Here is a 72,089-nt window from a genome sequence, read left to right as displayed (position 1 = left end):
TGATACCCGAAGGAATACCTTATCACCTATAGTGAACTCAAGGTCCTTTCTCTTCAACTCAGCATAGCTTTTCTGCCTTGACTGCGCCACCTTGATTCGGTCTCTAATCAAATCTACCTTTTCACATGTGACTTGTATTAATTCGGGCCCCAAAATTCTTTGCTCACCAACCTCATCCCAGTACAGTGATGTCCTACACTTTCTGCCATACTGTGCTTCGTACGGTGCCATACCAATGGTAGCTTGGTAACTGTTATTGTAAGCAAATTCAATAAGTGAGATATGTTCATCCCAACTACCCTTCAAATCAATGGCACAAGCCCTGGGCATGTCTTCCAGTGTCTGTATGGTCCTCTCTGACGGCCCATCGGTCTGTGGGTGGAAGGCCGTGCTAAAGTTCAACAGTGTGCCCATAGCCTTCTGGAAACCATCCCAAAATCTAGATGTGAACCTGGGATCAGGATCGGAGATGATGCTTACTAGAACCCCATGCAGACGAACAATATTATCCATGTACAGCTTTGCTAGCTTTTCCATTGGGTAAGTTACCTTAATCGGAATAAAGTGTGCGGTCTTAGTGAGCCAATCCACAATCACCCATATGGCATCAACACCTCTAACGGTGCGGGGTAACCCTGTGACAAAGTCCATGGTGATATGCTCCCACTTCCACTCTGGGATGGGAAGCGACTGTAGTAATCCGTAGGGTCGATGTCTCTCCGCCTTTACCTTCTGACAGGTGAGGCATTTCGATACAAATGTTGCCACATCAGCTTTCATGCCTATCCACCAAAAGTGTAGCTTCAAATCCTTGTACATCTTGGTGCTGCTGGGATGTACTGAGTATGGAGAACAATGGGCTTCACTCATAATTTCTTCCCTCAACTTCTCATCATTGGGTACTCACAACCTACCCCTGAATCGAAGGGTGCCATTTTCGGATAAAGTAAAATCTGATTCCTCCTGCGTCTCTTTCCGAATGCCATCCATCACTTTTTGAAATTCTGCATCAGTAGGTTGGGCTACTTTGATCTTCTCTATTAATGAGGGTTGTATTGTCAGGGCGGCGAATAACATAGTAGCATCACCAACTAACACTTCCAACTCCATTCTTCTAGCCTCCTCTATGAGTTGCCCATTGACTGTTAAGGCTGCCCAAGGAAAGGGTTTGTGATTTCCTACTAAGTGCATCTGCCACCACATTGGCCTTGCCTGGATGGTATTGGATGGTGCAGTCATAATCTTTTATCAGTTCTAACCATCGCCTCTGCCTCATATTTAACTCCTTCTGAGTGAAGAAGTACTTCAGGCTTTTGTGATCGCTGAAGATTTCACTTTTCTCGCCATATAAGTAATGACGCCAAATTTTCAGTGCGAATACTACCGCCACCAGCTCAAGATCATGAGTGGGGTAGTTCTTTTCATAGTCGTTCAACTGTGTAGAAGCATACGCCACTACCTTGCCATTCTGCATTAAGACACAGCCAAACCCTAGCCTCGATGCATCACTGTACACTGTCATATCACCAGTTCCCGATGGGAGTGTCAAAACTCGGGCAGTGACAAGTTTGTGTTTCAGCTCTTGGAAGCTCTTTTCACATTCCTCAGACCATTCATACTTCACGCCCTTTCGGGTCAACTTAGTCATCGGGGCTGATATGCGAGAAAAGTTCTCAATGAACCTTCGATAGTATCCTGCCAACCCTAGGAAACTTTGAATTTTGTCGACATTCTTTGGCGCTTCCTATTCAAGTACAACCTTCACCTTACTAGGGTCCACTTTAATACCTTTTTCTGAAACTATATGCCCTAGAAATGCCACCTGTGGGAGCCAAAACTCACACTTACTAAATTTGGCATATAGTTTCTTTTCTCTTAGTCTCTGTAGTACCATCCTCAGGTGTTGGGAGTGTTCCTCTGCATTCTTGGAATAAATTAAAATGTCATCAATGAAGACAATGACAAACTTATCCAATACGTCTTGAAACACTCGGTTCATTAATTCCATAAAGGCAGCTGGGGCATTGGTCAGTCCGAATGACATTACCAAGAACTCGTAATGTCTATATCGGGACCTAAAAGCCGTCTTGCTTATGTCACTTTCCCTGATCTTGAGCTGGTGATAACCTGACCTCAAATCAATCTTGGAAAAGACCTTTGCACCTTGCAACTGGTCAAACAGGTCATCTATCCTTGGCAGTGGATACCGATTCTTAATGGTTAGCTTATTAAGCTCTCGGTAGTCTATACACATCCTCATGCTTCCATCCTTCTTTTTAACAAAAAGGACTGGTGCACCCCAAGGGGACACGCTGGGTCGAATAAAACCCTTCCTCAGTAAGTCCTGCAACTGGGTTTGAAGCTCCTTCAACTCCGTAGGGGCCATCCTGTATGGAGCCCTAGACACTGGTGCTGCTCCCGGGGTCAGATCGATCATGAACTCTGTTTCTCGATCAGGAGGTAGCTCTGTCAGATCGTCTGGGAACACGTCCAGATACTCCCTTACCATCGCAATCTCGGTCAAAGGCCTAATCTTAGCTTCTGTATCCAATACCGAGGCAAGGTAGCCCTGACAGCCTGAATTCATCAATTTCTGTGCTTGGAGAGCAGAAATGATTGTTTTCTTATGCTTCCCTTGGTGCCCAACAAATGTGAATTTCTTCTCTCCTTTGGGTTTGAAGACTATATGCTTCTTGGCACACACCACATTTGCTTGGTACTCTGCCAACCAATCCATACCGAGGATAACGTCGAAGTCGATCATCTCAAGTTCGATGAGACGTGCCGTTATTTTTTGACCACATACTTCCACCATACATGGCTCGTAGACTATGTCTAGTTGCATAACACTGTCTGTAGGTGTACTGACTGCTTGCCCCTGGGTTAGGTTCTTTGGGGAGACGTGCATCTCCTTTGCAAAAGAAGGGGATACGAACGAGTGGGATGCCCCCGAATCAAACAACACATGTGCGGGTGAATTAGAAATTGTTAAAGTACCTGTCACATGATACGATTTACTTCATGGCATGCATGCATGGTTAGAGAAAAGACAAGTAAAAGCTATTATTGATAAGATAGCTGTCATACCTGTCACTACTCCTGGTGCGCTTTCCGCATCTTCCTTGGTGACAGCATACACCTGTCCAGGCAACCTATTGCCAGTGTAAGGCTGAACTGCGCGGTTGAAATGATGAGGCATAGGTGGTCGAGCTGGAGGATGTGATGACTCCGATTTCTTTCTCGGACAAGACTTAGAGAAATGACCATACTGGTTGCAGTTGTAACAACGAGCTCCTGGCATAGATGACTGGGGTGCAGATGAAGCTTGTCCAGATTTGATGGGCTGAGGTGCCTCCGGCTTCCTGTACTAAAATGGCGCAGGGTTCACATAATATGGCCGAGGATATTTGCTAGGCCCTTGAGTGCTCTGTGAAGATGCAGACCGCTTTCCGGTACTAGACTGTGGGTAAGAAGTTTCATTCTGTCGATCCTCAATGGACTTCACCATTTGAACCACTGCGGCGTACTGCTGGAGGTTATGACTCAACACTATGGCCCCAATGGTGTTTCTCAGGCCTCTCTCAAATCTGCTCGTCTTCCCTTGGTCATCTCTGAGGTAAGGAGGACCGAAGTGGTGTAATTCCTCATAATTCTGTTGGTATTCTTGTACCGACTTTGACCCCTGAACAAGTGACATAAACTCAGCTTCCTTCTTTTCTTGAAAGTTCCGAGGGAAGTAGTTCTCGTAAAAGGCGGTCTTGAATTGGTCCCAAGTGAGGTTGGGATGAAGAGCCATGAGATTGGGTCGCGTACTTTTCCACCAAGCCTCGGCGTCTCCCTCAAGTTGAAAGCCGGCACAAGCTATTCTTTGCTCGTCCGTGCAGCCCAGGAAATCAAAGATCTTTTCCATTTGTTGAACCCACTTAGAAGGAAGGAGCAAATCATCATTGAGTCCGGAGAAGGTGCGAGGTTTGAGCTTTTGGAATTGCTCAACTATTGGAATCATCGGATTCACAAAAGGTAGAGCCTGCTGCCTAAGGGGAGGTGGGTGATATACCAAGGGAGGTGGTATAGCGACTCCTGCGTGAACCACAGGTGATGGAGGAGCGGCTCGGACTTGAGGTGCTTGACCGGCAGCGGCAGTCTGAAACTGATTCCCAATTTGGGCCAAGGGACGCTCTTGACGTTGTTCCAATTGCATCATCATGGTTTCCATATATTGTCTTTGCTCCTCCCGAAAGTCTCTAAGAATGTCACCCACAAGTGTGGTGACCTCGTGAACTGAGACCCCCGACCATGGAGGAGGAGGAATGGAAGTGCCTGAAGTTCCCGCAGCGGCATGACTAGCAGCTAGAGGCGGAGGAGGGGGTGGATCACTCAAGTCAGGGGTCACGACGATCTCATTGCCTGTCGCAGCGGGATCCCCGGCTTGTTGTTACCGAGTTTGAACCATCTCGAATCCCTAAGCGTAGTCATAATTTTTTTCAAATTATTAGAATAATACATGAATAAATAAAATAAAATAAATTACACGCATAAATCACGCATGATTAAAATACCAGGCATACATACATGTCTTGGTATGGCAGGTGGGTCCCATAAGGATATAACTAATCAAAACAAGGCCAAATAAAATAAAGCAATAGATAAAATTAAATAAATAAGAACAACAATCAAAATAGTAACAAAATAAAATGAAACCCCCTTTCTTTTTTTTTTTGTGACCGGCAGATGGGTTATGTGACCGACAGATGTCATGGTGTTGCTGCCGGTCACTCTCGGGTTTTCACCTGCATGAATCAGGTTCTCAGGGATATGCACTTGCATGTGCCAGTCCCACTAAACCTGTTCCTGCCGGTCCCTATAAAAACCCCATTTGGTCTTAACTTTCCCCTATTCTAAACAAACAAAAAAAAAGACCCCACTACTTCAAAATCCTCCACGACTTCTATCCCTTTCCCTATTTTAAATATAAAAACAAAACCCCCCATTACTTCCATTCGTTTCTTTTAAAAAGAAGAAAGAAACAAACCCAACTTAAGAGAAGCTCTCACTTGCGACTACAGGTGTTCTGAGTTGGTTCCAAATCGTTCCTAGGCTCGTTCATCCAAGCTCGATCAAGGTGAGTCTTCCCACCCAAATTTATTTATTATATTTTTTTGTTTTGCAATGGTTGGAAAGTGATCCTGGTATTCGGTTCTCCACCAAGCGTTCTCTCTTTCCTATGCCATCATCATCAATACCTTCTTGATAGGGTTTGGGATTTGGGATTTCTTGGTATTATGTGATGAGCCTGACCCACCATTGATTGCTGTTTTTGTTTGCTCCATCATAACCCACCTTAGATAGACAATCTATCTATTTTATTTCTCTATAATTCTAGATCTTAGAAAAAAAAAATTAGGGTTCTTCTTCCTTTCTTCATCTCTAAGCTTCTTTCACTTCTAACAATTATGGGTTTTGGGATTTGGGATTTTTTTTTTTTTTGAAATGTGAATGATGAGCTTAGTGGTTGATAGTGTTTGGTTTATTTCTCATAGATTTAACTCTAGTTGAACAACATACTTCGATGTTGTGAGGGTTCTTGCACAATGATCCTCTTATTTAACCTTTGTGCATTGTGGGTTTTTTTTTTTTTAGCTAATCTCTTTATACATAACCTAACTTGTCGTCCATGTTTTCTCTCTTATGGTGTGTAGGTCATTACCATGCCACCAAGGACATCAAGGGGCAGGGCTCGACTCCAACAAGACCAAGAGGGAGACCAAGGTGGGGGCATCAGAGTTAGAGGCGGAGGTAGGGGTAGAGGTAGAGGTGCACAGCCTCGTGAATTCAACCATGTCATGTTCCGTACAGTAGAGCATGCCGACCGTTGGAGCCTCCTTGAGGAAAAGTTTGTCCTTAGTGAGTGAAAAGTTGATGAGAAAGAGCTTTGTTCCTTCAAGATAGCACAACGATTCGCAGCCCAGGGTTGGACCAACATGCTTCATCCTCCTGACACGGTGTACCCCCACTTTGTTAGGCAGTTCTACAGTAATCTCACTGCCGGGAGCATGTTAGAAGGGGATTCTGGATATCCAGCCGGGTCAAGGGTCAAGACTTTTCCTTCAGTACGGCTGAGTTAGCAGGCATCATTAGTGTTTCCAACGAAGGGGAGGTCCGATACTTCCCTGGTAAGACTAATCCGTTAAAACACTTGACTAAGGATGAGAACTCCCATCGGAAGAGTTTGAGAAGTGATGGGAGGGAAAATGATTTATTGATTTCACAATTTCGCCCCATGTAGATGCTGATTTTTGTCACCCCCTAATTGGCGATGATGACAATGGGACATGGACGATGGACGACGTACTCTCCCTCTTTTCAGACCCAAAGATACCTGACCCATAAAACCAAGAACCATTCTGAGCACAAAATGGCCCATCTTAGGCCCAAAAAAAGGAAAAATGGCACTGCACTCCCACGGCGCCGTGGACTCTTACCACGGCGCCTTAGACGCCTTCCCACGGCACCGTGGGGATGTGTACCAGATTTCCACGGCGCCATGAGGGGGTGTGACATCAGCCTGCTAACGTCACCCACGGTGCCGTGGAAAAGTTCCCCACGGCGCCGTGGAGGACTTATCCGGCCAGGAGAGAGAAAGGGTCCCTCCTTATAAATAGGAGGGTCCCCTCCCACATTTCCCAAGGAATTTTGGGTAGAGAGACCCTCCCCAAGTGATTCCTAGCCTCTTTTTCTCCTTTTTCACCCTCATTTCTCCTCCTTCTCTCATGAGTGTGTGAGTATTTGAAGTTTTCTTGTGGCGGACAGATCCTTCGATTGTCCCTCTGAGTATAGAGCGCTTTGGCTCCCTGGCGTTGGTATCCCGTCTGTGCACGGATAACCATCGAAACTCTTTTGTTATAGACGTTATTCTGCCTGTTTACTCTTTCCCAAATCACTCGAAAGAGCCGTTACTCTGTCGAGAAAGAAGCAGCGTCCGTCCATTCGTCCATCTCCCCTGAGCCAGGGGCATACAACCATACAGGTATAATTATTGCATTTTTGTTGATCCAATGTAGCCCTTTCGTATTTTACCGTTTTAGTCCGTATTTTTCACATATATAATGTAGTTTATTATGCTTTAGTTCAATTCATAGCATCTGAATGTAGTTCATAATATCCCCCATCCCTGTAATAAGAGAGAGACAACATTCGTCCTTATGTGGGTGCCTAACACTTTCCCACACTCGTAACCTGACCCCTTACCCGAACCTTTGGTCGGACCATATGGAGTCATGTAGCCCGATTCCGCTCACCACGGGTAGGGCTACACTTAATGGGTTCTAAGCCCTAACCCTAGGTGGCGACTTCTCATTATGTTAACATATTTCAATGCATGATCCCAATCCCCTATTTATCATACATTGACAATGTTATCCACATCCATACACACACATGTATCTCCCAATGACCCTATGTCGCCATATACCAACAAAGGGCGAGGGTAGAGGAAATCTTTGTCCCGAAGGACCGCGGTACTTACAGTGGCGACTTCACTGGGGATATGGTGGGCAAATGTCCACCCGAGGTCAAACTCTCTAAATAGGTGCTATCAATAAATGACAGAATGTTCTCTCTAAACTTTTATAATAAAAAAAAGGGAAAAAATAATGATAATAAAAAAATATAATAAAAAAAATATACAAAACAAAATACAAAAAAAATAAATAAATACCATAATATGTTTGTCTGGCTAACCCTTGTGTGTATGAACCGCATCATGCATAGTGCTCGAAGTGAAATCAAACGGCGAGGGTACTCCCTATCGTGCCTTTACCCCCGGGGAGGTGAGGCACGTCATGCTAAGTACTCTGAGATCGGATGATAGCCGCTTCCTGTACCACTTTCTTGCACACATACACTGCATGGGAACTCCTCTTACCCCCGTAGTTAGTCGTTGGACCCCATGAGTAGTCATGGGTAATTCACGGCGAAGCTACAGCCCCTGATATTTACTATACGAGTTTAGAATCACCAGCGAGGGTATTCACTAGTGTGCTGTGGAGTGCTTTGCCACTCAAAAAAGGCACTAGCTCGATTACTCTGAGTTTGTGTGACCTATTCTCCAGGTATATTAAAAGAACCACGTGCCTACAATTCGCGACCACGAGCGATAGGTATATCGGTTCTGTCAAGGGTGGCCTTGTTCTGTCCTATGGAAGCCTACCCATTACATGCATCATGTAGGAAAATAGACCACATATGATTAGGGTACGACACAAACTAACCTTTGTTAGCTGTAAGAAAGACCGAGTTTAGGGTCATTTGACGATTAACCTGGTTTTGATATGAGGTGCCACCAAAGATAAGGAATTCCATAGTCCCACGATGGTCCCTCAAAGAAAAATGGAAGTCCACTTCCATATAATGGAACCTTACATGTCCCTCGAGAAAAAAAAGAAGGCATCTCATCTTGACTCCAAACATAATCATCAATAACCCGGTAACTAGGATCTTTCTTTTGTTTGTTTTTTGTTGTTGTGTTCAAAAATGCTTGGGCAATGACGGCATTCGAAGTCTAGTCTCAGAAGGAGTCTGCTGAAACTCTGATGACCACTCCGATTACTTGAGTCGAATAAAATAATAAAATGAAACAAATGTTATAAAATACCAAAAAAAAATCATAAAAAAAAAAAAAAAACCTAAAAGAAAAAAAAATAGATAAATAAAATGAAATTCTTCTTTAGCCTTCTTAGGGTCTAAACTAGGTATTCTTCTCTCTTTCGTAGAAGCACGATTCCGTCCTTATCCATCTGGGTCCGACGGGACGGAAGGTTGACTCGAGCCAACCCACCATTCTCCTCAAGATCCCTGATTCCTTTTCATTCTTCTAGTTCATCTTCTGAAATATCACTTGTGAGTAACATGAATCCTCCGGAGGATCACTTGTCTGAAAGTCACATCGAAGATCGAGTGGATAGGCTGCAAGTAGACATGGCCGAAATGCGGCAACTCATGGCACAACTAGTTCAGTCGGTCAATGAACTATCTAGGGGCGGATCCATAGCTGGACCAGCAGAGCAAGAAGTCCGAAAAACTAACCCCGCAACCCTCAAGACTCCAATCATCATACCAGTAGAAGAAGGGGAAGATAGCCACCCTATGGACCCTCCTGAGACTGAAAGGGAGAAGAAAATGAGAGAAAAAGTAGCCGAGTTAGAAGTGGTTGTCAAGGGCAAAGTCAAAGAAAAAGATGAAGAAGACCTGGTGTTCTTTCCCGAAGGGAAAATCCCCAAAGATTTCAAATGGAAATTGGATAAGTTCGACGGATCGGGAGATCCTAGGGCTCATCTCAAGATTTTTGCCACCATTGCCAGATCATGGAGACTTTCTGAAAACCAAATGGGACAGGCGTTCTTATATTCTTTGGCCGGATCTGCTTTAAGGTGGTTAACCCAGCTTGATCACACCCAAACCCAGTCATGGGCCTCTGTGGTTAAAGCCTTCACTAAGCAATATTTATACAACACTGAGATGGATATTACTTGAAGAGAATTGGAAACCTTGAGGCAAGAACCAAGTGAAGAGTTCTCAAACTACATCATGCGGTTCAGGGAGAAGGCCACGAAAATGTGGAACCGCCCTACTAAGGAGGAGCAGGTCAAGATATTGTTAGAAAATCTATATGGGGAGTACCGTGAGAAGATATACTACCAGCACATCAAAACATTTGATGCTCTTATGACAATCAGGAAGAAGATTGAAGATAAGATCTTTAAAGAAAGGCCGAATCAGGGTATGACCCGGGAAGCATCAGGAAGCTATTCGACAAGGAAAAGCCCAAGAGCCAAAGGAGGAAATGCTGTAGGGACAAGCAGCCAGGCGGCAGAAGTCCAGGTGGTAGCCACAGGATCCACCCCTATTGTGATCCAAACTGAATCTGAAGCATCCAGGAGGAATTTCAACTTTGAAGGAATGATGCCCTCATTGTTATTCACCAAGCTCAAGAAACAGGGAATGATCAATTTCGTTCCTCCTAAGCCTATGAATTTGAACAATCCACCTACCTGGTATATGCCCAATCTGTACTGTCATTATCACGACCAACAAGGCCATCATACGGATAGATGCCTAGCTCTTAAGTATGCGATCCAGGACTTGATTGACGAGGGTAAAATTGAACTTCAGAAAAAGCAGCCGCCAAATGTCACCACAAATCCTCTACCTAACCATGGAGTAAATATGCTTCAAGAGGATGCCGAGCAAGCAGATCCTACCACCTTGATTCATCCAGTCGGGAAGAGGAAGCTAATGAAGGCACATGTCTATATAGCAATGTTGACCAAGAAACTTAAGGAGGAAAAAGAACCACAGATTCAACAAGAGGTGTCTCAGGAAGTGGATCGGCCCGATTCCCCTTTCTATCATCCAAAGTCAGAAGGTGCCACATGGGTAGAATACCAGATACCTGCATGGAAAATCTCATAACCACTGGTGAAGGGGACCTATTCCCCAGAGTCGTCTACAGGATCAGTGAACATGCTGCAGGAAGCGACACCATTCCAAGATCCTACTACATTGATCCAGCCCATCCCGTGGTATTCAGGAAGAGATGAGCAGTCACGGTAAGCACGGGCAGAAAGGATGCAGATTTGTGTTTATTGCGCCCGAACCAACTGTGACGGGAATATCCGAACAGGCGGGCAACCATGTGACCAAGGTAGAGGTATAGCATCCATCAATCGGCTTCGAAAGTTGGATTTCTTGGAGTATGGATTAGAGGGTCTCGAGATAATGACACCATTGTGCAAATATGGTTTCTCATCATCCGAAATATCTCACATGGTTCCTGAAGAAGAAGAAGGGACTGAAATCACCAGAGTCACACCTCAGCTCCTTAAAGCAGTCTCAGCACTAGCTATTGGACAAGCTCTGACCAAAGAAGTCTCTCTTGCCCATATAGGAGGAGTTATTGACAACAGCTCAGATGAGGAAGATGACCAAGATATCCACGAGGGATGGATAGAGTATGCCGAGCAAAGTCCAACGATGGAAGACGAAGGAGTAGAAGTGATGATTGGGTAAATAACATCGAAAGTGATGATAATAATGACCCTACCAGCCTTATTCAACCCGTATCGTCAGATGAGTATGAAAGCAGAGATGATGAGGAGATATCATCTCCAGAGGTTCCCAGAGGTGATTGGACGGTGTCCAGAGAAGATTTCGAGCGTTGGAACATGAGCACCTTCTACCAGGTCGCAGATATACTCGATGTTTCCACCCATACTCAAGAGATCCTGTACAAGGCTACCTCTCTATTTCCATATCTGGTGTGTAGTAACTTCGCAGCACATTGCGAGAGCTTGGTGATGCCAAATAAGAGCGATGAACTTGCTTGAACCCTCCATGAGCTGAAAAATATGACTTGGTTAGTCAATGCTTTGGCCTGTGACCTGTTCGGAACTCCTCCAGAAGGCCTGGTCTTGTATTCAGATTCATTCTCCTATCTAGATCCACCCCGAAGAAGTGAAACATGGGACGCATGGATCAATGATATCAGCCTTGAGGAATTTCAGATTGACCCCACCAGAGGTATCTTTCCTATGGACATCGATGATGAAGGGGAAGAGCCATTGGAAGAAGAACAATCATCTGAAGAAGATGAAAGTGAGCAAGAATCTGCATCAGAGGAATCCAATGTTGAAGTGTCTGAAGGGGAAGAAGAAATGGAGGATGAGGAACCTTGGCAACCAAGGACATGTCTGGAGAAGTATGAGAACATTTGCGGACCCGCACCATGGGAATTATCATTCCGGGTGAACAAGATCCACCGGGATGTAGATAAAATCCAGGAAACACTCATGAGGACGGTGGTCTTGGATGATAAGTACCAGGAGGGGCTTCAACAGCTAGAATCTGTTAGAGAACAGTGGGCGCTCCCTCAAGCAATTCGCCATTTGGAAAACTCTGTAAAGTTAACTTTGGCCTTGACACAAGACCTATGTGGGACTCCTCCCCCGTCTTCGTATCAGGGTAACAGAGAATACCGCGCATGGGCAAGAGCACATGATGATTTCTATATGTGTCATGTCAATGAGGGAGAAGCAGTAAATGACCCAACAGGGAATATCCACCCAGTTATTTCAACCCCAGAAAAGAGGTCCGAAAGTTCAGTTTATCAAGAAGAAAAGATTATCACAGCTTCTATAAGTCATTGGCGGAAGCAAGGAAGATGTACCAAGCGGCTTCGAAAGCCTTTCATGCCATTGGCCAATTGATACCAGAAGAACCCCATACAGTCCAGTAGGTTGCTGAAAAGCGAGAAACCCTGTCAGGAATCCTAAATCAAGCCCGGAAGTCTATCGTGGCCTTGACTGATGAAGGAGGTAAAACCCGAATTTGTCCCAAGTGTCCTCTTATCATCACTGATAGTGACGAAGAAGATGGGGACTTTTGCCCAGTCCGGTTGGTCATTAAAGAAAGAGAGTCAGAGGTGGCAGAAACCAGGAGTGGCCGAAACTTCAAGAATAAAGAGTTGACAGTGGAAAAATATCGGTCTAGCCAGTCCATGGCAGTTGTTGAGCCAGAAAACCGAGTACTAGACCAATTGAAGAAAGCCCAAGCCAACATCTCAATCTGGGGTTTATTAATGGCATCACCAACCCACCGAGAAGCTGTTTGAAAGCTCTTACCAAGGTTCAAGTGCCCATAGAAATGGGGCCTGAGGAATTATCTCACATAGTGGGGGCCACTTATGCCATTCAGTCATTCTTTTTCGTAGAAGAGGATTTACCCCCAGGAGGAAAGAATCACAACCAGGAACTTTACATTACGGTGGAATGTAATAAGAATCAGGTCCCCCAGGTTCTGATAGACAATGGGTCCGCCCTCAATGTGATGCCCCTCAAAGCAGCCAAATGCATGGGTTTATCTCTAGACAAAATGAAGTCGTCCAGTCAAACCATCAGGGCATACGACAATTCCAGAAGGGAGGTGATTGGGATTCTTACCACCAGTGTCAAGATTGAACCAGCCTGCTTTACCATACACTTCTAAGTCATCGACATTCAAGCATCCTTCAATATGTTGCTTGGAAGACCATGGTTACATTCAACGGGAGCCTTAGCATAAAGTCTTCATCAAAAGCTGAAGTTCATATATGATCAGAAAGTGATTACCATTTTTGGAGACCCGAAAATGGTACACACTTTGGCCAACATTGAAGTAGGCGGTTCATCCTCGCAAGAAGTGCAGCTGGGTGGGTTTGAAATTGGCCACATTTGTACTACCTCTACAAGTGAAGAAGACCACAGTCTAGGGAAATTCCTGACAATGTGGAGCGAGGCCTCTGTAAAGATTATGAGAAAGATGAAATATTTCCCTGGATTAGGATTGGGTAAAAACCAACAGGGGGTACTGGTGTTCCCAGAGATACCAGCCAATGCCAACCGTTGTGGATTAGGGTTTAACCTAAAGAACCCAAGGAAGAAAGCCACAGGACAGACGAATAGTACGACAAATGGTGAGCCATATTTCAAGACTCTGAACGAGTACTTCGTGAAAGAGGGAGAAGACTTCCCTTACTGTGAAAATCCAGAACCATGGTTCAATCAAGAACAGGGCGAACGTCTACCAGGACTTGAAATATTCTTTAAGAACGAAGTAGACTGGATAACCATGGAATTGGATCAAGCCAGCAAGAAGGAAGTCACAGGGGATCAAGGGATCGGCATACTATTCAAAGTAGCGGTGATCATTGAAGAAGAAGAAGGACCGGCACCATATCTTCTCATACAACCTCTCCAAGGATCCATAGCAAATTGGGCAAGAATGATGGAAGATTTCCATATTAATGAGTCTGAAGTTGTAACCAGCTCTAGCATAGTCCTGTTTAAGTCTGTCTCTGAGTCTGTATCCGAGTCCGGTGAAAATGTCCAGTCCATTGGGTCTGTCTGTACTCTTCCCCTTATCATGAATGAAATTACTGATTCTGAGTATGTTTCTTCTTCTTCTTCCTATTCTTCTGATGATGATAATGTCTTAGAACATCGTAATCTGTTAGAATGATTGGAGCAAAGAAGAGCTCAACCCGTCCGAGAGGATACCCACCCCATAAATATAGGGACCGATCAATGCCCTCGAATAATCAAAATTGGTGCTTCTCTCAACAATAACGAAACATCCCAAATGATCTCTCTCCTCAAGGAATTTGAGGAAGTCTTCGCCTGGTCCTACAAGGATATGCCCGGCATCGATCCAAAGATTGTGCAACATGAATTACCAACATATCCGGAGGCTCGCCCAGTCAAGCAGAAGTTAAGAAGGATGCGGCCGGAATGGAGTGAGAAGATCAGGGAAGAAGTCATCAAATAGTGGAATGCAGGATTTCTTCAAGTAACCCAGTACCCTCAATGGTTGTCCAATATTGTCCCAGTCCCTAAGAAAGATGGGAAGGTCAGAATGTGTGTCGATTTTCATGACCTAAACAGGGTCAGCCCAAAGGATGATTTTTCGTTACCCCACATTGACATTTTGGTAGATAATACTGCAGGCCATGCTCTACTATCCTTCATGGATGGTTTCTCAGGATATAACCAAATTAGTATGTGCCCGGAGGACAGGGAGAAAACTGCCTTCACCACACCCTGGGGCACGTTTTGTTACAAAGTAATGCCTTTTGGGTTGAAAAATGCTGGGGCAACATATCAAAGAGCGGCCACGGCTATCCTACACGACATGATACACAAAGAAGTAGAGGTATATGTCGATGATATGATAGTCAAATCTATTGACCGACAAGGCCATTTCGCAGCTCTCAGAAAGTTTTTTGAAAGAATCAAAGAATACAAGCTAAGGCTGAACCCTCAGAAGTGTGTGTTTGGGGCCAAAGCAGAAAAATTACTGGGATTTCTTGTCAGCAAAAGAGGGATAGAAGTGGACCTTGACAAGATAAAAGCCATCACGAAAATGCCACCACCTCGGACAGAAAAAGAGGTACGAGGGTTTTTGGGCCGCATCCAGTACATCAGTAGATTCATATCTCGGTTGACATCCACTTGTGAACCTATCTTCAAACTCCTAAGGAAGAAAGAGCCAAAAGAATGGAACGAGAATGTCAAGATGCCTTTATGAAGATCAAAGAGTATCTACTTTCTCCTCCCATACTTGTCCCTCCAGTGTTCGGTGAACCTTTGTCCTATATTTGTCAGTAGGAGAAACAGCGGTCGGATCAATGATGGCCCAAGTTGGCAAGGCGGATGGAGAAGAGCATGCAATCTACTATGTGAGCAAGAAATTCATCGAGTACGAAACTCGATATGCCCCAGTAGAAAAGACATGTACATCTCTGGTTTGGGTAACTAAGTGCCTGAGGCACTACATGGTGTCACATCCTGTCAGGTTGATCTCTCGTATGGATCCAATCAAGTACCTCTTTGAGAAACCAGCATTAACAGGGGGGATGGCTAGGTGGTTGTTGCTATTATCAGAATTCGACATAACTTATGTCAGTTAAAAGTCTGTGAAAGGGCGAGCAATCTCTGACCATCTAGCAGCATTTTCCTCTGAGGATGGTTCCCTAGTAACAGAGGACCTCTTCCTAGATGAAGATTTGCACTCCATAGAAGCCGGACCAACTAGGGGGTGGCAACTGTACTTTAATGGAGCCGCCAATCAAAAAGGATTTGGCGCAGGGGTGTTATTGATAACTCTAGAGGACTTTTACTTGCCAATGGCCTTCAGATTGGAATTTAGTTGTACCAATAACATAGTAGAGTATGAAGCTTGTGCCATTGGGTTAGAAATGGCTCTGTCTGTAGGAGTTGACAAAATTAAAGTTTACGGAGATTCCTCTGTGGTGATCTGTCAAACACAAGGAAAGTGGAAGACTAAGGATGAGAAGTTGAAGCTCTACCAAGTCTATCTGGAACAACTGACGCAATGCTTCAAGGAAGTTTCTTTTGAGTATCTGCCCAGGGATAGCAATCGGTTCGCCGATGCTTTAGCCACTTTGGCGTCCATGGTAGAATGTGATACTCGAGACAAGATCCAGCCCTTCCTAATAGAAAGAAGGACTTGCCCAGCATATGGAGAACCAGTCAATACGCTCACCAAGGATGGAATACCTTAGTATGCTCCAGTGGTCGACTACATCAAGGAAAGGAGATATCCTGAAGAGTTTTCAGAAAGAAAGAAGAGGCATTTACGAAAATATGCCACTCAATTCATCCTCCAAGGAAACTTGTTGTATAAGAGGTCTTATGAGGGTATCCAACTATTATGTGTAGATGAGGATCAGGCTCAAATCATTATGGAAGAAATCCATCAAGGAATATGTGGACCACACATGAATGCAAGGATGCTGGCCAAGAAAATTCTTAGGATGGGATACTATTGGGTCACTATGGAAACTGAGTGTGCTGCCTTCGTAAGGCGATGTCGTAAATGCCAGATATTTGCCAACATCATTCATATTCCTTCGACAGAGTTGCACTCATTAAATGCCCCTTGGCCATTTTCTACCTGGGGAATTGATGTAGTTGGAAAAATAACTCCAAAGGCTTCAAATGGACATCAATTCGTGTTAGTCGCCATCGACTATTTCATAAAATGGGTAGAGGCTCAATCTTATGCAGTTCTAACTTCCGCCAAGGTGGCAAAGTTCATAAAAGAGAATCTCATATGCAGATACGGGGTGCCGCAACAGTTGATTTTAGATCAAGGCCTGCATTTCAGGGGAAAAGTGGAAGAACTCTGTAACCAATTCGGCATTAAGAGGCATAAGTCTACTACTTACCGGCCACAGACTAATGGAGCAGTAGAAGCAACCAACAAGAATATGAAGGTCATATTGCAAAAGATGGCAGATACACACAACGACTGGGCGGAGAAACTTCCACTAGCCTTATGGGCGTATCGGACATCCATCCGAACCTCTATCGGAGCTACCCCGTATTCCCTGGTATATGGGATGGAAGCCGTATTACCGGTTGAAATTCAGGTCCCTTCTCTTTGAGTCTTACTCGATAGTCAATTACCAGAAGGGGAATGGGCAAGGGCCAGGTACGAAGAGCTCAATCTCCTGGATGAGAAAAGGATGAAGGCCATGGATAATCTCAAGAAATATCAGCAAAGAATGGCTAGGGCATTCAATAAGGGTGTCCGCACTCGGAGCATTGAAGAAGGAGATTTGGTCCTTAGAGAGCAGCGAGCTCCAATCCACGACCCAAGAGGAAAATTCCGACCCAATTGGAGTGGACCCTACAAAGTCAAGACCATATTGCCAGGACAGGCGGTCCAACTCTCTGATCTTGACGCAGAAGATCTTCGGGGTCTGGTCAATATGGACCAGCTAAAGAAGTATTTTGTCTGAGATATGTGAAGCAATTTGAACTACGTTTGACCTAATTCCTCCGAAGGGATACGTAGGTAACTCGATGTATTCGGGTACGATCTCAAAAAAAAAAAGAGAGAAAAAGAAAAAAGAAGAAGGCATTGTATCGGTTTCCTCTCATAAATTTCGCCAGCCGGCGTCCCTTGCACATATGGGTAAATCTCGCCATTTGGCCTTCCATTCCTTGACCTAGCTTAGGAGTAAAAGGCATCTAGAGCTGGTTATTAACAAAGGATTTATTCATTCTGTGTCGCAAAATGCTAACCCAATCCTTGATACAGGTAGCATGAGAGGACCAAAGAAAGAAGGACTCGACAAACAGTTGCGTCAGTGGACTCTTCGGATGAATGTGGACGAGCCTACACTCCTAGAGGATCACCATCTGATAGTATTGGGAAGGATCGGTTGCTTCAAGCTCCATCAAGATTTACTAAGGGAAGTGTCGAAGTGCTGGAACCCCCAATTGCACGCGTTTCGTTTCGAAAAAGTCTGGCTGGCTTCAACCATTGAAGAATTCTGGGCTTGCATGATGTCACCCCCTCGAGGAAAGTTGTTCCTCCCAACTACGAAGAAAGAACAGCTCTTCAAAAATTTGGGAGATTTCTTTGCCATGAATAAGAAGGAGTTAAAGTAAGTTCTCAATTATGACAAGGTGGATGCGTTGAAAGTTGTGAAGATCTTCAACAATAATGGATTTGAAGAAGAAAGACAGATCCGACGCAGAAAGTGGGCATTCTTATTCTGTATGATTGGGAGGTACTTGTTAACATCTCCAGGAAAAGGCATGTCGCCAATAATTGCAGAAGTGGTGAGGCAAATTGAAGAAGGATGTGACATCGCTCCTACCGTTTTAGCAGAAACATTCAAAGGGTTTGATACCATGAGTCAGTCTTAGAAATACGGTACAGACTTCCTTCATGGATCTCTGACGGTATTCCAAATGTGGTTGATGGAAAAACTAAAATTGGTTACACCAATTCCGTGTCCTCACCTCCGGCCTATGCATTATCAAATACAAAGGGAAAAGTCAGAATTCCACAAGGTCCAAGACTGGAAGAAATATTTGGAAGAGAGAGATGTCCAAGAAATCCAATGGAACTGCCCTTGGATGAAGGCCGAGAGAGAAAAATCAGAAACATCAGGGAACAATTATGTGAGATTCATGGGTTTAACTCACATCAGTTTTTATATCACTTCCTTAGTATCTCCGAGGCAGGAACAACCTAAGATGGAAAATTTCAGAACCCCAGAGATGTGATACAAGAAGTGGTGATGCTATTATCCGAAAAATGTTACAAATAAGTGATATTAATTGGATGTTCCTATCTTTGCTTGTTTATCTGTCTTTTCTCAATTTCTCTGTCCTTGCTCATGTAATGGAACCATTTACCAATGGAATTTGTACTTCTAAGGAAAGGGATGGAGTCTCATGTGCATTTCAAAGAAAGAAATATCCAATGAATTCATACACAATTCATTTATGTGTACAAAAAAAAAAGAAGAAGAAGAAGAAACGTGTACATAAAAATTGCACCAGTATCCATACCAAAGTGTATAAATAAAAAAAGAGAAGGGAAGGAAAATAAATGTACATAGTTGTGACAATATTTCCAAATAATAAAAAAAAAAAAAAAAAAAAAAGAGGAGTGGTCATGACTCAGGGGAGTAATCGTCAACATCCAAGCCTCCCCCCTCTCCGCTTTGGGATGCTATCAGGGCATCCCTCTCGACCTCAACCCGCGTAAGGTTGAACTGCAGCTGATCATTTGCAAGCCTGAGTCTCTCAATCTCCCTCCGACAATGGTCGAGCTCAACCCTCTAAAAAGAGAGAGAGAAAGAGAGAGAGAGGAAAATCAAAAGATAAGCAAGAAAAAAAATAATAAATAATTGAACTAAGAAAAGAAAAAAAAAGAAAGAAGAGAAGGGGGGGGGGGGAAGAGACGAAGCATTACCATACTATGGCCCGCATCCACACGCGAGATGATCATCTCATCCATGCTCGCCATCATGCGCCTCATATCGGCATATCGGCTCACATCCACCTAAACATGATAATCACCCAAGATGTCAAGAATTTGAAAAATAATGGATGAAGCTAGGAAAGTCGGATGTGCTTACCCCATCATAAGGAAGAGGGAGGCCTAGGTCCGTATCTGCAGCCCGAGGGGGTGGTAAGACGACCTCAACCATCCCAGGCTCATGGTGGCGAATGAACCACGAACGATACCCTAGAATGTGGTCATCTGGACCAGCAATCCGTAGGGCTGGAACCTCTCCAGAAGGCCCAACACCTGACTCCACCTCCCCTACTCGGGAGGCGCGAGAAGAACTCCTACCACCATAGACCCCTGGAATCATGGGGCGACCTGGAAACTGCCAAGAAGAGAAACACATTAGAATAAAAGCTAGATTAACGATCTGAGGAGAAGAGGGGAAAATGGAGAAGATCTTACCTGAGGACCCTCGCGGGTGAGGGGGACGCAGACTATCTCTCGGAGAAGGAAGTCGGTATAGTCCATCTCGGCTAGCACCAGCCCAATCGCGGGCTCACCAACCCTCCAGTGCCTGATCTCATCCCGATCCATCAAGGCCGGCTGATGGACCCGAGCAGGAGGAGGGTAGGGCACCAAGCGAGCCTCAGACCACTGCAGGGACACTCGCTCTCCCAAGTAAAAAGCAAACCCCCATGGGCCCTCAAAAAGGACCCTGCGAGTGGAGAGAGCTGAGGCCCTGTCAAACATGTCCGGCTCTAAAATCACCTCCCCCAAATAAGGACGGAGAGAAACCTGTCAAGAAAGAGTCAGGATCAATGCAAAAATAAAAAGGAAGAGAAGAAAAGAGACAATAAGATAAACAACCACTTTAAATTTACCTCGGTCGGCTGCAGCTCATTCAGGAGGCCACGAATGGACCCAAGGTCCTTATGGCGACCGCTCCTAAGCAAGTGGGACTTACGCCATCGCGTAGTCCGAGGAAAGATGGTTCTGGGGTCATCCCCAGGTCTGAAAAGTAGGGACCCGAAACCGAAGGATCTCATAGCTCCACGTCTGCAATAGGCAATCATAAATGAGCTCAAAAAAGTAAGAATAAAATAAAAATAAAAATAAAAAGGAAAGAGAAAAAGGCAAAGTTGAGAGAACTCACCCATAAGACATAGCAGCATCCGATCAGGTTCGACGACCCCACAACCAAATAATCTAACATATCCAGGAAGTAGGCGTAGGCCGAGCCCCCCCAATCGTAGCTCGCAGCCACGTCAAAATGCTCAAAGAAGCGAACATATACGGCATCGGCTGTCACCGTACCCATCATATCGCTGAAGATCACCTCCGCCAGCAAGAATAGGAGGAAGCATCGAGCCTGCTGATCCTGAAGGACGGACGACGACTGGTCTGTAACGACCCTCTCATCCCAGCTACCCCTCAGGACCGACGCGGGGATCTCTCTCCCTGTAATGGCAATCCCCAACTGCTGCCTGTAGTATTCCAGGCACTCTGATGGCTTTGTCGAGGCTATAATCCTCTCCTTCGGAGTCAGTGTCACGGGTAATCCACCAAAGGGCAGTCCCGTGATCATGTAGAAATCTAGGGGGGTGACCGTCGCCTCACCAAAGGGAAGGTGAAATGTATGGGTGCTCGGCCACCACCTCTCTATCAGAGCCCTCGCAGTTGGACTGTCCAACTCGCGAGCCAGGGACGAGGCGATATGCCCGAGCCCAGTCCGAACAACCCACGACTGTACTGCTGGGCAAAGTGTGCGGTACCACTCTGAAACAGCCTCCAGCCCACAATATTTCTTGGGCGAAGGAAGGGAGCTGCCCTGCAAAGAAAAATAAGGCAAATGGTTAGCCGAGATAATGAGGACAACAATTAAATAATTAAATAAAAAAAAAAAGAGAAAGAGGGAGAGGCTGTAAAAGGGGGCATCACCTAGATTTACGTGCCAAAGGACACTTAGGGTAGTGTCTGATGGCATCGCTTGGATTTGCGTGCCAAATGACGTTTAAGGTGGTGTCTGATGGCCTCACTTTGATTTATGTGCCACTAGGTGCCTAGGATGATATCTAGAGGCGTTACCTAGACTTACGTGCCAAAGGATACTTAGGGTAGTATCTGATGGCCTCGCTTTGATTTGCATGCCACTAGGTGCCTAGGAGGGTATCTAGAGGCGTTACCTTGATTTGCATGCTAAAAGACACTTAGGGTAGTGTTTGATGGCCTCGCTTTAATTTACGTGCCACTAGGTGCCTAGGAGAGTATCTAGAGGTGTTACCTTGATTTGCATGCTAAAAGACACTTAGGGTAGTGTCTGATGGCCTCGCTTTGATTTGCATGCCACTAGGTGCCTAGGATGGTATCTAGAGGCGTTACCTAGATTTGCATGCCAAATGACACTTAGGGTAGTATCTGATGGCCTTGCTTTGATTTGCGTGCCACTAGGTGCCTAAGATGGTACCTAGAGGCGTTACCAAGACTTGCATACCAAAGGACACTTAGGATGGCCTCGCTTTAATTTACGTGCCACTAGGTGCTTAGGAGGGTATCTAGAGGTGTTACCTTGATTTACGTGCCAAAAGACACTTAGGATAGTGTCTGATGGCCTCGCTTTGATTTGCGTGTCACTAGGTGTCTAGGATGGTATCTAGAGGTGTTACCTAGATTTGCATGCCAAAAGACACTTAGGATAGTGTTTGATGGCATCGCTTTGATTTACGTGCCACTAGGTGCCTAGGATGGTATCTAGAGGCGTTACCTAGATTTTCATGCCAAATGACTCTTAGGGTAGTGTCTGATGGCCTTGCTTTGATTTCCATGCCATTAGATGCCTAGGATGGTATCTAGAGGCGTTACCTAGACTTACGTGCCAAAGGACACTTAGGGTAGTGTCTGATGGCCTCGCTTTGATTTACGTGCCATTAGGTGCCTAGGATGGTATCTAGAGGCGTTACCTAGACTTGCGTACCAAAGGACACTTAGGGTAGTGTCTGATGGCCTCGCTTTGATTTGCGTGCCACTAGGTGCCTAGGAGAGTATTTAGAGGTGTTACCTAGATTTACATGACAAAAGATACTTAGGGAAGTATCTAATGGCCTCACTTTGATTTGCGTGCCACTAGGTGCCTAGGAGGATATCTAGAGGTGTTACCTTAATTTACGTGCCAAAGGACACTTAGGGTAGTGTCTGATGGCCTCGCTTTAATTTGCATGCCACTAGGTGCCTAAGAGGGTATCTAGAAGCGTTACCTTAATTAGCGTGCCAAATGACACTTAGGGTAGTGTCTGATGGCCTCGCTTTGATTTGCGTGCCACTAGGTGCCTAGGAGGGTATCTAGAGGCATTACCTAGATTAGCATGCCAAAGGATGCTTAAGGTGACGTCTGATGGTCTCGCTTTGATTTACGTGCCACTAGGTGCCTAGGAGGGTATCTAGAGGCGTTACCTTAATTTGCGTGCCAAAAGACTCTTAAGGTGGTGTCTGATGGCCTCACTTTGATTTACGTGCCACTAGGTGCCAAGGAGGGTCTCTAGAGGCGTTACCTAGATTTGTGTGCCAAAGGACACTTAGGGTAGTGTTTGATGGCCTCGCTTGGATTTATGTGCCACTAGGTGCCTAGGATGGTATCTAGGGGCATTACCTAGATTTACGTGCCATTAGGAGCTTGGGGCAGAATCTAGGGACGTTACCTCTAATCTATGTGGTGAGGTATGAAGCTAATATAAATAAATGCATAAATTAAAAGGGAAAGAGTAAGAATACTGACCTGGCCCCATATGGAGCGACAACCATGGCGGGCAGTGTCGGCCAGGGTGACCCCTGAAAGATACCAGGCAGCCCGTGCATCTCGAGCGCATAATACGAGTAGTGGCTCCGGTGAGACGGGGTCCTCGTCGCGGAAAGACATGGTGTGGTGATAAAAAGTGTTTGAAGTCAAAAACAAAAAAGCAGAGCTTGTGAGGAAATGAGGGAGGGGCCCTCTATTTATAAATTCTCTATCGTGCCCACGCACGTGGAATTCTCCACGGTCCCGTGGAACAGCGGCCCATGGAGCCGTGGAGGTTTGCCCATGGAGCCGTGAAGTCTGGCACGGAGTCGTGCAAGCACGGTGCCGCCCATACACGGGGTCGTGCGGACCCCCACACAGCGCCGTGGACCACAAAAAAAAAAAAAAAAAAAAAATCCCCAATGAAATCCCTCAATACTAACTTTCGGTCGAGTGGTGCCTTATCACCCTCCAAACTTGATGGTTTCGGTCGAGTGGAACCTTATAACCATCCAAGTTTGACTTTTGGTCGAGTGGTGCCTTATCACCCTCAAATTTGATCTTCAGGCCGAGTGGTGCCTTATTTAGATCTTCGGTTGAGTGGTGCCTTATTTAGATCTTCGGTTGAGTGGTGCCTTATCACCCTCAAAATTCTATCCCAGTGGAGTCCCTCATATTGGATCTTGTGGGCCGAGTAGTGCCTTATCTAGGTCTTTGGTCGAGCGGTTCCTTATCACCCTCAAAAATTGTTTGAGTAATGATCACAAGATAAAGATTTGGTTCTTTCGAGTTTTTCTTTTGAGGATTATTGAAAGATTTCATCGCGATTAACCGCCTATTTTTAGCAACTCTGCCGCCTTTGAGCAAAGCGTCAGCAGTACATGCTCTTGGTGACAAAATTAGTTGGTCTTTTGTCTTTACCCTTCGGCTGTTGGCACAGGCCTCGACCAAAGAGGGGCAAACTGTAGACGCTGATTTTTGTCACCCCCTAATTGGCGATGATGACAACGGGACATGGACGATGGACGACGTACTCTCCCTCTTTTCAGACCCAAAGATACCTGACCCATAAAACCAAGAACCATACTGAGCACAAAATGGCCCATCTTAGGCCCAAAAAAAGGATAAATGGCACTGCGCTCCCACGGCGCTGTGGACTCTTACCACGGCGCCGTGGATGCCTTCCCACGGCACCGTGGGTACCTTCCCACAGCACCGTGGGGATGTGTACCGGATTTCCACCATACCATGAGGGGGTGTGACATCAGCCTGCTGACGTTACCCACGGCGCCGTGGAGGACTTATCCGGCCAGGAGAGAGAAAGGGTCCCTCCCTATAAATAAGAGGGTCCCCTCCCACATTTCCCAAGGAATTTTGGGTAGAGAGACCCTCCCCAAGTGATTCCTAGCCTCTTTTTCTCCCTTTTCACCCTCATTTTTCCTCCTTCTCTCATGAGTGTGTGAGTATTTGAAGTTTTCTTGTGGTGGACAGATCCTTCGATTGTCCCTCTGAGTATAGAGCGCTTTGGCTCCCTGGCGTTGGTATCCCGTCTGTGCACGGATAACCATCGAAACTCCTTTGTTACAGACATTATTCTGTCTGTTTACTCTTTCCCAAATCACTCGAAAGAGCCGTTACTCTGTCGAGAAAGAAGCAGCGTCTGTCCATTCGTCCATCTCCCCTGAGCCAGGGGCATACAACCATACAGGTATAATTATTGCATTTTTGTTGATCCAATGTAGCCCTTTCGTATTTTACCATTTTAGTCCGTATTTTTCACATATATAATGTAGTTTATTATGCTTTAGTTCAATTCATAGCATCTGAATGTAGTTCATAATATCCCCCATCCCCGTAATAAGAGAGAGACAACATTTGTCCTTATGTAGCATCTAACATAGAGAGACCGGCTTCGGCCGGGCGAGGTGGGTGCCTAACACCTTCCCACACTCGTAACCTGACCCCTTACCCGAACCTTTGGTCGGTCCCGATTCCGCTCACCACGGGTAGGGCTACGCATAATGGGTCCTAGGCCCTAACCCTAGGTGGCGACTTCTCACTATGTTAACATATTTCAATGTATGATCCCAATCCCCTATTTATCATACATTGACAATGTTATCCACATCCATACACACACATGTATCTCCCAATGACCCTATGTCGCCATATACCAACAAAGGGCGAGGGCAGAGGAAATCTTTGTCCCGAAGGACCGCGGTACTTACACCCCACCTTCAAGGTATTGGCTTGACTAGCGCAGCAAAATCTTGTTCCTATCGCTGGTCACCTGCATCAGGCTTCCTTGATGCATTCCTACATCGCTCTTTGCTTATACGAGGGGCGACCACTTAACCTACCCAACATCATCATTTGCAACATGGCCCGCAAGGGGTATAAGCCCACGGAGACCGACCTACCGTATGGAAGGCTATTGACAAAAGTCTTTCGTCATTTTGGCATTGAGGTTGACGAGGAAGATTGGAAGGAGACGGGAGAGTCATGGTTCGACCTTGTCAGCATACGAAAGATGCGCATGAAGGGTAATGAGGGTAGTGGGGATGACCCGGAGCCTACAGAGAGATAAGCCGGCAGGAATTATGATGATGATGAGAACGATGAGGAATTAAATGAGGAGGTAGGTGAGGAGCAGGGAGCTGATGTGCAGCCTCAGGAAAGCCAACACAGTCGAGAGCCCTCTCCCTCAGTTAGGCGCCGTGGTGGACGCGCCCGACTTGACGGTAGGCACGATGCTGAGGCCTCATCTTCAGGAGTAGCAGAGCCTAGCTTGGGGTTCATTGCTGCCCAGCTGGCTACATTGACTGAGGTCGTCCAGGGTAACGCCGCCAGCATCAGAGAGCTTCAGAGTAGCACCACGGCCATCAGAGAGCTTCAGAGTCTGTACGGAGCTATGCATGATAGGGTGGTTCACATGGAGCGTCGTTCGAGGCATCCTGGTTTTCCCGACACACCACCACCGCCAGCAGATCAGTGATGAAAGTTTAGGAGTTGTTCCCCATTTTGTTGCCTATATGGCTTTTCATCGAGAACACCATTAAGGCTTTATGTATTTCCTGGTTTTTTTTTTTTTTTTTTTGGCATGTAATTTATTCACTTTACTTCGATCTGTTTATGTTCTATGAAAAATTCTCCACCCCTTTTTTTTTTGTACATGTCAGTGACGTATCAACACATTAACTAAGTTCTGTCTTTTCATTTGGTTTCTTACATCTTATGTGTTGATAAGGCTTTTATTACACAATCCTAATAAAGAGTAAATCAGGTCGCGTGAATCTCGAGTTAATCCCATGGTAGAGCATCACTCTCTGATACCAAGCTGTTACACCCCCATTCCTGAACCACGGGGAATGCAATCAAAGCGTACCAATACGTTCCCAAACCGCCAAGATCACAGATGCAGTAAACAAGATTAACTCATACACACGACCACAGAAGATTAAAACAGATTAAAATAGTAATATCAGAGTCTACAGAATCTACGTGATAACTTATATAATGTTGTTTAAGTAATCCTCCCAGTACAAATCATTCAAATCAGGACCTATGTATTACCTACTATATAAATAATACATCTATCATGAAAGGAATCAAAAGAATACACCTGTAATTCAAAAATGAATAATTATGTGCATCAAAAGATGGCCACCGGCCATAAGTCACTGTCCCGCCAAGGAACACACATCACAGCAACACTCTGATCCGTGCTCCACAATCTCTGGAGCCCACCAATCAACGTAACCATCCTCAGGAGTCTCGTACTCCGCGCCACTTTGCTTGAATGTACATGCATCAACTAAAAATATGTTTCCTCGAGGAGTGAGTTCCAACTGAGCCCAATGAGTGGCTAAGCCACACAAACATACACAATAATAATAATGAATGGGGTTGACTGCAAACCATACATGATGGACGGATACCAAGGTGCCCCATACCACCAAGGTAGACCGTACATCACATACAATTTACAATCATGCTATATGAATGAATGATGATGTATAGTTTTATTGTTATCCACCTAACACACAACTAAGTCAGGTATAGTACTATAGCAACACCTTAGGTAGCATCCCCGACATCGGTACCATAAACGGATGGTATACCGGCGATGACAAACCCGAGTTGCGCTGGAAGCCTGCCGTACCAGTCTCCACCAAGAGATATACGTAAACCCCCAAGTCAAATCCCGTCTTGGCGTTCGGCCCAAAATACGATCGGTGCCCAAACTTCGCGGGTGGGTATACCCGAATAACGGTCGGAACCCACGGATTTGACTGACACCTAACCCCTTGTCGGTAAGGGTCATAGTACTGGGTAAACATTTATCCTAGCCAGCATTCACCTATTGTATGAGTGAGGTACGCATGTGCATAGGCCAGAGGCCGAGTCCATAGATACCGAAATATGGTCGGCCGGCTATCCTCTCTCCCGTCTAGCCCATACGTATGTATACAAGTACGAGATGTGAATACCGAAGGCAGTCGGTCGGTCACCATCCCATTTCCACCTAATGCAATGGACAACTCTAATGCAATTTCAAGTACGACAATCTCAAGCCCAGCACCCACCGGCACTTGGATCCCGCTTCTGAAGCCCTAGATCTACATGCCATGAGTGAGTCCATATTATGGAATCCCCAGGTCCAGCACCAATCGGCACCTGAGTCCCATAACTAAATTCAATACCATTCGTACCATAGTGTAATAAAATAAATAATATCGCAAGACAAGAATGTTAAGTCCTATCAACATCTAAACATTTATATCGTCCTATATCTTATCGTCCTATATCTTACCAATAATTATATATTGTAGCACACATGAATGAATGGCATTCGCAAGACACAACACACAAACATTCCATAAATTAAGACGTTTGCTTAACTCACTCACCTTGATTCTCAGCCAATCGTCAGTACGGAGTTCTTCAAATCTGCGTTCGATGCCAAGTACACCGTCTCACATACTAATACGCCCCCGAGCCGGTCAGTCAACGTAAAGAGAGTGTACAACATGGGGAGAGATTAGTGCCTTAGGGCTAGAAGAGTTGGGCCCCATAAGTTATCAAACAAGGCTGAAATAGAGGACTGGCACATACAGCAAGGCTATATCATGCACCTGTCCATGTGCCTGTCCATGTGCCTGTCCCTCTCGGACTTTCCCACTGGCAGATCTAGGTTCTCAGGGACTGGCACTTGCATGTGCCTATCCATGTGCCTGTCCCTCTCGGACCTCCCACCGGCAGATCTAGTTTCTCAGGGACAGGCACTTGCATGTGCCTGTCCATGTGCCAGCCTTGCTGTTCATGCCATTCTGAGAATGGTTTTACCTTGGGGTAAAATGGGGTATCCTTAGGGTTTTTTGGAAGTCTCTTTGGCCATGAAAACAACTCAATCAAGGTTCCATAGCACACCCCCAACATGGGTTTGTAAACCCAATAATCGATTGATTGGGTTTTCCTCCATTAAAATACACATGGGAAGAGAACTCATGGGTTTGGGTATTGGGGTTTTGAAGTGTCTTTAATCAATGTTATTTAACACCCCTCAAACCACACATCTACGGTCTTCCATGAGGGTTGGTGAAACCCATAAATGGAGAAGGGTGAATGGGTTTAAGGTAGGGTTAAGTGCTTCATAGTTAAGCATCGAGGATTTACCATTAATGGCTCTTCTAATAAGGTAGGTGAAGCATTCATGGCTCATAATTCCAAACCCTAGGTCTATAAATTAGGAAGTGTGAGAAAGAGAGAGAGAATGCTCACCAATGTAGGAGAGCAAGCTTGGGACCTCTCTCCTTTCTTCTTCTTCTTTTTCTTCTTCTTTTTCTTCTTTCTTTCCTTCTCTCCTTTCCTCTCCACGATTTAGGTTTTCTATTGTGAGGTGAATAGTGGATTGACCCCTATTTACCTCACTTTAGCCTTAAGTCATGTTTGGTTGTCTTAGGTCTTTAGGTCTATTTTAAGTTATTGGGCCCATTATACTACTAGGCCCATAATATGATTAAAAGGAACATCAGGTCCTAAGCCCATTCTAGTATTTATACTCATGAGTTATTAGGATATTAACTTACTCCCAATCATCTATAAGTGGGAACGGGTACACCGGGCGAGGGCCGGGCAGATCCTCGGAATGAGGAAATTCTAGGAATGCACCCTTGAAGACAAACTTTCCCCTATATCTGTCGATGTACCTATCCTCGACGAATTCTCCAGAGTCACGGTCAACAATCTTGTGGGATGGCTTGAGTATCATGGCCCACAGTTCACGAGCGTACTCCGCTCCCAGTTCTACATAAAAGGTTCAAACCAGACCGGTGGTTAGGCCAGGTTTTAAACCGGGTTTTGGGCACGGATTTAACACTATCTATCCCCAAAGACATCTCTCCCATTTCTTCAAACCAGACCACCCATTTTCAGTCCCAAATATTCAACAAATATAAGAAAAAAACTCTTTCACTCTCTCACTCTTTCACTCACTTTCACTCAAAATGCAAACCCACCCCAAGGCTGAAAAAGGCTAAACAGATCAATCCATTTATAGAAGGTAAGCATCACCTCATAAAAGCAACTAGAAAGAATGCAACCACCACTCCATCAACACAAACACATGAACCCTCCCTTTTAAACCCATTTAAACATTATTAGGAAACTTAGAAAGAACAGGCTAAGATTTAATTATAAGAAGTAATCAATCAAAATCTAAAAATTAGGGCTGAATAGAGAAAACGTTTGATACCCACAGGGGAATAACAGAAGTAGCAGTAGCAGTGGGCAAAAGGAGCCAAGACTGAGTTCGAGCAGCCCTCTTAGAGGGTGGAATAAAACCCTAAAATCCTGTAGAGAACAGAACTTAGGAGAGACACCAATAGAGGATCGATTTCTACAGAGAAACCCCAGGTTACAGCAGGGCTCGAGTGGACTGAAAGCTGGAGTTTAGAGCTTGAACTTCAGCAGCACAGATGTAGGTCTTCTTGGATAATAGCAGGGGTTTGGCAGCAGTTAACTTGATGGGGAAACAGCCTTCAATTAATAGCAACAGAGAACACAACACAAGAAAGAAAGAGAGCTTGAGATAGAGGTGATACAGGGTGCCCAACACAAGAAAGAAAGAGAGCTTCAATTAATAGGAGGGTTTTTTTTACTATTTTTGTTTCATAATCACAATTTTATGTATTGGTTTCTCTTGAAAGGGAGGAGATACAACGCATCAAAGTGGCTAACCGATACCACACCGTGAAGCTTTCAGCACTGCAGCCAAAAATGTAAGTCCCATTTTTTCCCAACCAAAACTTTTCCTCCAAAATCTACTGAAACAGTCTCCACTCTCTACCATGAGTTCATTGAAAAAAAAAATAGGAAACACATTCAAGCAATTTATGGAACCAAACTACATACAGAAGATCTGGTGCCGTTTTGAATTTTAGATCTGAGACAAAATGGGAAACAAAGGGGTGCTGATCCATACCTTTTCGGTTGAAGGGTGCTGATTGAAGGGGTGCTGAGCCACTTCCTGAGACAAAATGGGAAACAAATTGCATCAATCGTCACAGAAATATCCACACAGAGACAGTGAGAGGGAGAGGCAGAGATAGAGAGAGGAAAAGAGCCAAAAAATGGCACAGAGACAGTGATGGAGAGTATGAGAGGGAGAGAGAGAGACAGAGAGAGGGAAAGAGCGAGAGAGAGGGAAAGAGAGTGCAAGAGATAGAGAGGGAGAGAGAGAAACAGAGAGAGGGAAATAGTGCGCGAGGGAGGCAGAGCATGCAAGAGATAGAGAGGGAGAGAGATCTCACCTAGGGTTGCAGAGCGAGGAGTTCTTCCTTCGTCGTCTCCAAACTTCCACGGGCAGAGCGAGAGATGAGTTTCGTGATTTGTCTCAAAAAATCATGGGTTTTGTCCGTTGCGAGTCGTTCTTGTTCTTTGCAGACCGTCTGAACGTTCTGTTGGTGCTCAAAACCTCCGATTCGTTCTAAAAGAAAGAAAAAATGAACCGCACAGCCAAACGCTGTTTGATGTTTTTTTGTTCTTTTAGAACAAAAGAACTATTCTGAACGCCGTTATGAACGTTAGCAAACATACCCTAAACTTTGAATATGGGAACATGTCTTTTCTAATTCCATTTCTTTCGAATATGGCAGCATGTGCTCATTCGGTCGAGAACACAGGTTGTAATCTTTTTTGGGATTGCGATTGTGAGTCAAGAACATAGTTTCAAATATCAGTATTGGTTGTGATCGATATTGATACTTACCTAATTTGGAATTGGTGGAATAATTTATTTATTTTTTTTCGGTTCCATGCGAAAGCAATTTTCTCACATATAATATTGGGGAAAGTTTTCATACACGGTTGACACAGCCGTGTATGTGGGAGGGTGGGAGTTTCAAGGCATTAATTAATGGGTGGGGATTTATGACTTTTCTAACTCTTTGTGAGAGGGGACACGACCGTGCATGCTTACACAGCCGTGTATGAAAACTTGCCCCTATAATATTATATCAAAGGAGAGATTGTTGGGGATTCTACGTGGATAAAATTGTCAAAAATTAATTTTTTATTAAACCAATGTTAAAACCGTCCAATATGACCTGATACGAACCATACGTATCAATATTGGTTTCAATATAGACCAAGACTAATAATAATGATCAACCTTGGTTAAGAAAGCTACCTTTTTGTTTTTTATCTAAAGAGTGGTTTAACAGTTAAATGGGTAACAGTAATATCTGTGCAGTTTCAAAGTTCAAGTTATTGTCTTAGAAATCCATTGAACCAGTTTTTCCTATTCAACAGGATATGAGGCATGCAACTTAGCAAACTATAGAATTTAATGAGAGCTAAAATCAAAACTGTTTCATGGGACTGGCCACTAGATCCTATCTAAGTCTACACAATCTGCAAGATCAAATTAACTGTTTAAAACTAAACTTCAAAACTACTCTTGATTTGTCTTGGATCGTCCCTCTATGTCTTCTCCAGCTTGTGGGGAAGATCGTCAAAGAGTTTCTATGAATGATTTATATTAAGAGAACAAAACTTATCTGGTATCATTATGAGCCTCAGTAGGAGAGCTCCAATCACGTATATCAAACATAAACAAGTCTACACACCAAATGCGTAGGTGGGTTGAGTTGTGTTGCTTAACACTTTCCTCAAGATCGTAAACACCCTCAATGGTAAAACAACCCTATGGCATCTGCAAGTAATCGTGCACTTTTCTATTGTGTCCCTTTGAGTATTTCAAAGTTGTTTTCAAATAAAAACAATCTTTCAAAGGTTATGCAATAAATCAAGGACCTTAAAAGAAGATCCCTTACACAGAGAGAGAGAGAGAGAGAGAATAGGACACTTATAATACCTTCTAATGTGTCAAGAACATCCTCTATATATTGAAGAGAGATATCCCTTGGAAATACCTATCCATAAAGGTCTAAAAGAAGCGTCTCTCAAAGAGAGAGAGAGAGAGAGAGAGAGAGAGAGAGAGAGAGAGAGAAGAGAGAGAGAGAAAGCCATTGTCGACGTCTGACACATTAATTTGGCTGACGTTCAATGCAATATCGTCGACGTAGGCAACATGTCATATAACCCTCATCTGACATTGGTGTATCCTCTCTAGATGTCGAACAGAGAACACTGTTGGGGAATTGCCAAATCATTCTTAAGTTGTTTACAACCAAGTTTTGATGATAACAAACATTTGAAAACATTAACATGTATCCGAAACTTTGTAGTGATTCAAATTACATATTGAGAGTAACAAGACTTGAAGAAGAACCAAGACTGTGAAAACAACACAAAGACAAGGGTTCAAGATAAGTCAAAAACGAAGATGAAAACAAGACAAGACAAAGTCTCAAAAAAAGCTATGCTCAAGTCTCAAGATGCAAGACATGCTCGTGTACACTATTAAAACACTTGCATTGAATGCTTGCATATTCATATAAGCATTGCCTAGACATAGCCTAAGCACCATTGAAAATACCAAAAACAGGTTAAAACACCGTTGGTGCAAAAGTCCCAAAAGACCCAAACCAAAATGGGCAAAATAGGGTTGAAAGAGTACTAACCAATCTGACTGATTAGTGGCAATATGTACTGCTTTCTACCGGTCAGATCGGTTGCCCCACCGGCTGGAGAATGTCTAGCCAATGTTAAGCCAATTGCCTAATGGCTAGTTCAATAGGTCTGACCAAATTCATTTACAGGTCGATCAGTAAACCCAAAATATGATTGTTTTATGACCGTTAAAGATTCAAATTTCTCACCACTTTTGGCCATAAATAGGTCATTAAAAGCCAAGGTCTCCATACATTTTAAGGCATTGAATATCATACTTTGAAGAGCTTTTAAAATTATTTTTTTATTCATTATTCTATTCATTTTGAGTTGAGATATCCTACTTTGAATTCAAGTCAACTCAATCCATTGAAGATATTTTTTTTTATGCAACTTGCATTGAAGATATCGATTCAACACATTGAAGATGCCATGTGAAAGTTCTTGTTACGTGCATACATTCATCTTATCATCCTCTTGCACAAGAAAGTCTCACCGATTATGTAATATCATTCCTTATTCATTCGTTTGCATTTGAATCTTAGTATTGATCTAAGAGTTGGATGAGCTCTTAATCAAACTAAGTGTGTATCATCCTAGACTGCACTTAGGAGTTCACACATGATTCTCTTATCCTTAAAAGAGTGAACAAATCTTCTTATCCTGAAAAGATTGAACAGATTCTCTTATCATTAAAAGAGTGCACGGATCCTCTTATCTTTGATTTAATTGATTTTCTTATCTATAGAAGATTGGTTTTGTAAAGGATTCTCTTGTCTTATAATAAGATTATTGTAAAATGTGTTGTTTCTCACCTATTGTATTGAAGTAAAATATCTAGTGAAATTCTCTCAAGTATTGAGAGGAGTGGACGTAGACTCTTGGAGTCGACCCACTATAAATTACTTGTGTCTTGTGATTGCTTTATTGTTTTAATTTTTTAATCTAACTATTTATTTATAAAAATGACATGTTCCACTAGATACAATCTATTCACCCCTCTCTAGGTTGTTTCGCACACTCCATTTTTGAAAGAGTTTGTTAGAGATCTTGAGAAACCTCAATGCCTAAAGGCCTCTGCCTGATGGTTAATAAATATTTGCCAACATCAGGAAAACAACACTCGACATTGGCAAAGCCTTTCGAAATCTGAGTCCGGTCTCTTCCAATATCTCACTATGCTACGACCCAACTTAGCACGTGTGTGTGAAAATAAACCCCAAACCCTCCGAGACAAGAGAGTATAGTGGATCTTTTTTTCATGGAACAATACCCTTGTAGTTTCAATTCTAACTTATAAACCTTACTTTACACTCTTCCAAATCAAATGTGGAACTAAAGATTTTCCCTCATTTATTTTGAAATAAGCAATATCGGGGAAAATCTTGGGTTCAACACTTCTCAAAACAAAACAAGGTAAATAACGAAAGAAAATATTTTGAAACTTCTTGTGCTTTATAAAATCATTAAAAACCAACAGTCACCAACATCCTCCCTGATATCCAATTGGGCCAAATGTAGTAGGATGCTTTGTTGTCCTTATCTAATATTGATGAAGGCTGACTGTTGTCATTCTGAGATTGAAAATATATGTACCTTCACTTCCCCCCTTTCATTAAAGCAATTGCGTGTAAGATAGGTACACTTGTAATATTCCCTCAACTACGTATGGCAATACATTTCCACCCCTCCATGGCGTGAGGATGAACTAGTCCATGCTATTTATCTTTCTTCCATTAAAATATTTAGAATCCGTTTGGTTGCAAGGGGAATTAAAGGGAAGGGAAGAGAAATTTTTAAACTTAAATATGAAACTTTTGTAATCATTATCTCATGTGACTATTTCACTAACTCCAAATCATTCCATATTTGATTATTAAATTTCACTTTACTTTACATCAAATTCCCTTTGGTTAAAAAATTAAAATAAAAATTACTTGTGAAATGTATCATTACTAAATATGGTATGAAATTTAAGTAGTTAATTTATACAATCACATGAGATAATTATTACAAAAGTTTCTTTTTTAGGTTTGAGAATTTTCACTTCCCTTCCCTTAAGTTCCCTTTGCTACCAAACATAGTCTTAGGTGTTTATTTTAATAAATTTTATTATCTGCAGAAGTAATATTTGTGATAAAAATAACTTTTTTTGGGTACAATACCCTATGAATGGGAACTTCTTTTATTCTCAAATGGTTATCTTCTATAATCCTATTATCCATATGGGTAGAGGTTTTTTACGATGTGAGTGGAAAACTACACCACAATGAGAGGATGGGGGATAGATTTGTTAGTAGGTGACTCACATCTATCTAAGGATAGAATATGTTAGTGTGAATCCCATGGGTCATTATGTAAGAGGCCGTAAGAAAGGAATCCCCACTAGTGTCGTGAGGATCTTTTTCTCCTTCAATATTAATATTTTGGCGTAGAGGTTGGACATGATGCTAGCATCCATAGGAGGAAAAGAGATACAGACCCAGCGCAAACACAACACTAGTGTGTCCAACCTTTACCCTAATATTTTGTTGATATGTTAAAAATATCATAGAACCAAGTTTGCTTATAATGAAAGTTGTTCCCTCTCCATTACCGGAAAGAAAAAAAAAATTTGTTCCCCCTCATATTTGCTAGGTGGCATGCCATCAACATTGTGGATATTGTTTACAATAAGTAAATAAATAAATAATAAGACTAAACCATGTATTGATCACATGTTATGTTCCAAACCCTAATTCAATTGTATAATCCTCCATGTACTGCAAATTTTTTTTTAAACCGGCTATTAATCACAATTTTTTATTGTTTTTCATTAACGATATAAGAGGGTTTGATTTGTTGATTAAGCTTTGACCAATGAATAATTTTTTAAATTTATCACGTTTCAAATATGATTTTTTGATTATCAAGGTGGATAATTTTCTCAATTTTATCACGTTTCAAATTTTAGGCACCTTTCATGCCAGTTATAGGCAAGTTAATGATATGAGGTCGCCGTTGACGGATTTTAATGGATATAAGAAAATTTAAAAAAAAATCTGATAAATGAAAAAAATATATGATTATATTATAACGTGAATGACACACTTTAACGTTAATGACGTGACAGATAAGCTAAGAATCTGTAAGGATTATCAGTGCCACTGTCGCCTCACAAGGATTAAAATAATAATAAAAAAAAATTTAAAGAAAGAAAGGAGACTTCCATTTATGACTGATTTTATTATTATCATTTGATACAGCTAAATTGGCTGACGTGTCTATGAGGTTGAGGTCTTAAGAGACCCTCTCTACCTGCCACTTGTCACTTGATATGACGTGAAACGGTAACGATGGATGCCTCCACGTGGTTCATAACCATTCTGAAATTATCCATTGCCACGTGGAACAAAGTCTTATCAAATCAAACTTTAACTTTTTTTTCTCTCCAGCGGTTCTAACTAAAAAAGCAAATTAGGTTAATTATTTACCAAAAAAAATTAGGTTAGTTATGTTTGGGTGGTAAGATAAAGAAAAATAGGAAAACGAAGCCCACGAAGGTCATGTCCTTTTACATCCCACACGTGAACCCTACACTTTCTCTCCACTTAAAATATCCTCAATTATCTTACTTAAAAAAAAAAAAAAAATGCCTTCTATTAGTTGACCCACCTCATCATTGTTGGAAAAATTTTTCTAACCAAAAAAAACTGCATTTTGGCGTTCTTCAATAACTTGAGAAATATTTTACCAAAAAAAAAAAATTTACTTGAGAAATATATAATAAGGAAAATTTCACGTATCTCCACTCATAGTTAGTAAGTTTGGGTATTAATTGTTGTATTTGATACGTGTAATTTAAATTTTCGATTTTTACTGCATTCAATGGGATAACTTAATTTCGTACGTGATTTTTAAAAGCAATCGTATTAAATGTCGTATTAATTACTATATGGAGAAAATTTTCATACACGGTTATGTAAGCCGTGTATGTGAGAGGGTGGGAGTTTCAAGGCATTAATTAATGAGTGGGGGTTAATGACTTTTCCAACTCTTTGTGAGAGGGGACACGACCGTGCATGCTTACACAGTCGTGTATGAAAATTACCCTCTTACTATATTAATGCATATTTATGTATTTTAATTTAATTATACAAAATAAAAAACTAAAATCTAAACCTAAATGCCGTATTAATTGTTGTATTAATACATATTTATGCATTAATCATCGTATTAAATGCCATAGTAATTGATTGTCTACTTATTATTATTATTTTTTTATTGATACATGCAATTATTTGCTATGGCAGATTGTGGTTAATGGATTACCTATCAACATTTGTTTTGATAGACATAGTTAAACTTAATTAATATTAGATGTTGAGATCCAAAAGAATGGGAAATTGTTTCAAATTGGAAAGCCATATTGGTTTTAAGTGTTTATGATTGCATGAGAAGATTAGAATTTAGTTGCAAAAAAATCAGTTTTCTCCTTGATATTTACTAGGATAAACCCGTATTTTTGCTCCCTTACTATTTCAGAGCAATCGTATTAAAACACGTATTAAACACGTACTAATTAATTGTCATACACATTTTATTACATCGGATTTTTTGAAAACGAACTATTGTCGTGTAGGCCAATTAATTGTCATACGTATCCGTTCCTGTATTATTGCCGTACCCGAACTTACTAACTATGCCTCCACTGCTTTCCAAACTAATTAACAAAAAACACTTAATCCGTTAACTTTTACATGTTAAACGCTAAAATTGTGTTTTAATTGACCAAAATACCCTCATCTTCCCCAAATTGTTTAGGGTTTGAAAAAAAAAATCCATTCTTGGGATGAAATTCAGATCCTGCCGTCAAATCACACAACTCCGCTTGATGATTGCTGCTTGAAAAAATAATATCAGAGAAAAGTAAGAGTATTGAAACGATCTTGTGAATGAGAGGGAGGAAGAGATGTAGAAATGTTGGAGAAATTACCTGAACTGTCATCTCAACGGCCTAGGGTCGTGAACCACATGGTTGAAGCCACCAAGTCGCAGAGGTTTAGGGCAAACGACTGCATCATTTCAATCGGAGATGGAAACGGCTCCTGATCTTTAAAGATTTAAGTTCTCCTATATTTAATGGACCAAGTTTTTCTATATCCACAATGAAAAGAGAATCTCCACATCTAAGATATTAGACCCTCTAGATTAGTATGGGGAAGAATATTTTCAATCATGTATAAGAAAATTTGAGAGTGTATGGCTAGAGTCATTACGAGTAAGCCCAAGTTATTGGTTATTTTGGGATGTCTCTCATTATGCTGAAGATGAAGCTGTAGTGGTAGATTGTGGTTAGTTGAGGTGTGTATCTTTTTGGTTTCCCCCTTCCAGCTTAATTCAGTTGTAGGGATAAACTCTTTGTTTGGTTGATGAATTTTCTCAATTTTTTTATTTTTTTATTTTTTTATTTTTTTCTTTCCTTTTCTTTCTTTTTTTAGTGGTCCAGAAGATTGTTGAATATATTTTTCATTCACCAATTTTTTTTTTTTTGAGTGTGTAAAAGAGATATCTTATCTCCATATGTGAAAGAAAACTTCTTCCATATGTTTTTTTGGGTAGAGTGGATCATAGACAAGCTATGTTTGGAAGCCAAGAATTAAGAAAAAAAAAAGAAAAGATAAAAATTCAGAAAAAAAAAAATTTAAGAAATAAGATAAACACATAAATCAATCGTTGTATATGTTTTTTTTTTCTATACTTTTCTTGATTTTCAAACATAACCTTAAAATGAAATCATGAGGTCTTCAACTTGAGCAATGAATGGTAATCCCCTCCAATTTACGGGTATTTTCAATTCTTTTAATTCCTCATGTGAAGATGAAATCCTATCCCCTGCCCATAAACACTGCCCAAGGTGAAATCCACTTTCTTATTAAAAGAACTGAAGAAATTAGAAATGCCGGCGGATTGAAGGTGATAATTATTCTTGAGCAACTGACCTCAATAGCAATCCAAATCTATCTTTTGACACTGGCGAAAATTTTTTTTTATGACTTTGACCAATGATGTGACCTTAAATGACATATGAGGACATGAACCGAAACTCTCTGCCAGGCAAGAAGCCGATGGCACGCACGTTTTCTGACCTGAAACTTTTAAGGTAGTAGGATGGAACTCCGTCTCACGCCTGGTGATGATATCATATAGTATTGAAATGGTAACGTGGCGTCATCTCATTCCTCTCTAGAAGTAGCAAATGGGGCCCACTCCACTTCATAGAGATGATACCTGACTCTGCCCGTTCTCAATCTCCTAGAGAAAGCCTACACTACTACATCCTGTGGGTAATTCCCGAAACACAACGGATATCAACTACTTCGATAGCTTCGAATTCTCTTAAATACCCTTCAAGAATGCCCGCCAAGTCTCGAAGGTGGGGGAATGCATGATGCATGTGAAGTCCAAGCTGGTGGTTCCGTAATTTCGTTCAGCACAAACACCCCAATAAATACTATGCTTTTCTCATTTGAAGGTGTAAAACCTGTCCAGGGAGCCTTACGTTGACTGGGCCAGCCCGTCGGGGCCATCACCGCCCCGGATCGGTCCACCTGGCAAGAATCTGGTGGTCCCCATCTCTTGGATAATAATAAAATATTATAAAATTGTAAACTCTCCAGCGGAGTGTCCCTCTCTCTCATCCTCCTCGTCTATATAAAGAAAGCATTACTTATTTACTTGTGTGTTATTATATGGGATTACAAGGAAGGAGAGCATCATCTCGCGCGCCTTCCTCAAAAGAACTAGTTTGTTGTGCTTTCTTCTCCACCTGTATTCGTTCGTTCGTTCGTTTTCTTCTGAGTGAAGAGACATACTGAGCGATTGGTGATCTTTACCGTAGTTCGTCATGCCAGCTGGGGGTTTCTCCGCTCCGGCGACAGCCGGTACTGAATTTGAAGCTCAGATTACACCGATCGTCATCATTTCATGTATAATGGCTGCCACCGGAGGTTTGATGTTCGGCTACGACGTCGGAATTTCAGGTTTGTGTGTGTGTGTGTGTGTGTCTTCATTCCTCATATCTTGTTTCCTACTTTTATTCTTTCTTCTGTTCTTTCTACTTTCTCTTCGACAATTAATTGTTTTCTTATTTTGCATTTTACTTCTACAGCAGAAATCGGATTTGCTTTTTCTTTCTTCTGTACTCTCCCCTAGGTTTTTTATTTTATTTTTATCATTTGCTGGAATTTTGATAAGTGGAAGAGTATTATCGAATCAGAGTTGCAGGATAAGTTCCTGAAACTCAATATTTTTTTTTCTTCTAAAAGTGGATCTACTTTTAGAGTAAGCTCGATATACTAAATTTGTTAGTGAATTTTGGTTTTGTTGCAGGAGGCGTTACATCCATGGCTCCTTTCCTTCAAAAATTCTTCCCAGTGGTCTATCAAAGAACACAATTAGCATCAGGGATTAACAGCAATTACTGCAAATACGACAATCAAGGACTGCAGTTGTTCACTTCGTCTCTATACCTTGCTGGTTTGACTGCGACATTCTTCGCGTCTTACACTACACGAAGGCTTGGTCGGAGGCTGACGATGCTTATAGCGGGATTCTTTTTCTTAGGTGGAGTCGCCCTAAACGCCACAGCTCAGAACCTTGCAATGCTCATCGTAGGAAGAATCCTCCTTGGTTGTGGGGTCGGTTTTGCTAATCAGGTCCGTTTCATTATCTTAATCCCACAAATTCTGTGCAACTATTTAGAACTTACTGACCCATTTTTTTTAGGGAAAATTTTACATGATTAGCTATTTTTTGGTTTTCATTTACAAAACTGTCCACTCTATGTTTGAGTTAACAAAAATAGACAAAAACAACTCTATGTTTGAATTAACAAAAATAGACAAAAACAAGTCAAGGTTTACAAAACTAGACAAAATAGTGCCTCACCCTCCCAAAATTACTTTTTTAGACATTTTTACCCCTGCCATTATCTTCTCGCCCAAGCATCCTCCGTTCCCTGCAACCCACCCCTGTCTCCGCCACCGCCATTCTCTGCTACCCAAACCCGCCCCTCCCTTTCCTTCCCTGTGATTACCCAGGATGCCTGGGCGAGAAGGCAATGGCAGGGGTAAAAATGTCTAAAGAAGTAAATGAGGGAGGGAGAGACACTATTTTGTCCAGTTTTGTAAACCTTAACTTATTTTTATCTATTTTTGTTAATTCAAACATAGAGTGGACAGTTTTGTAAATGAAAACCCAAAAGTAGCTAATCATGTAATTTTCCCTTCTTTTTAAGGGTTGATGTTCTTTGTGCCCGAACCTTAATTAGGCTGCATCCACACACATGGGGTCTACATTTCCACCATTTAAGAGGTGGGACGGTCATTTTGCTCACCCCAAGAGTTGGATGCAGCCTGCACCTCGGTACAGAGAACATTTTCCCATCTTTTAATTACCTTTTGTCTTATTCCTAAAAGATCTATTGGGTAAGAGTATAAAAGGATTTTAAAAATAAATTGAAAATAACATATCATTATGTTATGAAAAAGGTGGTGCACGACATGCCTTTAACCTTTGAATGGGGATGAGAAGCCGTGTATTGCACATGGTCATGCACATCCAATGGTTAAAAGCACGGTCGTGTACGAAAACCTCACCCTTATGTTATTATCAAAAGATATTATTATCGAAAAAAAAAAAACAAAAATTACAAATTATAAGACACCTTTAGAGGGTGTCTATAAGAAAACCCCTTTAACAAAAGTCAATGTTGGTCAACAAGATTTAAAAACCCAGAATCAAGATCTAGATGAATCAATAGAAAATCCAAAATCATGATTCGAATCGGTCCTGACTCCTGACCGGTATGGATATGAAATCCTTAAGAATCGAGACCCTAATATGCCATAAACCTAATTTTTAGAGAGGATTATTAGAATCGGGATTAGCTTGGCTGATTGGTCAACCCGATCCTAATTTTGGAAACCTTGATGATAGGAAGGTAGCATGTTGCTGACACTTTTTAGCCGTCGTTGGATTGGGATGGAAGGCATTTTTTAATGTGTGGGGTTATTTGGATTCTTATCCGACGTTGGTAGAAACAGTTGAGTTTTTTAAGGTTAAGAGTATTTTGTTGTTAGGGATGTTTAATTTTTCAGAGAAAGAGTTACATCACACGGGATCCTCTCATCATCATGTGCTTTTCATCATTATTGCTGATGGAAATTGGGTTGGGGATCTGGTCAAAAGCTTAATGGATCATGCATGCATGCATGGGTCACGCATCTTGTTGTTAAACTTGGATGATGATTAGTGGCCCGGGCCCCATATTCTCTACTTCCCCTTGGGTCGCTATAACATCTTTTTTGACCTTTGATCGGTCCATTTTCTACCTTTACACACTGATCTCGTTCACAACTTTTTCGCTCTCCTATCTTTTTCTTTTACTTTTTCTTTATAATAACGAGTATATATAGTGTTTCACTTCCACCTGATGATGACCCAACCATTGGACGGTTTGGACCTTTCTAAAACAAAGTTCATATAATATGTTCTCACTTTACCAAACAAACTTCTTCACTGCGTCTTTCTCCAAATATCAATAAAAGGTGTGTCTTATCCGTTTGGTAAAAGTGGGATTCCTATCAAAATTTAACCTCGGCTAACTGAAACCTTTACTGCTTTTAGGTTTTTCAAAGCTTTTCTTATTTCTAAGTTGGACCAGACCCTTGGATCTTTATCATCTCCACTTTCCTGCTCGGTTCAGTTTCTTAGTTCTTCTAACAAGAGGGTTAGAATAACCACCCTACCCCTGTCCAAACACTCTGTCCGGATGGAGTCCACCATTCTCCTATTAGAGGAACTGGAGAACTGGAGAAGATAAATTTTCCCAGAGATTTTCAACCCCAATTGGGGTCCTAAAAGTTTTTGTTTTCTTTTTTATGTTAAAAAGAAATATATTAACAACCTAAACAGAGGAATATACGAAAACATTGTTTGTCGCTTGAATTTTTGGCCAGGTTAGACACCACCACCAAACAAAACGGATCCCCCTTGGAACTAAAATTCATGTCCTATCCTATAGAGTTAATGTACAAAAAAATAATGTAGGAGTGGCCAAGGCCAAGGGTTAGTAGCGGAGATGAAAGAAGATCGAAGATCCACCAATTCGAGCACCACACTATTGGTATGGCATAAAATTCCCCCTACACAGACAGTGAGAGTAACACTCTTCCTCTCCCCTAAGGATGTCAATTAGTCAGTTCAGTCTAATTTTGATTGGACTGAATTGTTATAGAGATGGTAATGGGCCAAACTGAAACAAAACCGTTAATCTAAAGTTTGGTTTTGATTTGGGTATTTTATCGGGTTGGCTTAATGGGCTCTTTATGGGCTGTTGATAGTTTGGTTTCAATTTTTCATAAATATGAAAATTATAAAATAGTAGTTACTAATTTTTTTTTTTTGGGGGGTTAAATTTTCAATTTCAATTGGTGTTGTTCAATTTTGGTTTCTATTAATTTCATAAAACCCCAAATTGAAACCAAACCAATAAGAATTCGATTCAATTTAAGTTGACTTGATCAATTCTGTTTGATTGGAATTCTGAACCGATTTGGATTGGAAATTGACACCCCTAGGCCTACCCCTATCTTTCTCTCCCTATTTATTGCTTAAACTATCAAGCAGATAAGGGACCAGATTCGTTATCCCCTCCAATTCGCTGCCTCTTTTCAATTCCTTCATTTCCTCACATGGAGACAGAAATAAATATCCTAACCCTACCTGAAAACACTGCCTAAGATGGGGTCCACTCCCCCTATTAGAGGAATTAAAGGTGATAATTATTAAGGGACCATAAGGAGTTCAATTGGGTGTTTTTAGGCCTGACTTGATTGACTATTGAGTGTTTATTTTAATTGTAAAATTGACTACTATGGTTTCGTAACAAAAAAATAAAATAAAAAAAATTGATTACTATGGTTCTAATTGGTTCTTTTCCCCCCCTTATTAAATGTTGGAATTTGTTCAACATTGACTACTATGGTACTAATTGGTTCTTTTCCCCCCTTATTAAATGTTGGAATTTGTTCAACAGGCTGTGCCTCTGTTTCTATCAGAGATAGCACCTACGAGAATACGTGGAGGATTAAATATACTATTCCAATTAAATGTCACCATTGGGATTCTCTTTGCTAATCTCGTTAATTACGGAACCGCTAAGTAAGCCATAAACACACCTCTTCTCTCTTCCTCATTATAGTTTTCGTTTTTTGTTGAGCTATGGACTTCCTAATTTTTCCAATTTGCTTCTCACTTATTGAATTGACTAATACGTATTACTCTTCTCCAATTTGTTTGGCTAATTGATTTGGGTCTTTAAAGTTAATATGCCCTAATTGTAACACTGTAGAATCAAAGGAGGGTGGGGTTGGAGGCTATCACTTGGGCTGGCTGGAATCCCTGCTGTCCTTCTCACTGTTGGGGCCTTAATGGTGGTCGACACTCCAAACAGCCTCATAGAGCGTGGTCGTCTGGAAGAAGGTAAAGCTGTGCTCAGGAAGATTCGTGGCACCGACAAAATTGAACCAGAGTTCTTGGAGCTCGTTGAGGCCAGTCGTGTTGCTAAACAAGTCAAACACCCTTTCAAAAACCTCCTCAAGCGAAGAAACCGTCCTCAGCTTATCATCGCCATAGCTTTGCAGGTCATTATCAACACCTAATGGGGTTCGATCTAATGTATGGGTGTTAGATTGAATTTTTTTTTCTTTTTTGCTGCTACCCAGGTTATAGGAATGGTCCTGCTACCAAATAAACGGAATAATTCACTTCTGTTTTGGATTCACAAATATCCTCTTAGGTTTTAGTATTTTTCCAAAATACCATTTTAGATTCCATTTCTTTGGTTGTGAACTTGGTAGCAGGAACATTCTTACAACAAACCTGTCTTCGTTAAATTAGTCCAACCTAGTATTAAATAAGTTAACAAAAGCTGGACTCCTCTCAGTTCTCTGCCCGGTCAGGTTCGTAGGTTCCTCTCATAGGGGACCGAAAATGATGACCTTAGCCCCTGCCTGAACACACTACTTGGGTGGGGTGAGATCGTCATTTCTACCCTCCCTATGAGAGGAACCTATGAACCTGACCGGGCAAAGAACCTGAGAGGAGAAATATTCGACTTAGGTGGGGCAAGAGAATTGAGATGTGAAAATACTAATGTGGCACTACAAAATCCCACCCCGACTTTGTTTGATTAATTTTGGGGTGGTGAGGCTCTGGGGACATCATTAATTGCTTGGTCAAATAATGAGACCCTTCAAAATCCCACATCTTTTCTATCCAAAGCACCACAAATTTGGCAGGACTTTAGTTACTATTCATGGAAAAAGTAATTTTACCTCAACATTTCCACCCCAACAAAATCGGATGCCGATCCTCTACTGCCGAGCTGCCCGACAGGACCGTGCTGCCAAGACATGATGAGGCGTGCAATGACCACCTTACCCCCATTGAGCAAGGTGCTCAGGCAGGGGTAAGGTGGTCATTGCATGCCTCACCTTGTCTTGGCAGCACGATCCTGCCAGGCAACTCGGCAGTAGAGGATTCAAATTGAACAAAACCCCACCGACATGCAATTGAGATCTTCTATGGCACGCTGCCCGGAGCGACCTGCGCGGCACTGACTGTGTTGTGCACGCAATGACCGCCTTACCCCCTGCCCAGTGCCTTGCCCGAGTAGGGTAAGGCGGTCATTGTGCGCGCGACACAATCTGCATCGTGCAGGCCACTCCGGGCAACGCGCCGTAGAAGATCAGAGTCCACCGACATGTGGATCCCATCTTCACAATAATCCTACCCTACCTTCCCCTCTAAATAAATAGTTTTTTTCTTATCTTTTTTTTTAATTGCCAGCAGCTAGCACTAAATTAAATTGGTTGTTCTGTTGGTGGGTGACTCCAGGTCTTCCAGCAATTCACTGGTATCAATGCCATCATGTTCTATGCTCCAGTGTTGTTCAACACATTGGGTTTCGGCAGTGATGCATCCCTATACTCGTCGGTCATCACAGGGGCAGTCAATGTCTTGTCTACAGTCGTTTCCATCTACTCCGTCGACAAGGTGGGTCGTCGTTTGCTCTTACTGGAAGCTGGTGTCCAGATGTTCATATCTCAAGTGATTATCGCAATAGTTTTGGGAATCAAGGTCACCGATTACTCCAACAACCTTGGGAAATGGTATTCAGTGATGGTGGTAGTGATGGTGTGCACCTTCGTCTCTTCCTTTGCATGGTCATGGGGTCCACTTGGTTGGTTAATACCTAGTGAGACTTTCCCACTAGAGACACGTTCAGCTGGGCAAAGTGTGACTGTGTGTGTCAACCTTCTTTTTACCTTTGTGATTGCACAGGCATTCCTTTCCATGCTTTGTCACTTCAAGTTCGGCATTTTCTTGTTCTTCTCCGGTTGGGTTCTCATCATGTCCGTCTTTGTTTTCTTTCTGCTCCCGGAAACCAAAAATAACCCAATTGAAGAGATGACAGAGCGAGTTTGGAAACAACATTGGTTTTGGAAGAGGTTCATGGAGGACGATGATGATGAAGATACAAAGAAAGATGCAGGAAACAGCAATATTATTGGTTTTAATCCTTCTTCGCAATTGTAGATGTGGAAACAATATTATATGTTTCCACACAAAACCAAAAAAAAAAAAAAGAGAAACAAATGAAATACTACAAAGGGATTTCTGATTCCATGGAAGCTGAGGAGCATTCATCTGATTCAATTCCATGTTCTTCTGAATGTTAAAGGACCATGGGATTTGGCAAAAGGTACAATGAGAAGTCACTAGATTAATGTAAAACAAACTGATTATTGCAGCAAGATCAGAACTGTGCTCTCCTGATAGAATATATTATTTGATGAATATTTCTTTAGCTTAAAGATTACAAATAGAGAGTGTAGTGTATATATAGGTGATGCAGTCCACAAGTTGGAGAGTCAATCACCCAAGATATACAACCATAATTAGAAGATTACAATGCCATGCATATAGGATTGAGTGAGGATCATATGGGATTACAAGATTTCAATTCTATGTATGGAAGATTGAGAGAGGATCATGAGGGATTGGATGGGATTGCAATCGGATTGGATGGGATTACAATCAATGGAAATTAGGAAAGAAAACTGTTATGATCACATGTGTCGGATATGGTCTGAAACACCCCCTCAAGATGAAGATGGGAGCGTGCAAATCTTCAGCTTGTCTCTTAGAAATGTGAACCTGGCTGTGCCGAGGCCCTTGGTCATAATATCAACAATTTGATCTTTTGTAGAGATAAACCGAACCTGGAGGTCGCGTTTGGCCGCTTTGTCTCGAACAAAATGAAAGTCGATTTCCACGTGCTTGGTGAGGGCGTGGAAAACGGGGTTTGCCGATAAATATGTGGCACCAATGTTGTCACACCATACCACGAGCGCCATAGAGGTGAAAATTCCAAGTTCACCAAAGAGAGCCTGGAGCCAAGTAAGCTCAGCACAAGCATCTACAAGGGCCTTGTATTCTGACTCGGTGGAGGATCGTGCAACTATCTTCTGCTTCTTGGAGGCCCAAGAGATTAAGTTGGTTCCCATGTATAGGGTGTAGGCCAAACTACGGTCCAGGGATCAAACTATGGTTCCCTAGGAAAACCAATTAACTAAAAATTAGGGTTTTGCACACCCTGGGTTATCCCATGGTTGCCCATGGGAACTCTGGTGCATCCCTATCAGTGTTTCTCCTTCCCTTATGTGTCTCATGCAATTTTAGAACATATTAGGGACAGAGAAAAATACATCTCTAGTCATCACATGGCAAGAGGGATCCATCCCATACTCGAATGCGCAGTGGAAATAAATCGATTCGAGTTTCTTTCGCATCCCATAAATATTAATAATCAATAAACTAAAGGAATTAATAAAGAACTGCTAACCTAGTGAGCCTCAAGTGTTGCTCCTCCAATAGACAGTGGTTCTTCCTCCAGTGAGCGCTTCAAGCAAACAGATCTGAACCTCCAATGGTGCTACCAAGGTTCTTCAAGCCAATCCCAGATGTTCTCAAATTCTTCAGCACAAATCTAGGGTTTCACAAACCCTAACTCTCAAACACAGATGAGAGAAACTAGAAGAAGAAGAAGAGATCTCAAAGAGGGAGAGAGAGACCAAAACGCAGAAGAGGGGGCCAGGCAAAAACGTGGAGCACTACCCCCCTCCTGCATTTTCTGATCCTTTTGTAGATCTAGGGTTTTAATTAAATCCTGGATGGATTACTCTAATCCCAGTGAGAGTCTGTCTCTCTCTCTCTCAGTTTGGCAGTTCTGTTTAAACTCAAAGTGCTTCTAAAAGGGGAAGAAGCTGAATCTAATAGGGAAAGTATTAATTAGTTACTTTATTTAATTATTAATGGATAATTACAATTAGCACCAATTCCATTAATTAAATAAAGAGTCAATTAATTTAACAAATTCTAAATAACTCCCTGTATGATAAATATTATCATATACAACCCCCCACTAATCAACACCATCATTATAGAATCTAGGGCACGTACACATGTACTGCCAAACCCCAATCCATAGTACAAGTCCATATACGAGCGTCTGTGCATCTGATCAGGTCCCGCAAAACTCGATAAAATACTTTGTTCAAATAATTATAAATAATGTATAATTTTATGTAAAATAGATTTTTGCAAAACCATTTCCAAAACGGCACTGGATCCAGATTCTGATCCGACCATGCACAGACAGTCTCTATCTTGGTGTTCCCCAATCAGGCAGTGATGACCGTGTTGGATAACTCCTTCACTCACAAAGTGTTCACGTATTCCCAGAACACCGACTTTGACTCGCTTGAGTCTCAGTCATTGATGACCCAAAGAATGCGATCACACTTTACAGCGACAGGGTTCCCTCAGGTACAGGGTGTCGGTGACACATGTCTATCCCTTCCTACATCTAGCAGTAATACATGAGGGAATCGACAAAGTAGATTCTTCGCCAATGCACACATCAAACATGTGAGCACTCGCATTCGTACCCTGACATCACATGTTTAGGCATACCCAATGTGACGACCATATGATAAGGGTGCCCAGCCCAAACCCTAGTCGCGACTACCATTTTAAGTATAACTTACGGACACATAATGCTAAAAAATTTTATATCGCATGTGACAATATTAAACAAGAATGTATAAATGTTCAATACAAAGGTGAACCGGATCGAACCGGCTTTAATGGACACACACTTGTCCAACAATCTCCCACTTGTACATCAAAGCCAATCCCCCATACATTTTAAACCCATGCCCTCCATGTGTTTCTTAAACACTCTTGGTGACAAACCCTTTGTCATGGCATCAGACACATTTTCAGTTGTGTTCACTTTGGAGATACTCACGTCCCCCTGTTGGATAATCTCTTTGATGAGGTGATACTTCCGCTGCACGTGTTTGTTCCTCTGATGAGCCCTAGGCTCTTTAGTTTGTGTAATGGCCCCTCTGTTGTCACATAACAGGGGAATGGGGCCCTTGACAAGATCAAGGACTACTCCAGAAATGTTAGGAACTTCCTAACCCAAACATCTTATTACCTGCATCACATGATGCAAGGTATTCATAAAAATAGGGATCGGTTGTAGATTTCTATTTTGTACTCCTCTATACACTGGCACTTCCACTCATTAGACTCGTAACAACTATAATACCTACTGCATAGCAAACGTCCGGCCTTATACGCAACATAGCGTATATTAGACTTCCTACTGCTGAGGCATAGGGAATCCTCTTCAGCTCTTCAATGTCCATCTGAGACTGAGGACATTGAGATCTGGAAAGACTGACTCTATGCCTGAAGGGAACACTTCCCCTCTTGGAGTTCTCCATATTAAATCTGGCCAGGACTTTGTCTATATACGTAGCTTGTGACAAGCCTAGCATCCTTTTCTGGCGATCTCTTACAAGTTTGATCCCAAGGATATAGCTAGCTTCACCAAGGTCTTTCATCGAAAACGTTGTGGATAACCATTGTTTTACTGATGAAAGGAATCCTACATCGTTACCAATCAGCAATATGTCATCTACGTATAAAATAAGAAAACATACTGCCCTCCCACTGATCTTCTTGTAAACGCATGGTTCATCCATGTTTTGATCAAAACCAAACGATCTGATTGATTGATCAAACCTAATGTTCCAACTCTTGGAATCCTGCTTCAGCCCATAAATGGACCTCTGTAATTTGCACACCTTTCTTTCTTCCTCCAAGGAAGAGAACCCCTCTGGTTGTTCCATGTAGATTTCTCTTGAAGGAATCCATTCAAAAATGCAGTCTGCACATCCATCTGCCAGATTTCATAATCAAAGTGTGCAGCGATAGCCAATAAAATCCTGATGGATTTCATCATTGCCACTGGTGAAAAGGTTTCCTCATAGTCTATACCCTCTTTTTGGGTATAGCCCTTTGCCACCAATCTCGCTTTGAATCTTTCGACCTTCTTCCTCTTGAAGATCCATTTACATCAAATTGGCTTGACGCCAAGTGGTGGATCGACTAGAGTTCAGACCTTGTTGGAATGCAACGAATTAATTTCAGAGCACATTGCCTCCAGCCACCTAGTGTCATCAACATCCTTTAGAGGCTCAAAGTATGCCATCGGATCATCATACGATTCAACCGATACCATGTGGATCTCTTCCATAGTTTCCTCTTCGGTTAGAAGAGTAAGCCTGGTGGGTGTTCTAATAGTCCTCGCACTGCGTCGAGGTTCTTCAGGTGTTGGTATTTCAGCGGGTATGCCAATTGGTCTCACTTCAGGAAGTGACGTTTCTGAGCTATCTGATAGCTCTTTAATGACTACTGGTTCGGACCTCTGGGTCATCATTTCTTCCTCCAAAAATGTGACGTGTTTACTTATAATGACCTTCTGGTCAACTGGGTCATAGAAATAATAGCCTATCGTGCCTTTGGGGTAGCCTATGAAATGGCATCTTAAAGTCCTGGATTCCAACTTATCTGTCTGTTTCTTTCGCACATGTGCTATGCAACCCCATACCCTAAGGTGTTGAATACTGGGCTTACGCCCTTTCCATAACTCAAAGAGTGTCTTGGCTACAGACTTGGATGGAACCCTATTCAATATGTAAATTACCGTTTCTAAAGCATACCCTCAGAAAGAGAGAGGCAGCTCACTATAAGTGAGCATTGTCCGAACCATATCCAATAGGGTCCTATTGCATCATTCGAATACACCATTTTGTTGTGGTGTGCCTGGATTAGTTAGTTGACTAATTATCCCTTGGGATATGAGATGATCTTTAAACTCATCCAATAGATACTCCCCTCAACGATTTGATCGTGAGGACTTGATGCGTTTATCGAGCTGTCTTTCGACCTCGGCTTGGAATTTTTTGAATTTATCAAACGCTTTCGATTTTTTATGCATTAAGTATATGTATCCATATCTAGAGTAATCATCGGTGAACGTAATAAAGTACTCATACCCATACCTCGCTTGTATGTTTATGGGTCCACACACGTCAGTTTGTATCAACTCCAACAGATCTGTGGCTCTAGTACCTTTATTGCTAAAGGGTTTCTTGGTCATTTTGCCCTGAAGGTATGACTCACAAGTGGAGAATGGTTCCACCCTCAGACTTTCTAAGGGCCCATCCCTCACCAATCTACTGATTCGGTCCACATTAATGTGACCTAATCTTAGATGCCATAGATATGTTGAGTTCCTTGGAACTGTTTTTCGTATCAAATCAACATTTGAACAAACATTCGTTCTAATAGGGCAATCTAGAAAATACAAACCACTTTGCATATATCCAGATGCCACAAAAGAATTATTAAAATGAACAATTAATTTAGAATTAAAGGAGAAACTATATCTGTCCAAAACGAGTTTTGAAACTGAAATAATCTTCCTCTTAACAGAGGGTACATAATAGCAATCATTTAAAACTAAACTAGCAGAACTAAAATTTAAAATAAAAGTTCCCACAACCATTGTCATAGTCTCAGCTCCAGTGCCCATCCGAAGACGCACCTCATTTCTTTCCAGGTTCCTTGTCTCCTTGAACCCCTGTAAATCATTGCAAATGTGAATAGTGGAACCACTATCCACCAACCAACAATTGGTCGGTTCAAAAGATAAATTAGACTCATAAAGAATGTGAACATCACATGTACCTTCTTTAGCAGCCTCTATTTCATCCAGCTTCTTGTCTTTCACAGTAGCCAGGTAAGCACGACAGTTTCTTTTCCAGTGACCCTCCTTCTTGCAACAGAAGCACTTGCCTTTGCCTTTATTGCCAGACTTCCCACCCTTGGGTTTCAGGGTCTTACCCTTATTTTTCTTTTTCTTCTTCTTCCCACTTGAAGAAGGCTTTGCCTCAGTTGTATTAATCTCAGCCTTGTCCTTTTCCAAGGACACTTCAGCCTCTACCAGTGCGTGAGCAAGCTCAGTGAGCTCCATCTCCTTATCGGACATCTTATAGGACATCTTAAAGGGTGCATAGGCAGAAGTGAGTAACGCTAAGATCACATCGATCTTGTATCGCAGGCTAAAATCAATCCCCATGGATTTCAGTTTTTTAAACAGATTGATCATTTTCATTACATGATCCATCACTGGAGTCCCCTGGGACATCTTGGTGTTGTGGATTTGACTCACCACATCAGAATGGGCGTGTGTCAACTACCTGTTGAACAATTCATGAAGCTTATCCATCTTACCCCCAGCAGTGCATATATCCTTGACCGAGTCCAGAACTGACTTTTCCAACGATCCTAGGATATAAAGTGAAGCCTTAGAGTCCCTCATGAAGAACTCCTGCATCTCTTCATTTGCCTCAAAATCGTTCGGGTCGGGTTGAGGAGGAACTTGTTCATCTAGAACTGTATATAGTCCTTCAGCAGTCAGGAGCAACTTAATGCTCTGGTACCTATCGACATAGTTTGTACTATTAAGTTTGTATTCGCTGATGAGTGTCAAAAGGTTGGAATAAACAGCAGTCATTGTATAATTATCTACACATGCATAAGTGAATAACCACATGCTAATTAATAACCATTGAAAATAATAAATTAAGTACACACACATCAATGGTCTTTCATTATTTGGGTTTCCCTCATAACCCAAAAGATGAATTGGATACCTACAACCCTAGCTTGTATGCATAACTTACCTTGTCGGGAGTCATTATACACACCGTGGTAGTGTGGATTAGGCTGTCCGTCTCATGGGCTTCCAATATTTTCGGCCACCTGGGTGTCATGTCCATATCTTATCGGCTGACATACACCCAAGTCATGTATTTACCTATTGCATTAGTTAGAATCATGGAATCATGAAAGATGGCCCACTGTCACAGTACCCTTGCACTATCCATACCCTAACGTATCTAGATAGAGGTAAATATAGATAACCATGTGACAGTGGTCCTAGTAATGTCCTGTCGTTGTATGCGGGGCATATCACACAATCTCTACATTTATCTTCAATAGGAGTCCATGGACATGTCTACCGATTGAGACTAGTCCATATCATACATGTATTATTAATTAAAGAGGGATTAAGCAATTCTCACATACATGGATAGATTTAAACAACATAATTAATCAACATTAATTAAAAGTGATTATGGGATGGCGGCATTTTTATCAGAAGCAATTAAAGAACCCTCCCAATAAAAATAAAACTAATAACTTTGGGTGCATTTATCATGCCATGGAGGCCATGCCTCGATCATCTCCTGCGCCCGATCAAGTCTTCAAAGTAGGTGACTTGCATCTCCACAAGCTTTGAGCGCCACATGTGGATCACCATCTACATACCCTGGGAGTCCTAACTCCTCTAAAATTACAATGGAAACTTAGGAAAAATTCTATACACTTTTCTTTCCATAATAATAAAAAAAACCCCGCATGGAGAAACCAACCCACCATTTGGGCTGCCTATGGGGTGGAGTACATTTGTTTATAAAAAAAGATAGGGGGAGAGAGAGAAGCATCACATCCACCCATAATCCCATGTATCACATACATAAACAAGCCATCCATTTATTAGAATGTCATTCCCATAATCACATCATAATATAATTTCATGCATGGGCATTAAAGCAAGTAAACCAATAAAAATTACATGGATTCCTTCAATTATTGAACCAACACATCACATGTGATAACATGTACCCAAGCTCAAAAATTAAAATCATATTTTAATTGTAAGTGAGTGGAGGGAGGGATCCCTTCACCCATCTTCTTCCTTTAAAATAAAAAATTCTATTTTTTCCGTAGGCAGAATCGACTGGCACCGTAGGCAGTAGCCACTGGCAACGTAGGCAGAAGCGACTCGCACCGTAGGCAATAACCCATTAAAAAAGAAAATGCACAAATGGGCAGGGAAAAAGGGGAAGGGGCGTGCACAGAGGCTTGGCAGCATGCGCTCCCCCTTTCCCCACACATGATTAAAATTAAAAAAATAATAATAATAATCATCTATTTGGATAAATACTTCAATAATTGGAATAAATAAATCAATAATCAAATCCATCATACATGGGTAGGTTGTTACACCAACAACCTTGTAACTACCCATGTGCACATGGGAAGGTTATTACAACAACCATATTCTAACCACCCATGTGCCAACTTGCATCCCACTCATGATAATCATATTAACCATTAATTATTCAATATTCATGGGTAGGAAAGGTGGCTCTGATACCACACTATAGGCCAAACTACGGTCCAAGGATCAAACCATGGTTCCCTAGGGAAACCAATTAACTGAAAATTAGGGTTTTGCACACCCTGGGTTATCCCATGGTGTCCCATGGGTACCCCATTTTAATTTTAGGGTTTCCCATGGTTGTTCATGGGAACCCTGGTGCATCTCTATCAGTGTTTCTCCTTCTCTCATGCATCCCATGCAATTTTAGAACATAATAGGGACAGAGAAAAATCATCTCTAGTCATCACATGGCAAGAGGGATCCATCCCATACTCGAATGCCCAGCGAAAATAAATCGATTCGAGTTTCTTTCGCATCCCATAAATATTAATAATCAATAAAATGAAGGAATTAATAAAGAACTGCTAACCTGGTGAGCCTCAAGTGTTGCTCCTTCAATAGACAGTGGTTCTTCCTCTAGTGAGCTCTCCAAGCAAACAGATCTGAACCTTCAATGGTGCTAGCAAGGTTCTTCAAGCCAATCCCAGATGCTCTCAAATTCTTCAGCACGGATCTAGGGTTTCACAAACCCTAACTCTCAAACACAGATGAGAGAAACTAGAAGAAGAAGAAGAGATCTCAAAGAGGGAGAGAGAGACCAAAACGTAGAAGAGGGGGCCAGGCAAAAACGTGGAGCACTACCCCCCTCCTGCATTTTCTGATCCTTTTATAGATCTAGGGTTTTAATTAAACCCTGGATGGATTACTTTAATCCCAGTGAGAGTCTGTCTCTCTCTCTCTTAGTTTGGCAGTTCTGTTTAAACTCAAAGTGTTTCTAAAAGGGGAAGAAGCTGAATCTAATAGGGAAAGTATTAATTAGCTACTTTATTTAATTATTAATGGATAATTACAATAGCACCAATTCCATTAATTAAATAAAGAGCCAATTAAATTAGTAAATTCCAAATAACTCACTATATGATAACTATTATCATATACAACCCCTCAACTAATCAACACCATCATTATGGAATCTAGGGCACGTACACATGTACTGTCAAACCCCAATCCATAGTACACGTCCATATACGAGCATCTGTGCATCTGATCGGGTCCCGCAAAACTTGATAAAATACTTTGTTCAAATAATTATAAATAATGTATCATTTTATGTAAAATAGATTTTTGCAAAACCATTTCCAAAACAAGACGGATCCGAGTTCGATCGACCATACACGAGCATCTCTATCTTGGTGTTCCCCAATCGGACAGTGGTGACCGCGTTGGATAACTTCTTCTCTCACGAAGTGTTCACGTATTCCCAACCTGCTTTGACTCGCTCGAGTCTCAGTCATTGATGAACCAAAGAATACGATCACACTTTCCAATGACAGGGTTCCCTCAGGTACAAGGTATCGGTGACACATGTCTATCCCTTCCTACATCTGGCAGTAATACATAAGGGAATCGACAAAGTAGATTCTTCGCCAATGCACACATCAAACATGTGAGTACTCACATTCGTACCCTGACATCACATGTCTAGGCATACCCAATGCGACGACCATATGATAAGGGTGCCCAGCCCAAACCATAGTCGCAACTACCATTTTAAGTATAACTTACGGACACATAATGCTTAAAAAGTTTATATCGAATGTGACAATATTAAACAAGAATGTATAAATGTTCAATACAAAGGTGAACCGGACCAAACCGGGTTTGATGGACACACACTTGTCCAACATATGGCATATCCACTAGTGGACTTACGATCATCTACATCTCCAGCCCAATCAGCATCGGAGAAGGCCTGGAGATCAAGTGAACTACACTGGCTAATACGGAGCCCATAAGCAACAGTGTGCTTCAGGTAGCGTAGGATACGTTTTACCATTGTCCAATGGTCTTCAGTAGGATCATGCATGTACTGGCACACCCTGTTGATAGAAAAAGCTACATCTAGCCATGTGAGAGTTATGTATTGTAGTGCCCCAACTATCGACCGGTATTTTTTTGGATCAGAAAATGGTGCACCCGCTTCTTTAGATGCTGTAACGGTAGTGGCCATTGGTGTGAGGACCGGCTTACAGTCTGTCATGCCGGCCCGCTGAAGAAGATCAGTTATATACCGGGATCGAGATAGTGTCAGCCCATCAGGGTGATATGCGGCCTCTACCCCTAAGAAGTAATGCAAGCGGCCCAGATCCTTGATTGAAAATTCAGATGCAAGCCCGTGTAGGAGAGTCTCAATATGCGTGGGCTAGCTGCCAATAACTAGAATGTCATCGACATACACAAGTACATAGGTGGTCGTTGGACCCTGTGTATAAATGAATAGTGACGGATCCGTTTGTGATGATCTGAACCCAGATTGAATGAGGAATTATGACAAACGACTGAACCAGGCATGTGGGGCCTGTTTGAGACCATATAGAGACTTGTGCAATCGACAAACATAATTGGGGCGATTGGCATTTGTGAAACCCTGAGGCTGTGACATATAGACTTCTTCATTTAGAACGCTATGGAGGAAGGTGTTTTGCACATTGAGTTGGTGTACAGCCCATCCATTACACACAGCTAGGGTGAGTACTGTGCGAATTGTGGTGGGCTTGACAACTGGGCTAAAGGTCTCAACATAATCCAAGCCCTGCTGCTGGTGAAAACCCTTGGCCACAAGACGAGCCTTGTACCTTTCAATAGACCCATTCGCCTTGCGTTTGATCCTGTAAACCCACTTACAACCAACCAAATTTACATTAGTAGAGGGGGGGGACTAATGACCATGTGCCATTTTTTAGTAAAGCTGCAAATTCATCAGACATGGCCTGACGCCATAGTGGGTCCTTCTCAGCTTGACTATAACAGGTGGGTTCAGTGGGTTCGGTGATGGGTGGATTTGGGGCTATGGGGGTAAAATGAGCATGGGGGGCGGTGGAGGGATCAGCATATAGCTCACTAAGGAGGCGTGTACGACATGGAGGGGAGGATGGTGAGGGCGACAGGCTAGATGAGGGAGAAATGGGTTCGGTGGGAGTGATGGGTGGTGGTGGTGATGGTGATTGGTCATGAGGGGGATGTTGTAATGGTGGATCGGGTAGGATAGTGAGGGGTAGTGTGGTCCAAGATGGGGTTATAGAAGTGGGGAGGGGGGTTATATTGGGCTCACAAAATGGAAACCGGAGTTCATCAAAGCGCACATGTCGTGCAATGTAAATGCGATGTGATTCAATATGCATGCAACGGTAGCCATGGTGATGGGGACTATACCCAAGAAAAATGCAGGGAGCAGACCGAGGATCAATTTTGTGATTGTTATAAGGACGCAAAAAAGGAAAACAAAGGCACCCAAAAACTTCAAGAAAATTGTAATCTGGTGGATTAGATGTAAGGAATTGATAGGGAGAGAGATCCCCAAGAGTGGGAGTGGGCATCCTATTAATTAGGTAAACAGGCGTTTCAAAGGCATAATCCCAATAAAGTTGAGGGACCGAGGCCTGATGCATAAGGGTCAGCCCGGTCTCAACAATATGGCGATTACGCCTTTTAACGGTGCCCTGCTGTTCATGAGTGTGAGGGCAAGAAGTTCGATGGTGTATGCCAAGGGTGGTGAAGTAATTACGCAGTGAACAGAACTCTCCCCCCTAATCAGTTTGCACATTTTTTATGGTGGTAGAGAATTGGCGTTCAACTAACGCCTGAAATTGTTTAAACACAGAGAAAGCATCCGATTTGGCCTTAAGAGGATAAAACCAAATATAGCGAGAATAATCATCCACAAATAGTTAAAAATAACGGTGTCCTTCAGATGAAACAATGGGAGAAGGTACCCAAATGTCACTAAAAATTAAAAACAATGGAGAACTGCTACGATTATTGGATTCATGAAGCGTCAAACGGCTTGATTTGCCCATTTGACAAGCTGAACATAAATGCGGAGACAAAGGTAATTTAGTATCCTTAACTATAAGGCGAAGGGAGCGGTCATGAGGGTGACCCAAACGTTGGTGCCAGCGATCATAATTGGAAACCTGCGCAAGATTGGTGGAGGGAGGATGTGGTGATGGGGATGGTAGATGATAGAGTCCGTCTCTGCTAGGCCCTGTAAGAAGAATGCGATTGGAGATCGGATCCTTCACATGGAAATGAGTGGCATGAAATTCAAAGAAAACATTGTTGTCAGTAGCAAATTTATTTACAGAAAATAACGAATTTGACAGAGAAGGGACATGTAAAATATCGGAAAGAGAAAAAGAACGAGACGGATAGGAAATAAATGAAGTACCAATGTTAGAAATTGGAATAGAGTTACCATCACCAATGGACAAACCATGCTTACCAGTGTAGGGTGCATATGATGAAAGTGACTGCAAGTCAGGGGTCGCATGATGAGTGGCCCCGGTGTCAGGAATCCAGGCTGCTAGGCTCGAGTTTCCATGGGGTGGAGGGTTGTGGCCATGTTGTGATGGGTAATATGGTTGGGTCGGGTTGGGATTTGGGTGGAAATAGGGCTGTGGTGTGGGTAGTAATGGAGGATTGGTGTGGGCAACATAGGCGTATGGAGGAGGGTTTTGATTAGATGGTTGACCAATATTTTTGTTCTTGTAGTAGCAAGTGGGGGCTTGATGGTTCGTGCGCCCACAGATCGTGCAAGGGCTATGTGCATAGGCATTAGATTTGCCAAAACCACTAGGTCCATTTGGACGGCCACCACCACCCCTTCCCCAACCGGGACTAGTAGGAGTGCCACTGCCAAGGGGCTAGGAAGGAGGACCGCGAGTGTGTTGAGTCATATTTGCACTAGCATTTGCAGCTAGGTCCACAACAGCCTGGCGAGACTGAAGCAGATATTCATGGCTGACGAGGAGGCCATGCATATCCGTGTAACTTATTGACTCTTGGCTATCCATCACAGTTGACACAAGAGGCTGAAATTCAGCGCGTAAAGCGCAAAAAATGTGAAGATTAAGATCCTCTGGTGGAAGAGGTTTGCCGGCAGCACTTAACTCATCAAAGAGAACCTTGGCTCTACTCAAAAATTGTGTGACAGTCTCATCTGGCTGTTGAACAAGTTGTTGAAGAGTAGCATTGATAGATAAAATCCTTGGGGTAGAAGCATTACTGTAGGAGCATCCCACAGTTCTTTACTGGTTTCTCGGCCAACTGCAAGGGACATGGCCTCATCCGATAGAGAAGAGATGAGGATACTCATTATCAAGGAGTCCTTTTCCTCCTATTGTTCAACCTGCGAAGCATCCTTGGGGCAGGGATTGGAGCCAGTGACATAGCCATAAAATCGCTGGCCTTTGAGATATGGGACTATTTGGGTCTTCCAATAAACATAATTTTTGGAGGAAAGTTTGATTGAAAGAATTTGGGAAAGACTTGGTGTAGGTGTAATGGTGGAGGAGAGAGTTGTAGAGCTTGGGGTGGTAGGAGGAGAGCCCATGGCGTCCAAGGTAGAGAGGACGTTGGAAGGGTAGAAAAAAAAAAGGTGTACTCTTGCTCGTTGGAGCTGGCTGGCTTATGATACCATGATAGAATATATTATTTGATAAATATTTCTTTAGCTTAAAGATTACAAATAGAGAATGTAGTGTATATATAGGTGATGCAGTCCACAAGTTGGAGAGTCAATCACCCAAGATATACAACCATAATTAGAAGATTACAATGCCATGCATATAGGATTGAGTGAGGATCATATGGGATTACAAGATTGCAATTCTATGTATGGAAGATTGAGAGAGGATCATGAGGGATTGGATGGGATTACAATCAATGGAAATTAGGAAAGAAAACTGTTATGATCACATGTGTCGGATATGGTCTGATATCTCCTATGGCTGGGCTGACCTGCCTGCACATAAGAACAAAATTGTGCAATGGAGGGCCGGTCTGAGCTAGCGGAGTCACTCCGATGCTTAAGTTAGACCTCTTAGATATAAATCTCTAAAATGAGAAAGTAAAAAAATGAATTGGCACCCCTTTGCACCAAAAAAAAAATTTGGCCCCTTTGCCTGTGGTAGGGATGGCAATTTATAGCTTTTTTTATAGTAGATTGATGTAGAACCTCCAATGACGATGGACCATTCTGTGTGATTCCTATTTGGGTATGTGGTGTCCTTCGGGTTGGACACCTGTTTGATGGAAGGTCATGCACAATGCATGTTCTTAACCGAGTAGGTTACTTGTTAGGTTAACTTCCTCTTTTGCTTTAGTTGTTTGTTGGTCAAGTTATCTCTTCGATTGAGGTGACGTTCATTGCCCTTGCTTGTTGATGACATGTCTAATACGTAAGACAAATGCTGATTGTGCAAAATAGATCAGTTCGGCAGATCTGAGTCCGACCTATATGCTGAACTCGAGTATCGAATGTTAGCAGTTTATCTTCGATGATTGCAAGCTTATGATCTGGGCCGATGAACCGTCTTTATATGGTCGGATTGAATAATTACATAGATTTAGTTCACCCTTATAGATTGGGTCGGTCTTATCAATGACACGTGATACCCTATGATTGACTGGTACAAATCTGATTCATCATTGATAAAGGGGTCACAGGATTTTAGGGATCAAATGTGGCAATGATAAGAGTTATTCATCGAGTAGAAAAACTGAAATGAGCTTGGATCTTTAGATGTCCGAGTTATCACGTGTCGGCATCTCCATCTAGCATTACCGCACTGCCGAGCTTTAGGGAATCGGAGAGGATAATTTTCCGGGGTTGGATAAGGCGGTAGGGTGGGGGAGAGGGAAATGAAAGACACAAGGACGAGCTGGGAGTCTAATGGAATGTCTCAACCTTTCATTAATTAATGACGTGTTATACTTATATAAGATTCGTCACAATAATCAAGACTTAGTCCAGGCTAGATAAAAACTAACAAACTCAAGTAACTCAAATAAGTCACAACATGTGAGCTGGAGACAGCTGGATAGAGAGTGATATTAGTGTGAGGAGCAGTGCACCGAGGTTTGTCTCTAACATGGAGATGAGAGGGATGGGGGTAGAAGGGGGGAGTGGGGGAGAGGGGGAGATGAGAGATGAGAGAGACACAAGAGAGATGGAAGAGGAGAAGATGACAGAGATGACAGAGAGGGGGGAGCTGAGAGAAACAAAAAGACTTTTTTTTTTAATAGAAATGCAACTATTTATTGAAGCGTGAACAATATTTGGAAACCAAATCACAAAGATCAGATAATCAAGGAGTGGAGATGAGCTAACTTGTGCTATACACTATAGACAATGCTTTCCAGACCAGGGTGTTGGTCACGTTGTTAATCTCCCTCGGAATATGATGGAAAGAAGTAGGTACAAAGTATGAGGTTAAGAACTTGATATCTCCAATGATGTTAACCACCTTTGCAAATGGAAGGGGGAATGTGAGAGATGACATAGATTGGAAGTTGTTTTGTTTTTTTCCTTTCAATTGTGTTTATGAAAATATAAATGTATATTCTTTTTAGGATTAAGTTTCCGTCTATCCATGGAGGGCGGTTCATCCACCATCCTAGGGTTCAAAAATCCCTCCTAGGATTTTAATTTATATGTTCTAAAATACCCTCCTAATAGGGTATCCCATCCTCTTCTGCCCCGTGATGAATAAGATCACATTCACCGTGGGTAGAGGGAAACTCAGGTCTTTTTTATGCATTTCTCAAAAATTGTGTTCCAAATGCTCAATTCATTAGAAAATAACAGAAAAATGTTACCAAAACATAACAGAAATATTTCAGAAACTTTATTATACAGACCCTAACTGCCAAACAAACGTACCATTGGAATTCCAAGTCAATGGACGCCATAAAGACCTTTAGATTGGACATGCTTTTCATACCAATTCAACAGTTGGTGATTACTTGAATTCGTTAGAACGTGTGCTTCACTACCACAAGATTAGAATCAGTATAACACCGTATCAAATTGTACAGTATGGTTTGGTTTTCTTTTATCAAATGGTGTGTCTTCGTAAATAAATTTGCATAAAGGGGTGTTTTAGTAATCAGACATTATTAACCCTAATGATGCTTTTTCCTGCATTACCATTGGACAGCCAGTGATTTGTTGATGTAATAATCGACCTATAGTCCTACTTAAGTACTTGAACTATTCATTTTGGGGACTGTTCTCTGCGTGGGATGTAGAGGCCACGCCACAAGTAGCAACCAATGAAAATCCACGCACTGATACATTGGGATAGAATTTCTGCCATTCATGAGGGCGCATCGGTTATTTCCGGCCCCATGTGTCTGACTGTTTGATCATGGCCCCTGCGTCCCACACGGGTCCCGTGACTTTTATCTTTGTGTGGCACTGTAGTAGGATATCACAACATATTAAGGGTATTATTGTCTACTGAGGAAAATATAGCTGTCCATCTCTTTATATGTGTGGAAATCCGAAATCAAAAAACCAGATATAGAATTTAGTGAAGTCAGAAATTCTGGTGGGATAGTTCTGTTAAACTATCTAATTCCGTTTCTCTCCTCGCAAATCGCAATACCAATCTCTTTTGATCCACACCTCTCTTGCTACTTCAGCTTTCCTTAACACACGTACACACACACACACACACAGCCACGAACCCTCACTTCCTGTGTGTCTCTTGTCTCCTCTCTGTGCGTTTCAGAGCCATGGGTTTTGTTCAGAGAGCTATGGTTATGTTCTTCTTGGTTATGGCATCCTTGGAGATCTCCTTGGCTGCTGAGTATAAGGTTGGGGAATCTACTGGCTGGACAACTCTTGGAAACTATAACTACACTGCCTGGGCTGAGAGTAAGACCTTCCGTGTTGGGGACATCATCAGTGAGTTTCTTCAAACTTGTATTCTTGAAATTTCCTCTGAGAAATTTATTATATGGGTTCTACTAGTATACTTGAAATCTTCTCTGAGGAATTCATTATATGGGTTGTACTGTTATACTTGAAATGTTCTCTGAGGAATTTATTATTTGGGTTCTATTTGTTCTGTTTTTTTTTTCCACAATTTTTGTGGAATCAGAGGTCTTTCCTCTTCTCAAGTACCTCTTTGCATTTTCCATTTCCTGTCCTGTTCTGGCATTGGTTTTTGGCTTTAGGTTTTGTGAGGTCTTCTGTGTTATCTTTCTATTTTTAGTATGTTAGCTTCCTCTGCTTCTGTGTCTCGATATCTTTGCTTCTCTACTTTGTTTGCCAATGCTCTGTTTTTCTTGTTAAGCTTTTTGCAGATTATTTTGACTCTTTAACTCTTTAGTCTTCTATGCTTTCTTGACTTCCTTTCCGAAGAAAAGGAACTTGGTTTGTTTAATGTCTATTCATTTCTTAAATGTTGGTGCCGACAGTCTATTGTTCCATGATTTACCCTTTTTTTTTTTAGCGTCTACAAATTCACCTATTCCTTCTTGTTTAGATATTTTTGCAGTCAGTTTCTGTTCAGATTGTCCTACCGACATCATCCCCTGCTTTTCCCCTCTGAAATGAAAGTCACTTTTGAGTGGCTGTTATCTACTTTTTCTTTACCTCCATGACAAAAGGGGGAGAAGGGAAAGAAAAGACGATTCGAGACTATAACCAGTAATAATATCAAGTGAAATGTGTGGACGGTGGACAAACACACACACACACGCAGGTGCAAAAGCTGCCTTCCCCCATGGGACCTGTCTTGAAACCCTATCCCACTTGCGGTTTTGGCTTTTCCAACCACACAGTCTACAGTCTTACCTTCTTGACTCTATACCATGAATGTGTAGGTAATAAATGTGTAACTTTCTGGCGTGGCCATGGTTGATGCCTCCACCCCCCGCCCCCCACTCTCTTCACAGAAAATATCTTTTTTCCACCACCACCACCACTACCACCACCTATTGAGACGTCTACCCCACCATCCGTTGTCATTGAGGAGCGGGCAACGGGTGATGTTTCATTCTCTTATCTGCTGATACTCGGGTTGAACTCATCTTTAAAAGTTAGTCATTAAGAATACGATGCCCAAATCCTTATAAGCCGCCTTCGGGCTAGGCTACGCCAGGTGTTGGGTTATTGCTTTTACATAGAAATCTGACACTTTTCTATTGGGTGGTGTACCTTTGTTACTCGTCAGTCCTTTTCAAGCTTTTCTGCTAAGACACAAATTCATGGTCTAAACTCAGGCTCGGGAACAGACTCACAAAACTCTTGCTAAGATTCTTGCCTTTGTGAGGATAATCGACAGGAGAGATGATGCAGGGCAGTCTACACCCGTTCCTCAGTTTGGTACTTTACGGCATGCAGATAAGCCTTCAAGACCACCGACAGAGCCATCTATTCCTCATGATGTCACAATAGTTCTTAGACAGGGATTACAACATCAAAGTTGAGATTCCAAAGGAGGTAGACTTAGAACATCGCTATTGGTATCAACTAACCATTATTTCTATCTTGAAGCAAACCCAAAAAAGAATCATCGCTGATTCTGTTTTCTGATCGGTTTCAGACTCTAAAGTGGGACCTAAATTCACCCGTGTTAACTTCTTATGGTGTTTGATGACACATTTAAGATTTCTATCCACAAGTGGTGGCAGAAATTGGTTTGAAGGTTGAATTATTATTAGATTATGAAAAATGGGTTGATTTACAGTTGTGAGTTTCATATGACTTACAGTGATTTTTCAGTCTTTCTGAAACTCATGTGCTTTTCCATTTGTGTTAAACTGTTAATGGTGCTGCAATTGGTGGTGTGATGATGATGATGATGCACTCATAGTTTTTGAGTATCATAAGGAACGCCACAATGTGTTGCGAGTGGCAGAACCGAACTTCCAAGCCTGCAATGCTTCGTCCCCTCTGGTCACCTACATGAGTGGCAATGACTCTATTCTCATCAACAAGACTGGTCATCACTACTTCCTCTGTGGCATTCCCGGACATTGCCTGAGTGGACAAAAGGTTGATATCCACATTCCTAATAAATCTTCTATAGCCACGGCTCCTTTTGGTTCTCCTGCTGCTTCTCCGTCCCTTTCACCTCCCGGGTCCACTCCTGGGTCGTCCACTCCGAAGAGCAGTGCTCCTTATCCGTCCAAGGGGCTTCTGGGTAAGTTTGGGATGCCTGTGTTGGCCTTAAGTTTTTGTGCTTCTGTGTTTGTTTATTAGGAGAGTTTGCAATATTCTGTTAGCCTGTTGGGGTTTATATGTCGAGGACGTTGCTGTTGCTTTAGTGTTGGGATTGTTATTATATTGAAACATAGTAGGATGATTTTTCTTCAATTTTTACCAGTTCTTTGTTTGTAAATTGGGTCTGACAGCATTTTTACTTTCAAGTTGTTGAGTAATCCATGAAGCTTATATGTTCAATCCAAGTCCACAAGGTCATTACCCCAAAACTTCATGGAAATCAACATATACCAAGTACTAACAGGTGAAATTATATTAAGACCCAGAAGCAAAAACTCTTAATCAAATTTAAAATCAATGCTATAAAATTAAATCCTCACGCCTCCTGCTCGTTGGACTTGTTGGTTTTGATAATTATATCTCTTTCAGTGTGGTTTGAGCAAGGACAGTCAAAATCCGGTATATTGGATCTTGATTAAAAGAAAAAAAAAAATATCCCTTTTGGATTTGTGCACCTTCCTACTTCAATGCCGTTATTTCGTCGTCATCAACCATGAATATCTTCCAAACACTTGCAACCATGAGATCAATAGCTACATTATTTGTTTCTGGCAACAGGATGAAAGGCAAAAAATACTCCCATAATAACAATCCACCCGGTGAAGAAGATCATAATCTGTTTGCAGCACAGCACTGACAAGGAGGCTTGAGCAATTAAGAAAGTGAACAGCATGTTTGGATCACTGCAAATGCAAAACTTTGCGGTCCTCGTATCCATTAGGAAAGTTTCACTATGGATCATCCAACCTAGAGAGCCTCATGATCGACCATGTGAAACCCATCATGTAAATGCACAGCAGCAGCACTACCACCACAATTATACTCTGCAATCACATTGCTAAAAGAGTTGCTTCTAGATTTGTCATCTACCAAATAGTAGAACAGCAGGTGGAGCTGCAAGTCCAAAGGATAATCTCCAACCCCTTGGTTGCTTCTTTTGATGCAAAGTAGTTAACTATGTTTGCTATGAATACCCTACTGTTACAAAGAGTTGGAACAGAATCTTAACTGCACCTCGATGTTGAGGTGGTACAACTTTGGACAAGAATAGAGGAACTGCCTGCAAGTCATCTTTAGGCTGTGTTAGGTAAGCAGTCTTGGAATAGATCTGGGTCTAGAACCCGATTCTTCTCTATTTTCTCGATGCAGAGTGTGTTTTAGACCCAGAATCTATTTCAAGAACACATACCAAAACAGCCTAGATTCCCATACTTGACCATTTAGGTGATCATTTAGGTTATTTCATGTGAGACACATCTGAAAAAGATTCTCCCAAAGATCAAAATGATGAGGTTGACACCTCCAGCAGTTAAAGGCAACTCCCTAATTCCACCATGTATGAGAGGATGAGGTTACTATCCTCATATTGTCCATATTAGAGATATATTAGGAATATATTAGTATTAGAATAAGAGAAGGATCTTCCATCCTTATCTCAACAACACATTAGGTAAGTAGTTCAGTTATATTAGGAATCAGTATCATAATCTTATGCAATCTTCAATGTATCTCTCTCAATCTTCCATGAATAGTAAATATCATATTGTAATCCTTATAGGTGATTGAGTTTCCAACATGTGGATTCCTTCACCCATATATATACCTACTATTATAGGTAAGTAGTATCTCTTATACTAGATAAGTAGTTTCTCTTAGGCCTATATACATGAGGCCCCTTCTTTGTAATCGTAAGATATGCAATAATAATGAAGATCAGTTTAATATTGTTCTCCTTCCATGTTCCATAATTTATGGTATTCAGAGCCAAATGCTCAAATGAGCCACCTCTCTAAAACAACTTAATTTTTTTTTTTTTTAAACCTTGTTCTCCCCCTCTCACGTTTTCTCTTCCATGGAGAATCAAGGCAGTTCTATTGTGGGTGTAACCGCCCCCTCCTCCACCACCATTGTGCCCTACTCCACCTTCATTAGTTCGGGTGCTCACCATTTTCTTTCAATAAAACTCAACTCCACCAACTATATATATTGGAAGACGCAGGTTGTTCCATATCTGATTGGACAACGCCTCTATGACTATGTCACTGGCGACAAACCATGTCCAGATGATCCTGAGAAAGCAGCAGAGTGGCGAATTCAAGATGCTACGATTATGAGCCTTCTTATCACCTCCCTAGCCAAAGATGCATTACCTCTTGCTATTGGGCGTGTTAGCAGCAAAGAAATCTGGGATGCTCTGACCGCAGCCTTCAGCAATCCCAACACTCCAAGGCTTCTTGCCCTTAACTTTAGGGGTGTCAATAAAGCCCGCTTGGCCCGAACCCGCCCTGAGCCCGGCCCGGACCCGACCCTGATTTTTCAGCCCGAAGGGCGGGTCAGGGTTTAGAAATAGCTTGACCTTGGCAGGGTCGGGTCGGGATCGGGTTTAGGCCTCGGGTTGAGCCCGGCCCGACCATGAATTGTTATAAGTATATATGTATACTTTTATATATACAATATATAGATATATAGATATTTATATATATTATATTCTTCTTTATCCTAACAAAAAATAATAAAAAAACACTCAAAACCCTCAAAACCTAAAAGCGATTCACATTTCACTCTACCTCATCTCTTTCCCTTCTCTTTCCCTTCATGCGCCGTCTCCAAACCCCATTCCTTTCCCTCTGCGATGTCTGGATTAGCCTCATGTATCGTTCTCGTTTGGACTTTGGAGGAGAAGGCTGACGAGGAGTCTCCAAACCCCATCTCTTTCCTCCTGCGATGTCTGGAAAACCCTGGCAGGGTCGAGTTAGGGTTTGACCATTTCTTACGATTTGGTTAGGAAATTTTTTTTGTTATAATGGTTGTTCAAGCTAAGCAATTTCCAGAGAATCTGGATTTTACTTGGGGCGGTATGCAGGAATGGATGAATTCCAGTGGTGGGTTTTTGTTATTTATATCTCAATCCTCAATAGCAAGAATAGATGCAACACTTACAGAATATCAATTTATTGGGAAATCACAATTTGTGTTTTGAAAATAGTCCCCTGCTTTCTTCTTCTTCTTCTCTATCAATGGCGTTTTTCGAGTCTTTAGCTGCTGCTCAGATTGATAAGTAGGCATTAGAGATTGATCGATATATTCAATTACAGGTAATAGAACGGATTAATCTCAAATGGGTTTCTTTTCCTTCTTCCTTTGGACTTCATTTGACCATTTTTCGAAGATTGTGTGTTCTTTTCCTTCTTCGTTTGGACTTTTTGTTAAAATGGAAAGTAGGGAACCAAAAGTACTGAGGATACGTGAAGGCACACTTCGATTGTATCTTCTGTTTGAATCATCAACAGATGCAAGGAGCAGTTTCAGTGTCCGGGAAGGATCCAATTTCCTAGAATTTTCTAAACCATCAAAAGTGAGAGCAAGGATCTCGTCAGGAATATCAATTTTTGACTGCCAAGCCTCATCACTGAGAATTTCACCCATCCTCTGCTTCTGAATTATCTCCTTCGTTTGCACTTCATTTGACCATTTCTTACGACTGTTCAGGGTCGGGTCGGGCCGGGCCGGGTTTGGAAAAACCCTGGCAGGGTCGGGTCAGGGTTGAGGGTTTCTTGGCCCTGCCAGGGTTGGGTCAGGGTCAGGGTTTAGGTTAAGGCCTCTATGGTCAGGGTCAGGGTTTAGGCAGGCCTGGCCCAACCCGACCCATTGACACCCCTACTTAACTTTGCTCTTCAAAATCTGGTGCACAAACATGATGAAACCATCTCTCAGTTTCTTCATCGAGCAAAGGAGATCTCAGATGAACTAGCAGCTGTAGGCAAACCACTTCCTGGCGAAGATTTTAATATCCATATTTTCAGATCTCTACAACAGGAGTACCAATCTTTGGTCCCAACTATGATGTATCGACAGCCACCTCTTACATACTCAGAGCTACATGGCCTTCTCATGAGTCACGAGTCACTGATCACTTCGAGACGTGCTACCATTGATCCTTCTGCTGCGGCCTTTGCAAACCTCACACAGCAAGCCGTGGTTCTGGATCCTCTTCTGGCCATGGCTCATCTAGAACCCGGGGTCGTAGACATGGCTCTGGCCAATTTAACGCCTATGCACATAGCCCTTGCACCATTTGTGGCCGCATCAACCATCAGGCACCTACATGCTATTATCGCCAGCAAGCCCCTACCACCAATCCTAACCCATATACCAAATTAAACCACCCCTTCTCCCCACCCCTACACCCTCCACTTATAACCCTCCCACGAACCAACCCACTGCCTATTACACCAACCACCCCCAACAGCCCACACCCCACACACCCACCTCAACCGTCCCCTACCAACAACCCCAAACACCCACTCATTGGATTCCTGACACTGGTGCCACCCACCATGCCACGCCTGATTTGCATTCTTTCACTACTTATGATCCATACAGAGGTACCAATCAGCTACAAGTAGGTAATGGTAATGGTCTACCCATTGTAAACATAGGTTCTGTTTCTCTTCCTTCCTCTAATCGCTCATTTTTTGTTACACCTGCACCCCAAATATCCCCTTATACCCGGGGGCAATTCAGACCTTACCCAACGGGTAATGCCATATGGCCATGGTCAACACTAATGGCCTTGAACTGAAAACATTATAATAAGAACTCCCTCGAAGACTTGGAAGTGTGGGCCAAAGCCCCGCCATTTTCCTTGAAGTTTGGGCCATGACAGCAGCACCGGAGTCACGAACGAACTCACTGTTATTGAATCCGCTCGAGGATCCGCCCGTGCTGTCATCAACATTTTTGGGTTATTTTCCTGTGGGACCCACACCCTCGTGTCCCGAACACCTTAATTGAAACCTTGGACCATGTGGACCTCTACCCTTGCCATTGGATGGTTAGTTGGACCATGAAAGTGGGCCCACAAGGCCTAACTTAAGTAATTAATGGATTTTACATACCCTAGCCTAGACCAAACAAGACCGAAGGGCTAATAGGTCTAAGTGAGGTTTGAACCCAACCCAAACAGACCCTAACTACCTAAATGGACCTAAGGCCCATGACTTGGACCAAACATAGCCTAATGCCTAACCCAAACCCATTTTAAGCCTAAAGACCCAACTACATTCTAAGACCCCTAACCAAACACACCCTAAGGACCCTTCTACCCCCTTAAAGCTAAAAGAATCCCCTTTATTCCCTTATCTCTCCCCCTCCCCAAAACCATGGAGGAGAAGGAGGAGAAAGAAAGAGGGAAGAAGTAGGAGTGGAAGAGGAATGAGAGGGGAAGGGAAGAAGAAGGGAGCTATGCCAAAATGGCTGCCTGCCCCACATCTCCTTCTTTTGCTGGCCGGACCAAGAAGGAAGAAGAAGGTTAAGGAGAAGAGATGGAAAGGAAGGGAGGAGAGCATGAAGGCTCACCTAGCCTTGGACTCCACTCCTCCATTGGAGGATCTCACTAAGGTAAGCTCCTCAAACCTGGTTCTTCCCCATATTCCCTTTGATTTGGTAGATTTCTTGAGCTTGGGTGACCTAGAGTTCCATTTGGGACTCAAGGTGAAGCTCGATCCCTAGTTGGAGCTCTAATGGAGCTGACCTAGGTATGGTTTGAACCCCTTGGTGCTGCATTTGCAGCCATGGCTGTAGAACCCCTGGTTTTGAACTTGAGACCCAACCTTGTAGGATCTTGGATCCATGAGGTGAGCCTAGGATCTAGCTACCCTAGGAAGGCTTAGACACCCCTTCCCTGTCCCTGAGATGCTATGGAGCTCCAAGCTTCAAGCTGGAGTTGAAACTCTTTACAATCTCGGAAGATACTGCCGACGGACGAACGACCGGATCCATCTATCGTGGTACCACCCGTCAGTCCGCCCAGTGTAAACCCTGCGTAATGGCCTGAGCGGATGAAGGCACGGATTCACTCTGTTTGCCTCCGCCCGGGACCTGTTGCTCTCGAGTCCTGTCTCAGAAATCGAACGGATGCAGGGGCGAACCCAAGAAGCACATCCGCCCGTGGATCCGTTCCCTTTTATGATTGCCTCAGGTGTCGAACGGATGCACCACCGGACTCAAGTGACAAGTTCGGCTCGTGGGTCCGCTCACCC

General features: G+C 42.4%; 2 protein-coding genes across 3 annotated transcripts; both read left to right on the top strand.

Annotated features, from left to right (window-relative positions):
• The first annotated feature begins 26,510 nt into the window (after positions 1–26,510).
• LOC122656805 (sugar transport protein 13-like) lies at positions 26,511–46,855 on the top strand. Of its 2 annotated transcripts, none has more exons than XM_043851470.1 (5): positions 26,511–26,518; positions 40,658–40,908; positions 44,292–44,416; positions 44,607–44,898; positions 46,154–46,855. In XM_043851470.1, the coding sequence occupies exons 2-5, from the start codon at positions 40,789–40,791 to the stop codon at positions 46,853–46,855; spliced, it is 1,239 nt and encodes a 412-aa protein (XP_043707405.1). In that variant the 5' UTR covers positions 26,511–26,518; positions 40,658–40,788. The 2 variants fall into 2 exon arrangements, with proteins under 2 accessions (XP_043707405.1, XP_043707396.1); XM_043851461.1 differs by lacking the exon at positions 26,511–26,518 and adding an exon at positions 40,083–40,233 and having other exon boundaries at positions 40,583–40,908.
• A 16,646-nt stretch (positions 46,856–63,501) lies between these two features.
• On the top strand, positions 63,502–66,228 carry LOC122656679 (mavicyanin-like). Its single transcript, XM_043851296.1, has 3 exons — positions 63,502–63,723; positions 65,639–65,887; positions 65,924–66,228. Exons 1-3 carry the CDS (start codon positions 63,552–63,554, stop codon positions 66,025–66,027), a joined length of 525 nt encoding a protein of 174 aa, XP_043707231.1. The 5' UTR covers positions 63,502–63,551; the 3' UTR covers positions 66,028–66,228.
• Positions 66,229–72,089: the final 5,861 nt, after the last annotated feature.

Source organism: Telopea speciosissima, chromosome 1 (assembly GCF_018873765.1).
Source record: "Telopea speciosissima isolate NSW1024214 ecotype Mountain lineage chromosome 1, Tspe_v1, whole genome shotgun sequence".
Classification (NCBI taxonomy): domain Eukaryota; kingdom Viridiplantae; phylum Streptophyta; class Magnoliopsida; order Proteales; family Proteaceae; genus Telopea; species Telopea speciosissima.
Note: the sequence above shows the minus strand (reverse complement) of the source record. Positions and strands in the feature narration are given on the sequence as shown.

Excerpts from the sequence above, each read along its gene's own strand:
- LOC122656805 (XM_043851461.1), top strand. The coding sequence starts at position 40,098 with ATGCCAGCTGGGGGTTTCTCCGCTCCGGCGACAGCCGGTACTGAATTT. Across the intron at positions 40,909-44,291 it reads GGGTCGGTTTTGCTAATCAG|GCTGTGCCTCTGTTTCTATC; the intron begins GTCCGTTTCATT and ends TTTGTTCAACAG. Across the intron at positions 44,899-46,153 it reads TCATCGCCATAGCTTTGCAG|GTCTTCCAGCAATTCACTGG; the intron begins GTCATTATCAAC and ends GGGTGACTCCAG.
- LOC122656679 (XM_043851296.1), top strand. The coding sequence starts at position 63,552 with ATGGGTTTTGTTCAGAGAGCTATGGTTATGTTCTTCTTGGTTATGGCA. Across the intron at positions 63,724-65,638 it reads CCGTGTTGGGGACATCATCA|TTTTTGAGTATCATAAGGAA; the intron begins GTGAGTTTCTTC and ends ATGCACTCATAG. Across the intron at positions 65,888-65,923 it reads TGGTTCTCCTGCTGCTTCTC|CCACTCCGAAGAGCAGTGCT; the intron begins CGTCCCTTTCAC and ends CTCCTGGGTCGT.